Here is a 60,948-nt window from a genome sequence, read left to right as displayed (position 1 = left end):
TGATGAATTTTGATTGGTCAAAACTCTTTCTATATCATATCTTTTCAGTATCATAGATTTTCTCGAAAGAAAAAGAAAAAAAAAAGAGGTATATAATGAAAACCAGAGTTGAAGGAATAAAGGATGATGAATGGATGATGGCAACCCAAACAAAAACCGTTGAATGGTATACAGGAAAGAAAAGAACAAATGCTGAAAGAATCTTATTTTGGTTTCTGTTGCTTCTTTTAAAATCTGTGTACTCCCAATTCCCCCAAGTATTAGAAATGATGATGTCATCATTTGGAGATATTTTTAATATATGGGAAATGTATTATAGAACGTTGTAGGATGGTTTGAATGTTTTGAATGATTCAACCACCTGGGTTAACAGTTTGTTGACCAAATCAATATTTTTTGACAAAAATCCGATTTTAGTGAAAAACAGAACCAATCACTTAACCAATTTCTAATTTTTTTGGTCTAACCATCCGGTCCATTCAGTTTTAAAAACCATAGTGTGTATGCATGTCCAAACTCCAAAGTCCAAAGCAAGAAGAACTCAATTCGCCACACCCATTTGATTGGTTTAGATTTAGACGTCCCTTTCTATCGCATGGTTACCATAACCCTTACTCTTTTGGCCTCATCCGCGATTGTCGACTTGTCGTTATACTTCTACTAGTAGAATTACTTAAAGTAACTTTATTCTTTTCTGGTTCTGAATGGGTGGGCTTGAGGCTGAGGGGCCCGCTACCAACTTTCTTTGTAGTTTCCTCTCGCATGTAGACTTGACATTTACAATTTATTTTCGGTTAATGAGCCAGAGCCCATTGTGATTTTTCTGTAGCCGGTAGCCCATTGTGAATGCCCAATCCCAATGTGAAATTGATATCCACTTCTATCGCAAGAAACTGGATTTGCTCCTGATAGAGCGATCCCCACACCAACCTCACATGGCAGCCATACATCAGAAGTATCTCCTATAAATAAATAAATTAATTAAAAAAGAGAAAGAAAAACGAAGCATGGCACTCTGCTAAACCTATCAATCTATTTTCACTTTTATAATGGTGCTTTTTTTTAAGCAGAATATCTACGTATTATATAAAATAGATATTTGTCTTTATTTTTTATATATAGATCATCAAACTGAAACCTAAATATTATATTTTTTATTGATCAATATTTACAGGTGTGCTCTAATTTGAATTTGCTCCACACAAAGCACACTATACACCAAACCTGACAGTGCATCACAGTCATGCATTGGGAACATCTTTACATAAATGATAACATCAATTATGGCAGATGTTCTCAATGCATGGCTGCAGTACACAATGAGATTGGGGTGTGACATGCTCTATAAGGAGCAAATTTGATCTCATATAAAGTTGCATAAATTAGGGATATACAGAATTTTTACAATCTCTCCCTTGTGAATTGTGATTATAAATTTAAGGCTTCATTCGATTCCAGGAAAGAGAATGAGAATGATCGTGAGTGGCTCGCTTACCTAGTTTTTGGATAGATCATTTACTCATTCATGCCAAAAATTAGTTTTTGGATAAAGCGGTCAATGTACAACTTTATTTATAAATAAAAAAGAAACATTTATATATATATATATATATAGATTATTCGGGTAATTGTGAATACATTTACCCACGGGCAAGGTCATTTTTTATTCAAAGCTAGCTAATAATGCTTTGATTTACCATATAATTAAGTTTGTTGTTTAAAATTTGGATCTAGATTTCTCTTCCGTTTTCACATGCAAATCACTTGCAGTTAGCAGGATTCGAAGTTCCAACCCAATAAAAATGTTTCATATACTGGCGGAGACGTACGGATTTGTCTAATGCAGATTTTTTATTTACGCTTCAGAGCTATAAACATTTAAAAGGGCCACAATCCACACCTTATGCACTAAATTGGTATCAATTCCGAGTTGGCACCTACTCCTCAGTACTTTGAGTCTATAAATTTTGGCCCTAGGTTGATGGTCATTCTCCCCATATACCGGCGTAGAATAAAGTTTGGATAGACAATGATCGCATCATGCATTGGGTTCCAGAGAGCGAAGACCAGCTATGGCTAAATTACGGCAACTGATTAGCATATAAAAAGCATAAATTCCATTTAAAAAAATAAGGGGCCGTTTGGCAAGTCTTTTTGGGAAGATTTCCTGGTAGCTCTGATAGTCAAAAGATGCATTGAGCTTTTGCTTGAAGATTTGAGTAGCTCGAAGCTAGCTTGGCTATCATGCGTCTTTCCGTGCGTCTTCCAATGTCTTTTTGTGCGAGAATAAAATGAAAAATACACAAAAAACTTTATTTGGAACTTCCCAAAATGGGTTTCTTGCATTTTTTTGACGCCCTTGCTTTTGACAGTTAGATCTTCAGCAAACCAAATGAAAATAAACCGAAAAACAGTCTTCCAAACTTCTAAACAAATGGAAAACTACATAGAAAGATTTGCCAAACAGGCCCTAAAAGAACCGTATAATAGGACTAGTGACTAGTGCACAAGAGTAATTACTGCTCATAAAATAATTGCTCTCAAACATCGTGTCAACTAGTTAGTTGGTAAAGGATTGGGGCAACCCCCAGGGGGTTAGGACTTAGGAGCCACCGTACGTTGTGTAATCCCATGAAACCAAATAAATAAATAAGTAAGTAATAATTATTTTTGAAATCGGATTCAGTCCGAATAAGACCTTGTTCATAATGTATTTACAGCTAATTGCAATTTTGTATTGAAAATATCTTTATATTTATATGTTTTTTATTTATAAGGAGATACTCTTAATGTACCGTTGTAAGTGGATGTGAGCATGATATGAATACGGCCTTGTGGGGGTTACATCTGAATTCATTATGATTTTGAAAATCAGATCAAATTAGATGGTCGGACTGGTTGATTTGGGATGAACTTGTCAGACAATCAGTTTCATTTCACCCAAAAACCATTCCTAAGCTAAAAATTATTGATTTGATCAATAACCCGCTGACGCAGGTGATCGAATCATCAACCTGAATAACAACTTTTGGCCATTTTTTAAAAATCAGAACGAACCATCTATTTAGACTGGGTGGTCGGACCATTTTACTCGGAATCCAGTGGCCAAACGGTTCTGTATCCGATCCGGTTTTTAAAGCCTTGGAAATCATTACTTTCAAGATGCAGCAAAAAAATTAAAGGCAAAATCAAGAGCTGAATACAAACCACACAAAACAGAACTTTTACTTACACTCACGAGGGCTGTCTTGACATGCATGAGCAGGAATTATTGTAAATAATCTTACATCATTAACGAGAAGTTGATGTTTTGTTTCAAAAAAAAAAAAATTACACGTTTTGATAGGCTCCACGATAGTTTAAAATCCTTTTGCCGTGTGAGCCCTGAGCCCGGATCTATATCCCCAAACTCTCTCCACAACCCTACCCACATGACACTATAACTGTCCGTTCTGTAATATATTATTTGTCATTCATATGTAGATATTCCCAATAATACACGAGATCTAGAGTTTTGCCAGGCTGCTTTATGTTGGGGGTTCAATGGAATCCAATGCGTTTCAACTTCAGTATAGAGCTGTCAATGGATCGGCATAGTAATTGGTTAGAAACTTAGAACAGTAAAAACTGATTCCGACTCGATTATAATTGACACAAAACTCAATACCAAAATTGATATAATTTGTTCAATTGGTTCCTTTCTATTAGCCAAACCAAATTTGTTGACAAATCTACTGATTGATTTAAGGGTAAATCATTAAAACATCCCCTTGAGTTTGGTAATTGCAATCATCTTCCTTGAACATTCTAACATAGTTGCAAATAGATTCTCTTTGTTAAAATTCTTTAGAACAAAAATCATACAGATTTTATGAACAACAACAAAAAAGAGAATTGCAGTTTTATCTTTGAGCGATTGATATAAAGGGCACATTTAAAAAAAATAAATTAATTAATTTTGGAAAAGAGATTGAAAAGGCTTGTGATAACAATTGATATAAAGAGAAAACTTGAAAAATAAACATGGATATTTTAGACATTTTCGTGCCTCTTGTTAGAGGATTTTAACAGAGGGGTTCCAATAATGGTCCAAAACTTCAAGAAAAATTCCAACAATTTACCATTGATTTAAATCCCTCGTGTCTAAAGAAGAAATTTGAACTAAATTGGCATTTAGGACTAATAAGTTCTAAATGTGATTTGAATAGTATTTCAAGAAGTATTTAATTATAAAAAAAAAAAAAAATCATTACCTACAGACACCAAGTCTTGAGGGGGATGGAGTGGATACAGTTTAAGATTTTACCATTACAACAAGTAATGGCCCCTATTTGATGCAGATATTGAATTTGAATATTTGAGATCAAATATGAGTTTAGTTTCTGAAAAATGGAAACCAAATTAACTTTGATATAATATTTAATAAGTGAATTTGAATTGGATCAACACTCCATCTCCTTCGTTCATCGTACAAGCAATTGTGTTGCAGATCGTATTGTTTCCTTAGCTACATCAACATCATTTACGTGATCTGCTGTCCCTTCTTTTTCTATTACCTGCACTCATACTCATGAAAGACTTGGTGGAATGAATTTGCCTTAAGGCTTAAGAAAATAAAAACAACATACACCCATTATATGAAAAGAAATTTCTCCAAGGCCACAACTTTTTATTTTTTATTTATTTTCCCACCAATCAAACATGGCAGTAACGAGTAAGGTTTAATTGAACACTTTGGCTGTTTAGCTGACTGTGAAACTAATGATAAGGTTACACTATTACGAGACCCACACCCTTCATTCATGAATATATTAATGGAAACTTCATTATTGGTTCCACAGCCCTGAATACCGTTCCACACCCTGTTCAGCGTTCAGTTAATTCAAATTTTGAGTTAATATGTTTATGATTTTTAAAAATGGATCGGATCGGACCAGAAAAATCAGAAACTGGTCAAGTGATCAATTCCATTTTTTCCTAAAATCGGATTTTTGCAAAAAAAAAAAAAAATCATTGATTTAGTCAGTAATTCGCTAACCCAGAAAGTTGAACCGTTTGAACCATTCAACAGTTTTGACCTATTTTTAATTTTTTTTTGTTAGAATGGGCTAACCGTTTGACCTGGGAACCGGACCCCTGACCGGTTCAATTTTAAAAACCTTGAATATGTCAATATCAACATTTGAGCTCCATTTGATTCACGGGAATAGGGGTATGGAATCAAAATCAAAATGGGCTATTCCAATTACAACTATTTGGTTGGGTGGAATCAGAATCCTATTCTCATTCTTGTTGGAACGGCATTCTCCCATTTGAGGGAATAGCCATTCCCCGCCCCTCCCTTGGGAATGAATACCAATTCCTACTTATTTTAATTTCCAATTCCATTCCTGTTTGAACCAAACAGACTATAGGAATATACTATTCCCGATTCTGGAAGATTTTCATTCCATTCCAATTCCGATAACCAAACGGACCTTGGATTTTTCATTTGAAAAGGGTACTTTTATATTTTTCTTTGTCTAACCTAACTGTCACGGTGTCACCTCACCTTACCTCGTTAGAGAGTTACGAGGAGGAAATTGAAACCAAATAAGAATAACCGACTAGAAAAGTTTGAGCATCAACTAGTTACGACTTCTGAGTTGTGTACGGAAACCCCAGATTACGGAATGGTGGTGTGTTAGATATTTTGCGTTGGAATCAAGGGTTTGTTTCGTAAATTCAGGGGCGTATAAATAAGGGAGCTTCATAGCCGGATAGACCTGCGTTCCGGCCGTTCGAGAAGCCATCAGTCGTCCGGACTCCTGAGTCCAGCAAGCCAACCGAGAAATAAGGCTTCCCTTGCGTCTCTCTCTCTCTCTCTAGTCTAGCCTCTATATAATCTCTCTCTCTAGTCTAGCCTCCATATAATCTCTCTCTTCTTTTCTACGGTTTCAGTTCAGACACGTTTGAGCGGGCAACTTCTCGATCAGTCTTGAAGGTAATTACCCGATTTCTCGAACAATTACAATACCAATAACAACAACAAAATAATGGCGATTTGTATTGTAATGACCTTATCGATTAATTTGGTTGATCTCGGTCTGAGGCTTTGTTGTTTGACGTCCATTTTTTTTAAGAGATTTAGATATTCTTGTTTTTTTAAGAAAATTTCGAGATTTCTTTCGTTAGTTTGAATAATTCACTTTTTTGAAGCTATGTTTTTCTGTTTGTTTCTTTGCAAGAATTTTTAGTCATTAATGTGCAATCTCAGCTGGATTGGTTCGTAATCTTCTCTCTCTCTCTCTCTCATCCTGATCATAATGAAATTTGTTTTGCAATTTTGAAGAAAATGTCTCTTTTTTTTTGAATAATTAATTGACACTTTTGTTGTTTGAAGCAGAATCAGCCGAACGAGAGGCGTGAACTAGAGACCGACGAGCAAAACATCACGAAACCGGAATTTGTAAGGAGTCCTTCGAGGAATCTTGAAGCTCTGAATTCCGCCTAGACAGCTTAAATCCGTTTGGAATTCGGATTTCCTCAGGCTTTCGGGGGATCCTGGAAAGAGTGCCGTTCAGTTCTGTGAAAGTCTCAACGACTTCACAGGATTAGTGAATTCTACTTTCAGATAATAAATATTTTAACTTTTACTGGAGAGGTTATAAAAAGGTTGGCGGCTGACCACGGATCGAAGCACCTTTAGTGGATGTGTGCGAGTTTAAGCTCATTTGGAATTGGGGTTTATGGGAAACATGGAGAGGCTTCTGTTGTCTGTGCTGGCGGAGAGCCAGGCCGGAGGAGGGTCGGTGCTTACAACGATGAAGTTTGCGGTCTTACCTATAGCGAAGGTCTTCACAATGTGCTTCTTGGGATTTCTCATGGCATCCAAGTATGTTAATATTCTACCCGCTACAGGACGCAAGCTCTTGAACGGGGTAAGCTAATGAGTTCCCAGAACAAACCCTTTCTCTTCCTGACAATTGAGTTTTCACCCTCTTGCTATTCTGCATTACTTTGCCTAGCTTCTTCTAGATATGGTGCCTTAGATGGATAAATTCTATTGAATCAAGAATAACAAATTTTTTCCCTTTTTTTTTGGAATTATCTATCGAAAATGAACTCAAATAGGAAGTGTTTATTGCTTTGCACTTTTTCTACAGCTTCTGTTGATGAATAAATCAGACAACTCCAAACGAACAGAGGAAACACAACTTATCAGAATAATTCCTGCAGAGTAGCAATACATGTCAATTATCAACAGATTTCCATTTAGGCTATCTTCGGATTTGAAGATGCCCCCCAAGATTGTGCTGAGCCGAAATCCCTAAATCCCATGCTCATTTTAGTCGGTCAAAAGGCAGAGAGCAAACTGCCATATCTCAGCATATACCATTTTCAGACCCAAAAAATGAAATCTGGAAACTTGTTGGGCCGAACATTTGAATATATGGCAGTGAAGGAGCTTGTAGCCTTTATATTGGTTTTTTGTGTATTATTGAATACCTTCTAATTCCGGGAGGGAGGAAAAAATATAGACTTAAAAATGGTCCAAATAGAGTTTGGTAGCAAACGAGACATTCTAAACTACTTAAGCTAATCAAAAAGAGGGGGAAATCTCTAATCACTTTAAATTGTACCAAGTTCTTAGCACAGCAATTACACAGTGAGCTAGTTTAAAGTTCAAACCTTTCATGAATTTTGTTTTATCATATATAGGTTTTTATTTTGATGGATGTGGTATCTGCATCTAGGCAATCTCTAATTATTTTGTTACTTATGATCTGAAAAATTAACTGCTTATTTCTAACATATGATGCAGTTGGTCTTTTCACTTTTGCTTCCATGTTTGATTTTTTCTCAACTTGGACGATCCGTCTCTCTACAGAAAATTATTGAGTGGTAAGATTTCAAATTCACTGCTTCTCTTATGCAGATATTTCTAGAAAACCAGCATCAGTCGTTTCTGTAACAAGTTTATTGTTCAACCTTGGAGTTTTATTGGTGAAACTGATGTAGTTCTCAAAACTTTCAGTCTTGTTGCATGATGTAATAGATATGGATTTCAACATTTTTTTCTTTTTTTTTAACATAACTAATGTGGAGAGATGGTTCCATTGGCCAACTTATATACATAATCAAATATTAGATGATTTACAGATTTAATTTTTTATTACTAATGGTGTGAATGCCGGATAACTATCCATGTTTTTTTATTACTTGATGGAAAATGTCTGCTTATTTTCTTATGAACTTGCATGCATTAACCCTTTGCTGGTAGCTCGTCAAAATAGTATGAACATTTAGTATCTTGCCCGATAGTTAAACTGGACATGCCTTTCCTATATGTATCTAATTTGATTGGAGCAAAATATTATTCAATTCTTCTGATGTAATTACCTTATCAATTCAACAATTTTCTTTATAAAATTTATCTCAGTGAGAGTAGTTATTTCTATCTAAGATCTAAGTACTAATATAATCCTGTAATGGTGGCAATTTAAAATGTAGATAGAGGAAATTATGACCTTTTGGTATCTAAGCTGATTTCCTTGGGCATTTCAAATTTAAAGTGCATGGTAGTTGCATTTGAACCATTCAAAGATCCACTGGTTTGATCATCTATTTTATTTTTAAGCAAGCAAGAAGTCTCCATTTCTTTCACTTTTATTAGCCAAGGAAAAGAAAATGATGCAATCAATTTAATTTGGAATAACATACAGTTAATCATGCTTTTACCTTCTTGTAGCTTTATCGATTTCTGTATAACATGTTAGCAATTGATTTCAAGCCCGAATTTGTGCTACAGGTGGTTTATTCCTTTCAATGTAATTCTGGCTACCATATCAGGCTCACTAATAGGGTTAACTGTTGCATCTGTTGTTCGGCCACCATATCCATTCTTCAAGTTTACCATTGTACAAATTGGAATCGGTAAGTTACACTGTCAGAGTGTAGGACATTTGAGCTGTCTATATGGATATCAGGCCCTGTAGTCTCTAGTAGGTAGAACATTAAGTTCCAAAGAAAATGCATTCTGACTTCTTAGTTATATTTGAATGCAGGGAACATTGGAAATGTGCCCCTTGTCCTGATTGCCGCTTTATGTCGAGACAAATCTAATCCCTTTGGTGACTCAAATAAGTGTAGACAAGATGGAAATGCCTATATCGCATTTGGCCAATGGGTAGGCATCAAGTTATATTTGTGTTCTCAGTAGTTCTTTTTTTTGGTACCTTGTGTACTGCTTTTTTTTTTGATAAGCAAGTAGAATTTCATTAAAGAGTGGATGAGCTCCCCACTAGAGCAAAAGATACATGAAAGAAGAGCTGATTATACATCCAGCTCAAAGATTACAGAGGACCAACTATTGTGTACTGCTTTGCTTATTCTTAGTAGCTCATTCATTCAAAAATACAAATATCTATATCACCTAAAAATTCTGAAATTGGTGTAGGAATTGGAAATTTGATTTATTTCTCCCTGGATTCTTTCCTTGTTCCCGTATTTATATCACCAAATCTCCAATTGACTGATGCTTGGTTAAAACTGCCTCCTCAGGGCATTATTATGTAATTGATACAACACTTGGATGATCTTCAAATAGAAAATTCAGGATGGAGAATTTATTAGTTTGATGATCTTCAAATAGCAAAAACCCTCAGATTCATATCAGGAGTTATATGGGCTGGGCTTAGCACTTGCGTTAAAGGCTCTAGTTTGGGCCTGGGCCTAGGATGGAAATTTTCCCCATTACCCCAATCCCCACAAGGACCTGCCCCTATCAGGGGTGATCATGGCTGGGCTTAGCACCTATGTTAAAGGCTCTAGTTTGGGCCTGGGCCTAGGGATGGCAATTTTCCCCATTTCCCCAATCCCCCTGGGGACCCTCCCCGAATGGGGTGCGGATGGGGATGATTTTTCCCCCGTGGGGATGGGGATGGGGTGGGGACCGGTAGAGCACTCTCCTGCCCTATGGGGCCCCTGATCCCTACCCCGTGGGTATCCTTGCTATATGGTTGAATATATTTGGATCTTTCTTAATAGGATAGTAAATTTTAACTATTTTATTTTTAATTTTTAAATGAAATAAAAAAAAAACAAAACAAAACAAAATGATTGACATCATAAAAAAACCATTGGGAATGGGGATCCCATGGGGACTGGGATGGGGATAACCTTGTCCCTGCTGGTGGGGATGGGAATTGGGATTTTCACAGGGACAGGGATGGCGAGTGGCTCCCCATCCCTGCCCCGCCCTGTTGCCATTCCTGCCCGGGCTTGGCCTAGTCCCAACCCCAAGCCTGGGCCTGGTTAGAAATGATCACCCCTAATTCATATCCTTTCTTCCTTCTATGGGAAACAGATATGTAGGGTTAGAAAAAACATAATGATTCGTATATGTTGATGTCTGACTTATTCACATGGTTTTGGAGTCTACTCTGGTAACTTGTTTAAAGTCTTCAGCAAATGCTAAGTCATGAATTTTCTTAACTCGACCCAAAGCCTGATTGACTTGTATATAAAAAATTGGTGTTTATGTGTCAGGTTGGTGCCATCATTCTATACACATACGTATTTCAGATGCTCGCACCTCCACCAGAAGGTTCCTTTGAGATTGAGGCTGGAAATCTTCCAATCAAGAACCCTCCGAAAAATTGCACACCTGAGCAAGCTCCCTTGCTTACACAGGAGCCTGAGTCAATGGATTCAAATAAGTCAAAGGGTGGAAAGGTAAGAAGAAACTCTTCTTCATTAAGTTTTAGTTTATTTTCTTTCCTTTTTCTCTGTTGGCCTTTCTCATCATCATCATCTCTGGTTTTGTTATTTTTTGGGATCGACAAACTGGGTCTAACATGTTGGCAATTTGGCTGAGAATCTATAGACTGACTTCTTCAGTAAAATTAATTTTCCAAACCAAGTTTTTTTTTTTACAATTTTTGTGTAATTTAACATTTAGTTATGGCCATTCTGTTGTCAATTGCCATGATTTCTAGAGATTCATATGCTAGAGATCTGAATATGTTCTTCCCCCCTACAGAATACCTGAATAATTGATATGCGAAAGGATGGGTTGTACATAATTTTGTCCTATTGTATTAGTTTGCATTAGTAGCACTGTATCATATGTATCTCTCCTACTATAATATCCCTCTTCATCAAATACTGCAATAAAATCCCAAATACATTTCTTGCACTAAGGATATTTTCTCTTACTCCAGTGTCTCTAAAAACTTGATACCAACTGCAATAGCTCAACCCAACAAACTGCCAATCCTAATCGAAACCAAGCTCTGATGCCATATTACCCCCTAGGGTGTTGAAGCTCCTTTTTGGTTCCAACCTTAAAGCTTGAAACCAAGTTGCAAGAAAGGGGAAAAGTAGAAGACAAGACTAAAGGGGCATCTAGAGTAGTTAATTCCCATCTGGGCCAAGGTAGAAATAAGAGAAAGATATATATGATTCAGCAACTACTTTATGCTAATACAATGTGGCAAAACTTTGTCAGCCCTCTTTTCACATGGCAGTCCATGAACCAAGGTAAGACTGATCTCTATTGCAGTATAACTAATGGAAATTGTTCTCCTCTCCTGGATTTGATTACTTAATTTGATCTTCCTCAATTTCCTTTGTTTTCTTTGGAAGGTTGGGTTTTAATTTGTGGTTCATATCTCCTGATCATAAATTCAGTTTAGTTTACTAGCTTAACATGCATTTTTAGGTATATGAGTATATCACAGTCTTGATGTGCAGAGAAGTAAATAAGATTAGTTTTTCTTTTTCAGTAAGCAATTAAAAATCTGATTTTCTTCATTATTTCTTTTTTTTATCAATGATTTTCTTCATTATTTCTAGTTTATGCATTTTAGCTACAACTCCATTATAGAAAAATGACAAAAAAAGTGGTGCCCTCTGAATTTGAATATCCTAACAATCAGCAACTTATTCTACTATCATCAGATAATACATGGAATTTCTAATATAAGTAGACTAAGGCCCTATTGGAGATGCAAAATAGCTGTGATGAAATCATGGAATATATCTGTTGCTTCACAAGCAAAAGGCATTCTATTACTTGCATTTGTTGAAACATTATCCTAAAACTTGTTGGCATTTTCTGAAGGAATCTTGTTTGTCATATTATCATATCTTTGTTCAGTAGGTAAAAGCTTTCCAGAAAGGCTTTGGTTTTACAAGCTCTTTACATTTGTTGATGCAGATTAAAGGTTTCTTGACCTTTTTATATGAGAAGTTGAAGCTCAAGCAAATCCTTCAGCCTCCTATCATTGCTTCTGTGAGTTTAAGCATCTTAAACTTTCAAATTCTTACATCATCTTTCCTGGGAAAATTTCTTTTGTAATTGAATGTGGTAATGAAGATCAGAACTATGTTTTACATAACACCAAAATGGTGACTACCAATTTTTTAAAGGGCAGCCCAGTGCACGAGTCTCCCGCCAATGTGTGGTCTAGGTCTGGGGAGGGACAGATGTACGCAGCCTTACCCCTGCACATACAGGGAAGCTGTTTCCAAGGGTTTAAACATTTTGTTAAGTCTATTAGCATAATTTTAGAGACCATACAGTGTGTGTACCAAGATCCTAGTGCCCATTGTCATGTTTAAGTTCATCTGCTTGTTGATTTTGAATAAGAATAGGACTCATTAGCTACTATTTCTTATTTTAAAAATAACCCAATTCATGGAATTCCATTTTTGAACAATCTTGGTGATTCAGCTTGATTGCTTTGGTTCATTGCAAAGGCATATAAAGCACTAGGCAACTAGGAAGGTTCATTGTTTCCTAAGCCTAGAAATTCACCTGAAACTTCATTTTTGATGTGCCTAGCAGCTAAATGCACCGAAGTCAAGGATCATCTTGCTGATGACATAGTCCCTTCTTCCATTACCCGATGATTTGTTCTTCATCAAGTTCATTCATCCTTAACATTTTGACTTAAAATGTTATTTTATAATTTCCCAAGAAGGCTTGCTTGCTTTGATTATTTATTTTTCAAATTCTCATTGAGTTTTTTATTATTATTTTTATTTTTTGATGTTGTGTGTATATCATTATGTGCTGGCCGCAGATCCTGGCAATAATAATTGGGTGTGTACCGGTTTTGAAGCGCTTCATCCTTACAGATGATGCACCACTCTTCTTCTTTACTGACAGTTGCATAATTCTTGGGTACGTATAGTTGTATCTTTTACAATACAAGTATGTGTGACCATGTGTGTTTGTATGATGGCCTTGTTTTACTGTCATGCATTGAAACAGCAATTCTACTTACCAACAACAGCAACAGTGAAAGCAGTTAAAGAATTCCTTTGAAAATGTGAAATGGAAAAAGAAAAAAGAAAAGAAAAGAAAGTAAAACAATTTTCTTGATGAGAAAGAAAGTAAAATATCATAATTGGGGATTCTGAGGTATTAGTTTGTAGGTCATAAGAACATGCAAAAGCATATTGACACAAATATGTTTGCCGTCCTTGTTTATATGAAACTAATGCATGGAAAATGTAATTTCTAAGTTAAGTTTGTAATTTTTTTATACAAATTAATGGAAACGTTATCCTTGCAGAAGAAATATATTTGCAGAGCTAAAACATGACCAGGAATACATAGGGCCATAGGTGTGGTGTTCCCAGCACCTGTTACTGTCTCCTTTTTATGGATGGGGATCCCATTGTAGCATGTCTTGACCTACATTTGGAGCTTGGAAACAACTATTTTGTGTCTTTTCAATTGGGTAGCAAAATATGTGAAGATAAAAAATTAAAAAAAAAAAAAACAATGTATCTAAATAAATATATGATAAATTGAAGTTTGATTGTAACATCTCTTCACCCTGTACCTTGTAGAACAATAAGTGTTCTTTAATAATGGTAATGTCCAACTTCTGTACACCAACCGACAGGGAAGTGATGGCTCATTTACTTTAACTTCTACACCCTAATTACAAATATATTAGGTACAAGATGAATTTTGCATATTCATTTGTAGCCCACTGATACTCATCTATAGTAGCATTTTTTTTCTTAAGCTTACCTATAGCTGGTTTGTTGATTTCTAATGATATCTACAATGATATTTTTAATAGGGAGGCCATGATACCATGCATTTTGCTGGCGTTGGGTGGTAATCTTGTAGATGGTAAGCTTTTATTCCATGTTATTTTGTTTTGAGAAGAGCCCTGAGGGGCATACAACAGACACTTGAAACCACAGTCAAATTGGCTATTTGTTACCCAATATTATAGTTAGATTTTCCTCAAGGTGTCAACTCAACAAATTATTTGGCCTCTTTGCTTGATGCAGGGCCGGGAAGTTCAAAATTAGGACTACGAACAACTGCTGCTATTATCTTTGGGAGGTTGGTTCTGGTTCCACCTGCCGGACTGGGGATTGTTATGCTAGCTGATAAGCTTGGACTTCTACCAGCTGGAGATAAGATGTTCAGATTTGTCCTTCTTCTCCAGCATACAATGCCTACATCCGTGCTTTCTGGTGAGATTTTGTTCCCTTTTTACTTTGCTTTTTAAAACACTCAAAAACCTGTGATGGATCGATCTATTGAGTACAAGCTATATTCTCTAGTTATATGACATAAATCCATGATGTTTTATTAGTAATATTGCAACTTAAAAAGGTTTGTGTATGGTTGCTTTCTTGCGTACTCTGTTAGTAATATTGCAAGGCAAGGAATTATTACCTTATTTATTTATTTCTTGGGGCTTGTAGGAGCTGTTGCCAATTTAAGAGGTTGCGGAAGGGAGGCAGCTGCTGTTCTTTTCTGGGTGCACGTCTTTGCTGTCTTCTCAATGGCTGGTTGGATTGTTCTCTATCTCCGCATACTATTCTGAGAGGATATATATATATGAATTTACGATTCCCCTGCCCTTGGTCATGGCTTTGCGTTGGCGCGCTATCATTTTCTTACCAAGATAATATGGTTTACAGTTTTTGTTGATGAAAAATATATAATATTATCTTTTCGATATAAATCTTTGCTGTGTAACCATAAATTTGTAGGAGCAGTACTGCACTTTACAAGGAGCGCCTTTGTTTATATAAGCAACTCTTTTTAGGGTGCTCCGTGTTCGAGAGGGGTCTTGCTCTTGCACTTATTTATTGCTCAATTTTAGCCGGAGAACACAAGGCCCTTGGTTTCTATATCTTTTTTCCATTGCTGTAAATGCAAGCAGAGTTTGGTGGGAATTTTGTCTGTGATGATGCAAATATGATCGTCTCATTCTCCTCATGGTCATGGTTGGCAAGGATCCGGTAGGGCATATCGGCCCCTATCAATACTTTTTTTTTTTAAGTTTTATTTATTTTTTTCAAAACCGGTTCAGAGGGGTCGGTTTAAGGCCCGGCTACCCTCTGAACCATGGTCTGACCCGATACAACCTCTAGAGGGGTACCCATATTGGGAAGCCATCGACACGGGCCGATACGTGTCAATACTTTGAACCTTGATGGTCGGTAATCTTAGGCCATGTTTGGTAGTGCTTATTTCAAAAATAAGGGATTATTTTTTACGCTCAAACTTCCAGCTTTTTCAAGTGCTTATTCAAATTTTTACTCCAAAAATTATCCATGGCAAATTTTTAGAATACTAATTATATCCTTTTACAAAAGCATTCTTAAAGTAATTTTACATGAAAGCAGTTTTGTAAAAGTGTTTTTATGAAAATGCTTTTACAAAAGTATTTTTATAAAAGAACTTTCACCAAAGTACTTTTATTCATTCACTTTGAATTGGAGATTTTGAAAATTTAAAAGAAAATAAAGGACAAAAGAGTAGCAAGTGCTCATTTAAGTGGTTGTTGGAGAAAAAGACCAAATATGAAATATATGCTTATTTTTTAAAATAAACATTTGAAAATACTAGATGTCAAATGCAAATAAGTGTTTATTCGAATAAACACTTAGTTTCTAAGCACATATTTTTAACATAAGCACTCCCAAACATGGCCTAAAGTAAAATATTTTAAATCTTTACTTGCTGACCATTTCCATTGCTCGTAGCCAGTAGCCATCTTTTTGTTATTCCCAATTTCCCACCTCAAACTATTTTTTCTAACCTTCTTTTTTGTTTTTGTATTTTACTCAATTTTGAAACTTTATATTTTGTATTATTTTATATATAATTATTACACATTTGTATCTGTACAATTGTACTCTTTAAAACTACATGGTATCGAATAAAAAAAAATGTCAAGACTCGTTCTCTTTCACTACTTTGAAGCCACAAATCGTACTTTCTTTGATTCATTAGGCCTCCTAAACGAATTTTCGATCTGTTTACGAGAGGCCTAGGGTCCAACATAAAAACTTTGGCTGGCTGTTTGAGACCTTTCTGTGCATGGCACGACACGTTATCATGGCCATGTGGGATGAAATAAAAATAATAGCAACCAATACTTTTTTGAGAGAATGAAGGTTCGGCCCAGGATCAGAATTCTTAGGCCCAAAGTACAGTTGGAGTAGGTGTAGCTCGAAATTGATGCCAATTCACAGGCGGGCATTGATGTATAAAATGATGGTATTTGACATTTTGAATGTTTATAGGTCCACAATGTAATTCAGAAATCTGCATTGGGCCTGTCCTCAATTTTTTTAGCCCAAAAGACAAGTAAAGAACTGAGTGGGTGAACACATCATGTGTTGAAGTGCAGTAAGCTGAGAAATAGGAGTTTGGATCTCCTACCAACAAAAAAACCATTCCGACATGTTTCAGTTTCAACATGATCTCTCTCTTCACACATTTCATACATGATGGGTCATAATCATGGTTTTCAAAACTGGATCGGACCGGATGGTCAGACCGGAAAATTGGGAATCGGTCACCTGACCGGTTCTGTTTTTCCCCAAACCCGCTTTTTCTCCCAAAACCGTTGATTTTGGTCAGCAAACTGCTGAATCAGCCGGTTAACCGTTTGAATAGTTTTGACCATTTTTCAAATTTTTTTATTTTTTTTGTCAGAATGAGCTGATCGTTCGGGTTGAACAGTCGGACTGTTCAAACCGGTAACCGGACCCCTGACCAGTCCGGTCACCGGTTCGGTTTTAAAAACCATGGTCCTAATCTTTATGGTGAGATGTATTGAATATGGGGTGCAATTTTTGCAGGTTAGGATTAGGATTTTATCAAAATTTCAATGGGCTCAAAACCCAAGCCCAAAACAGTATAAACTGTTAACTGGAGCCAATCTGACTTGCACCCTTTTAAAACCATGTTGAAATAGTTTTTTTTTTATATCCTAATGCTCAGTTTGGAAGCAATACAAATACAAATATATACAGTACAAATATATACAAAATACAAGGTTTTGTACTTTACAAATTTATATTTGTAGTTCTTCCAAACTGACCCTAACTTGAAAAACAGCCTCCAAATAACCAAAGTTTTTTTGGGGGTCCAAAAACATGTTTACAGTTCGCGTAATTCATACTCCAAATCTCCAATAACGCCTCTAGGTATGAGCATTATTGCTCCATTGTGCGTGTTGGGATCATGAGCTATGAGGACTGTCCACTGCGTTCCTCAGTGTTCGAATATCACTCAAAAGAAAAAAAAGAGAGAGAGAGAGATCCTATTATGTTTAATCATGATTTTGAATTATTTTTGAGCTTTGTTGGAATCTTTTCATCGATCCAAAATTTTGAATTATAGTAGGCTGACATGTTTTTAGAGGATTAATTCCTTTGATTCTAAGAATCACTTTTAAGTTTGAATTAAATTATTGGAACTTTTTCCTATCTTTCAAGTTCAAAATTATTCTAAGAATTGATTCTTTGAGCAGAATTGTGACCTAATAGTAATAGCCCTGGACGGGACACCTAATCATACTGAGTTCTGTAGTCAATCTTTAACGAGGGACCCATACTATGGTGGATCATAATCCTTTGTACATGACTACATGTGCCATGGCATCTCAAGAGGACACTTTTAGACTCTGCTTCTTCTGCCATCTAAGATCCTCCTCTATGATCAGCCATTGAATTGTTTTGTAAATCTGTACTATTGTTTACAAACTTAATTTATATGCCATTCTTGTTTTCGTGTTCATATGCATAATTTGTTTACCTTCAGGCTCCGTTCGCTTTTCGGTAGGTTATTTATTTGGGTAAGTGTTTTCCAATAAAGACTTATTCGGGTAAGTGCATTTATTCATGTTCTTTTATTTTCTATGTGAATAAAGCAATGATTATTTTAATCATAAAAATCCATTAGTATTAAAAGGGGTATTTTTGTCCTATTCAATTATCGGTAGAAAAATTATTTATCCACCTAGGAGATGGGTACCACTTGTGATACCAAGAAAAATAAATTTTCCCTGATTCCCACATAAATCTAAAAAAAGAACATGAGTTTTTTAGTCAATGAGAATTCTCATTAACCAACTTTCCCCTCTTAAAATAAAAAAATAAAAATAAAATAAAAGGAACGCCCCCTTGGATTTAAATTATACAACTTCTAATTTCTTAGTATATTTTTTTTATTAAATTCAACAAACATTAATGGTTTAAATTACCGACACAAAATAAGTTCATGGCAAACTTTTAATACATTAGTGCTAATAGGTCCACCTGAGCCTGGCCCAGGCCAAGCCCAATAATCTGAGGGTGTCAACTGTCAAGTTTGGGCTACGCCTGAGTTGGGCAATTTAAATTTCTTTGAACCCTGTATGCATGATGCATCCTTTTACTTTCCAATTAATGGATTTAGGTATTATCAATCACAACCACTTAATTAGCTGGATCCTCTCTCTCTCTCTCTCTTGCCAAGTATATAATGGCCTTCACATTTTAGTTAGAAATGTCAATATCCCACCACCACGTTTGTCTTCGTTTTCCACGGAAAAAAAGAGTATTTGCAATTAATATTTTCAGTCAAAAAGACAAACAAAAAACTGAATGGGGCAACGTGTCATGGCTGGAAACTGAAAAAGGCTATTTTTCTCAAACAGCCAATGTTTTTCTTTGTTATGCCCATCTCTTCATTAACCATTCCCTTACTCCACCTCAGCCTTGAATCCAATCAGCCATTGAGTAGCAGACCCCATTAAGTATAAAGCCGAACCCCACCCTACAATTAATCGGTCATCTCAACTCTGAACCGATAGACCCAATTATATTTGACAAGCCTTTAGCTTGCTAATTTGACAATAAAACTGTAATTAATCTATGTTCTTAAAAGTTAAAATATCCTATAATATATCCCTAGCTCTGCATGTTTATGTTCATTTCGGGTTTCAATTGAACCAAAACAGCTAAGCCTATTACAATTGGAACTAAGTGTGCGCAGACCCAGATGGGTCATTGGGGTTGAGTCGGTTGACCACAACACCATCGACAGCCCTAGGCACGGTATACAGAAACGAGGATAGTGAGAGACACTGATCAGGCCAGCCTGGAAATTGAATCAGTTACCCAAGATTTCTTAGAATTGTTATTGGTTTCCAGTCTGGGAATTAAATTACTTGTATAGTTACTAATTATGTTCTTACACTTGCTACTAATATACGCAAAGTAATTAAAGCCCAGTGCAAGAAAAATTACGTCCTTGAGGGCTGGAGACTAACTAGACAATTCAGACTGTCTAGAGATTGTTCTGTTACCTGTTAGAAGAAGACTCACCGGAAGCAGATGGAAAAATTGATGGTGGGAAAGTGCCATACAAAACTCTGGTTCGTCATCTTTGCCTCTTTTGCTCTATGGTTCATCTTGTTTTACTTCAATTCTTCTTCTTTACCAAATAGAAAGAACAGATATATACACTCTTTGTTGTCCCCCTATTGGACTCCGCTACTCGTTCCAGAGAATAATACTCAACTCAACAGTGGAAAACCATTAATGGGTAGCGGGTTGGAGCCTGCAGTTAGCCAACTAGATGTCAGTGGAAATGGGTCCGAGTATAATAACCATGTTAACAGTAGATTACCTGATGATAATGCTTCTTCTGCCACCAACACCATTGATAATGGGAGTTTGGCTGATTCTAATTCATGTTCAGGTCGCTATATTCATATGTATGATCTTCCTATTCGATTCAATGATGATGTTATTAAGGACTGTAGGTCCCTCAATGTATGGTATGATATGTGCCGACCATTGACAAACAGGGGACTCGGTCCCCAACTGATCAACTGCAACAAGGTCTTCTCTGATAAGGGCTGGTATGAGACAGACCAATTCATGTTAGAGATCATCTTCCATGAAAGGATGAAGCGATACGAGTGCTTAACAAACGATTCATCCTTGGCATCAGCACACTATGTGCCCTTCTATGCAGGTTTTGACGTAAGCCGTTACCTCTGGGGATTTAACACATCCATTCGAGATGCCACTCCTCTTGCTCTTATTAATTGGCTCAGAGAGAGAAGTGAATGGAAGGTTTTGGGGGGAAGAGACCACTTCCTAGTTGCAGGAAGAACCACATGGGAATTCAGGAGGTTGACAGAAGAGGACTCCGACTGGGGCAACAGGCTTATGGTCTTACCTGAAGGTAAGAACATGACGATGTTAGTGATTGAGTCAAGCCCTTGGCACAGAAATGATTTTGCAATACCATATCCCACCTACTTTCATCCTTCAACAGATGATGAGGTCTTCCAGTGGCAGAATAGGATAAGGAGATTGAGAAGGAGATACTTGTTTTCCTTCGCTGGTGCCCCACGTCCCAATATTTCAGGGTCGGTCAGGGGCCAGATTATCGAGCAGTGCCAAGCTTCTAACAAGTGTAGGTTGTTAGACTGTTCCACAAAAAGCAATTGCCAAAATCCGAGTAACGTGATGAAGTTGTTTCAAACTTCAGCTTTCTGCTTACAGCCTCCTGGGGACTCGTATACTCGGAGATCAGCTTTTGATTCGATGTTGGCTGGGTGTATACCAGTTTTCTTCCATCCAGGTTCTGCGTACGTGCAGTATCTGTGGCACCTACCCAAGAATTACACAAAATATTCTGTGTTTATTTCGGAGGATGATGTCAAGGCAGGGAATGTCAGCATAGAGGAGAAGCTGCGTAGGATTCCTAAAGAGGAGGTGAAAGCTATGAGGGAGCAAGTGATACAGCTAATTCCTGGACTGATATATGCAAATCCAAGTTCCACACTGGAGACTGTCGAAGATGCTTTCGATTTAGCAGTTCGAGGAGTGATTGATAGGGTTAATAGAATCAGGAAGGAGATTAAAGATGGGGTGAATTCTGATTTGAGTTACGACGAGATAGACAGTTGGAAGTATAATTTGTTTGGGACAGTGGAAAAGCATGAATGGGATTCTTTCTTTTATAAATGGAAGTATACAAAATCTTAAGTCAAAAAACAGAAAAATGGAATAAGAGTTGAATCAGTTCAATTGTAAAGCAAAGATAGAACTAGGTAAAGCACCCATTACCCATTTGTGGTCACTACTCAATACTCACTATAGAAAAAAAAAAAAACTGTAGTTTGGTAAACTTGCCTTAGAAGTTGAAGGAAGTTCAGTGATCTTTTTTTTCTCTTCTATAGAATATAAGCCAGGAGAAAACTTCAGTTGTATTAATGCTTTAATTGTTGCAAATCTTCACAACAATAATCTCAACCAGGGAAAGATCTTCCTCAGTTAATCTCAGTTCCACTGTCATTTTTTCTGCTAAATTACTTGAATCATGAAAGGGACTTTCTTGAATTGTCCACTTCAGAGGCAGCGTCGACAGTTGCCTCTGCAACCAAGACGCCACTGAATGTTGAAGCCCCTCCCAACAAGATTGTTGATCTAATAGCCAATGTCTGGATTTTTCAGCCTGAGATTTGTATTACTTCTCAACATGGTTCTTCAGTTCAGGGTGGTTGTATTTAAGAGAGATGAGACATTGAGGGGGGTTTCATTTTCTTCAGCTATAAAGAGGCATTGAGGTGTCGGAATACTTGTTACTTAACTAACTTTTGTAAACCTATAAACCATCGATAAATATTTTCATATTACGAATGCGGGAATGCTAGTATTCTTTCTTTGTTGGATCATGGATGTGATATATCTAGGCAATGTTTTGCATTAATGCTGTTTTACGAGAAAACGGTGCCACCTAGGTACCATATTAAAGAAAATGGTACTTCAAACAAACACCCTTTTGTTTGGTATTTTTTCTTTTTCAGAAAAAAAAACGTTCTTCTATACCACACTTGTCTAGAACATGATTTTTAAAATCGAACCGGTTATAGGTCCGATTACCGGGTTGAATGGTCCGATCGTTCGAACCGAATGATCAATCCGTTCTGACAAAAATTAAAAAATAAGTCTGAACTTACTCTGTTCAGACTTCAGATACCACACCAAAGGCCAGCAAGGATGGCGTCCACTACTGCCATCAACTCCCCATTTTCCACCAACACCGCCAATTGTGTTCGGAAAATCACCCATTTCCAATGCGCTACCGTTAATAGCTTCGTTGGCCTCCAGAAAACCACGAGAATCATCATTTCCTCTCTCGCGCCACTGCGAGTCCTTGGTAAATAGAGGTTGTTGCTGGTTATAAAATGCAAACCGCCATAGGTGAAGTTCACTGCCGTCGCCGATCACTGTGAATCGCCGTCAGTCGTGGTTGCCACAAGTCGTGAGTCAGGGTATGAAGACTGAGAGGAGGGAAGGGTGAGAACAAAAATGAACGACTTTCGTTCTAACCCTAAAGGCCTAATTTGTAAGAGTTTTTTTTTTGTTTTTATTATTTTTTTAAATCAATGAAAATGAATTTTGTAACCCACGACCCACTGCCCGGGTTGAACAGTTTAGCGGTTTGACCACCTGGGTCAGCGGTTTTCTAACTTTTTCAACGGTTTTTTAGGATTTAGCAGTTTATAGTATAATCAGACCCGGAGGGCTAAACAGTTACTGGTTTCCTGGTCCGACCGTTCAATCCAGTCCGGCTTTGAAAACCATGGTCTGGAGCAACACCAAATTCAATGTTTTTTAAGAAAACGGTGTATTGCTGCCAATGATGCAATAACATGGCACCATGTGACATATAACATTCATACCAAACAAAACCAGTGTTGTTTTCTCAAAAAAAGCCTATGTGGCAGCACTGGTTACAAACAAAAATAAGTGCCATTTTCTGAAAAAAAATAATGCTTACAATTTCACATGCCCAACACCATTTTTCTAAAAAAAAATGGTGAGATATTTCCAGCACCGATGCCAAACACCTACCTATTAAGAATGTTACAAGATCGAGTGTATTTCATTTATCATACACACTTCATACTTTAGCAAGATTTGAGAGTAGTATTGCAAATATTACCTCTCTCTCTCTCTCACTATATATATATATATATATATAACTGTTGGTTGTTTCCATCCTAAACTTCCAAGGAAGTGAATTTAGGAAAGAAGCTTAGCGCCTGAGCGAGCTTAACAAAACGTGCACCAGTGAATGACAAATGAAGCCCCGCGAGCCCGCGTCCAATGAACGAAGATAGGACCGGGATGTACTTATAGGGATTTACCTGCCTGTGGGGTGTGGCTGTGGGGTGCGTGAGTGACTAGCATATAGGAAAGCTATTGAGAAAGTCTATCAGAACCCAGTGACAGGCCACAGGATGCTTACAAATCTCAATAACACGTATCAATCCCGTTTCCTTGTTTGTAAATATGTTCATGGTGTTTATTTTTCACTTTTCTTGCTGGCTTACCTGGTTTTTGTAATCTGGGTCTTGACAAATTGTAATCTGGCTCATCTCTTTATCAACACATTCAACAAATTGGATGTGTCCAAACCTTGGGTCTTGACAAATTGTAAATGGTGGAACACGATTCCTGTTGGGCATAAAACTAGTTGATCTGAGTTGTATGTAATCAATTCAATTCACTAGTCACCACCCATAAAATTAGCACTCACTAGTCAATACAGTAAGCCTTCATGTAACAGCAGTACTCCCACCTACCTCCCGGGCCCTCTTCCAACTAAAATTATCAATTTGCAATGCCCAGTTCAGTGTTCGCGTCCAATTGGAATGCATGACTAATTGACCACGTCCTGTAACAAACTGAACTTCTTAGGGTTGGGCTATATGGTGTATATTTGTCCGACCATTTTCTCTAGACAAGGTCGATGCAGATAACTTCTTTGCGCCTTGCGGCCTGTTAATTTTAATAATCACCACCATACCCATCTTCTTCTTCCAAGCCCTGTCCCATAAATTTCCAACTTTACGACCTATTATGCTCTTCTTCTTGTCTGGCTCACAAATTCTGTACACATTAAAGCATTATGTCAAGGCAGAAAACCTCAATCTCAAAAGTTCCAATCCAAAGCCACTTGTTCATGTAAAAAACTATTACAATTACTGATTTAATGTCAAACAAGGTTTTAATCACATAGGACCTTAGAAAAAAGACCACCATCTCCTTTTCCTGTTCTCCCTCTGATCATGTATGAAGGATCTCCCAGAAGATCTATCAACTTGCTGCCCATGCTGCCATTGGAAGCCACAATGGCCTCTTCGCCCACCTTCAACATGAGAGTTCCGGAACCACAAAACAAGAGCAATACCAACAAGGCTGAAAATTGGAGCAGTAGCAAGAAAAAACCACCTTCCTCTTCCACCTCCTCTGGTAGAGCTAACTGTTGCACATTCCAGACCAGCTTCATGAGTTTCATCTTCCTCACAATCAGTGGACACATCAGAGGAACCATCCTCACTTGGGTCCTGCTGCTGAATCTCATTATTTCCTATTGTTCTAGAGGCAGCGTTCCTTTTCTCTTCATAATCCTTGTCATCAGTGGGAAGCTCATAGCGACAAAGGGGACAAGAGTTTCTAGCACTCAACCATGGCAAAATACAGGAAGGGTGATAAAAGTGCAAACAGGGAAGCTGAGTAGATTCAGTACCGATGGGTAGAGAATCTTTACAAATAGCACAAACCAAGCCGCCTCCCTTCTCCTGTTCCTCATTAACGACTATACGAGGCAAACTGTCCACAAAAGAAGCAGCTGCTGGGGGTGCTCCTTGTCTTGAGTTGTCAGACTGTGCAAGTTGGTCAAGAAGTTCTTCAAAGCCTCTTGAATCAAGATAATCACCAAAGCGACCCATATATGTACGCCTACTTTCGTGGATTCTCCAATGAATACCCCCACTTTCAGGAGATGGAATCCCTCTCAGCCAATTCATGGGGCCATCATTTTCCCCAGGACTCCTGGTGACAGCATTTTGGACCCAACCTTCTGCTCCTCTGGTTTCAATTGTATTTTCCTCAAAACCATCTCCTTCCCATCCAACATCTCCTACATCTTCGTCATCCGAGTCCCAGTAATTAGGACCTGCATGCATAGGGTCGATGTCAGTATCACTGTTGATATTGCTTCCATCATCTGGTTGGATGAAGATTTCTCTATCCAGGAAACCATTTCCATCCACGGATATATCAGAGTCCCCACCATAAGCACTGAAAGAAATCGCATCACTCTCACCATGAAAAACCCCATTCCAACTAAAACTGACATTTGATTCACTCTCTCCAAAAACAGAATCATAGTTATCAAAACCCTCACTTTCATTGTCAGACAGCACCCTCCTCCATCTCCTAGACCCACTTGGAGTGGTATGAGAACTCGCATGCCGCAGCCCCGTTGCAGCAGCATCACCTTCTATTAGTTGGGTACCATGCTCAAAGGTAGAAATGGGGACAGTATGCTGGTTATGTCTAACCAGATTAATCAGATGTGAGAACTGTTGTGAAAATAGATCTTCTATTGACTCAGAACTCCTACTATACCTGGCTCTTCTTCCTCTGGGTGGCCTTCTCTGATGAGACTCTCGTATGGTCATCTCTAAATCTTCAAGGAACATAGCTTTGCAATCCCTGCATACATTGATAGTTTCTGGATCTTCACTCACCTCATTATCTGTATAGAAGATCCTCTGGCATAAGCCACAATGTGCCTCCATCTGGTCAGAATGGTTAACCACTGCACTACTATTCATCTGGGAAAGTTCTGCAGTCTCATCCTCCAAGGGAATATTATGAGATTCCGCATCCATATGGAACTGGTTATAAGATAAAAACCAAAGGCCAATAACATGAGGAATTGGTAAGATAAAAACCAAAGGCCAAACATACATGATATCAATAATGAAGAATCATGATACCATTCTAACACAGGAGCTTAAACTGAATACAGGAAATATTAGCCCGTCAACATAGAGAACTACACAAAACTAACAATCAAATATTTTATATTTATTTGTAGTGCTCACCTTACAGGAACTGCACACTGTGACTAATTAGAACATATAAACAAAAGGCATCAACAGGACAAATAAATAGAGATGCCCACAAAAGGAGAAGACCCCTATCCACTGAACTACCAAATAGAAGTTACATTTGGCATCTGCAATAGCAGGCTTTAACAGTTATAACATCAAGATCCAATAGATTCCGTCTACAATGTCATAGTATAGTGTAAAATTCACAATGAGCAATATTACAATCACAAATTGAGAACATTTTAATATGTAAGAAACATTTTATTTTGTACTAATGAATCTTTTTTATCACCCAATACCAGTTAACAATTTCTATATTTCATTGATAACACTGAAATGTTTGCATTAGCATGTAAAAAAATAAACGAAATTTACAATGCTGATTGTGCACAGGCAACCCCACAATCCTTTTAATTTACCCCTCAAGCCCATGATGCCCCCCTTTCTTTTCTTTAATTACATATATGAATCCACTGTCCTGTAGTAGTTACCTAATAAAATTGATCCCTACCGGTACCTTGTTTTGCAAGTGAATCTACCATTCCATTTACTGATCTACGTATTCGAATGAAGATTATCCTCATCTCCCTTGCTATTTGCCTGATCTCTCTCGTGGTGTGCCTATACTGCCATGGTGCTGGAGTATAGTGCTTGAGACATCTAATTATTACTCTCAAGTCCCCTTCCACCATCAAATCCTTATGGTTAAGTGTTTTTTCAAGAAAGAGTATCAAAAGAGTGGTTATTTCCACTCCCAAATAGAAGCATTCTTTGTCAGACATGTGCCTATTCACTCTCAAAAAAAAAGTATGAGCTTCAAATGGTAGTTACCTCTAAACAAATCTATATATCAAAAAAAGTATCAAATAAAAAACTAACATAAATTTACAATATAAATAATGGATGTCAAACAAAATTGATCAGAATATTGGTCATGTACTTGGTATGAGGTGGTCATTCTCTAGTATAATATAAAAGTAGGGCAGGAAATAAAAGGCAAAACAGAGAAGTTTTTTTAGGTGTTCTTTCAATAAAGATGTGCTGGTAAGGAACTACCATGAAGAAGAGGGCCACATCAAATAGTTGAAGTTGCACTCATTCTTTGAAAGGAAAAGACTGTAACTACCTATCTCACCCTATGGAGGCTGTTATACCAAACATAACTCGTGTAACTTGTCTACTATATCTTTTTGTTATCAATAACAAGGTAAAAGTTTTTTTAGGTGTTCATTCAATAAAGATGTGCTGGTATGGAGCTACCGTGAACAAGGGGGCCACATCAAATAGTCAAAGTTGCACTCATTCTTTGAAAGCAAAGACTGTAACTACCTATCTCACCCTATGAAGGCTGTTATACCAAACATAACTCATGCAACTTGTCTACTACCTTGTAACAGAATAACAGATATATTGCTGTATCTTTTTGCTATCAGTAACAAAGTATAAGAAAGGAAAGGCAAGTAATTGTTACTTGTCTGAAAAAAGAAAAGAAAAGAAAAGGCAAGCAGTCTCCCTAAAATATGGGGGAAACAGTACCAAGGCCTACAAAACCTTAGGGATCTTTTCTGATAGTAAAATAAAAATTTTATTAAAAGGAAATAAAAGAAATTAAAAGGAGACCAAAAGTCTACCAAGAGAAGATAAAAGCAACCCTACCCTTAAACTCAATCCAACAACAGCACTGAGAAAAACACCCAAAAACAAGCTCACCAAACTACTAGACAGATTAAAAGCAACCAACCAACTCACACAAATATGAACACCAACTCACCAAAACCAAAAAAAAAGAAAGAAAAAGCAATTACAAACAACAAAACCCAAACAAAAGAAACCAGACTCCAACTTATCACCACTCAAAGACCTTCCTTGATTATTGCACACCACCAGCCAGCATTTTGAAAATGAAAAGGTTTACTTCTCTTACTAACTTTCTAAGATTCCTTCACCTTCTTTTTTCTTTTTTCTTTTTTTTTAGATAGATATAAGCCTCCTTCACCTTCTTGATAGGTATGACCTCAAACGAACCCCTTTTCAACCTGGAAAAAACTTTTGAAATCTGAACGGATCAATTATTTTAACAATTTCTGAAGCATCATGTTGCATTGAGAATCTTCTCAAACACTTTCTGATCCATATAGATGTCATTGATCCTCTCTAATTCCGGCACTGCATTCTTCTTAGAGGTCTGATTTGCAACTGTCCTTCACCCTCTACATCATAATCCCCTGCCATGTTAGATGATTTTCTACCCCATTTAAGATCAATTCTTAAATTAAAACCAGCTGGATCATTATCCAGTTTAACATTATCCCTGTCCTTTGAGGGCATATAAAACTTTTCTTCCAACTTTTTAAACATTTTCCTTACAAACTCCTCCCCCAAGAAAAAATAACCCCAAAGTTTTACTCACCTCCAGGTCCTCCACTTCAGTATTCACCACTGTGTCTACATCAATTGATCTTCCAATTTCATGAGTCTCGTCAATAATAACCTCTTCCTCATTGGAAATATCTACCTCCTCCCTCCACTTCAAGTTCAATCTCAGCATCCTCTTGTAATGGCTTAGTTCTGTATTTACTTCTTCTTCTATAGACTTTTGAGCCTAAATTCTCACCTTCTTGTCCCTCTGCACAACCTTCCCCCTCTTTTTCGCAATCAACTTCGTCAGTCACCAATCCCCCTGTCTATCTAAATGCCTAAGACCATCTACCATTGAGTTTTCTAATCTCAGAATTTGGGCCCACCTCAACAGGATGTTTAACCTAGAAGCTAAAGACTGAGGTTCTGTAATCATGATTTTGAATCTCCATGGTTGTGTTGGAATAATGGTAAGATCTCAGGCTGACAAGTGTGAGAACTGATCAGAGTCTGAGGGTGACCACTTTGTACAATTAGGGGTGTCAATTGGACTGGATTTGGTCCAATCCGATCCAGTCCAATGTGCGTCCATTATAAATGGACCAGGTCCAAACCAATCCAATGAATGTTCTGGACCAATTTGGACCGGTCCAATTCAATGTCTGGACCGTCCAATCTGTTCAAATTCATTTTGATTTAGATTGGTTTCAACCCAAACCCAGTCCATTGACATATATATTCTTATCTTATATAAATGGACCAGATATTGGCTTAATCCAACCCAATCCAATATAAATTTGTTACGGACGGACCAGGTCCAATCCAATTTAATAAATATTTTGGACCGGATTGGTCCAATCCAATATGTCTTGTTGGTGTGTCCAATCCATCCAAATTGATTTTGGACTGAACAGGGTCCAATCCAAAACTGGTCCATTGACACCCTTATACAATCAAAGGCCAATGGTTAGGTCCGTATCCAGTCAACTCCTCCCAAGACCCCAGATAGCTGAGACCAGCATCGGGTAATGACTAATGACCTTATGGCTGTGTTTGAGAGCTCTGCTCCATAGCAAACCACCCAATCTCTGAACCATAAGCATGATAGGAACAATAACAGAAGAAATACCTGGGAGGAAGCCCAGCCAAGGATTCACTCTTTTAATACCTATTCTATTTTTAGTTTTTAGTTTGGCTCTTTTGTTCATACTTACCATGCAACTTATCCATCTAATTATTTATTTCCCCTCGTTGAGTTCAAAAACCAGAATACCTAAAACTTATACTTTCAAAAATATCCAACCACCACTACAGCTAGCCTTAATCTTCAAACCCTAAATCCAGTATTTCCTTATAGTACAAACTCATAATTCCTGTTTACAAACATGCCCAACAAGTTCCCAGAAATTTCTCAAGAAAATTAAAATTGGCAATAAGATGTGTACTATAGTTCTCCTAGAAAACCCTATTTATGTACCTTTTAACAGCCTTTAGGACCCCTTTAACCCCTTCTAACATTGAAAAACATAATCTAATGTGACAGTGGCTGTCATTGGACGGTCCAATTGAAATGGATGGGGCAATGATGTTTAAAATAAATAACCATTTTTTGGTAGACTCTATTCTTTGCTAAGACTGAAACTACTATTGGACCATAACATGTGGATATTACGGTGACCATAAATGCTAGCCAAATCCTTCTAAATTCTAGCATCTATCCCATTGACCCCCCCCCCCCCCTTTCTTTTCAGTGATATAGAACTTCCATTGAAAAACCATTTTCAAAATTGACTATCTGTTTCTTTCCAAATTCCAAACACTAATAAATTGATACCTTTCTTTAACTCTCTCCCCCCCCCCCCCCCTTCCCCCGACGGTTTAAAATTCTAGATAGCCCTTTCAATGCCCCTTGTACCTTCCTTCTTCAACTCTGACCTATATTTCAATCAAATCTGATAATGAGAGGGCAAAAATGCCACTCACTCTGGAATCGATTTCCAAGTATTTTTCCCCTGGAATCATACATTGTAACTGCAACTTGAGAAGCAGCAGGCATATCGATCTAGTGATGCGCACCAAAAGAAGCATCTATGCAGAACTATAATGCCTATAGTTCCCCAAATGCGACTTTTGATGCAAAAACTCATTTTCGTTCATTTTTTTCGTCTCTTCCAACAAAGCTATATGTCTTTGAGTAAATAAAAAAAACTATATAGCTTAATTGTATAGTAGATAATGAAGTCTGTCCGTGTATCTAGTGTCGTGTAAACTGAATATCAATGAAAAGGAGCCAACCCATTTTCCGAATTATCCATTAACAGACGTAATTTGAAGATAAAATAAAATAAAGAAAGGGAGAGAAATTGAAAGGAGAAGAAAGCAGATAATCCTAATAAACCATATCCAATAAGTCTTAAAAGAAACATTTTATGAGATAAAGCTTTAAGAGGGCGAAATCTTACCAAAAGTAATAAAAATGGGACTCCTTTTACAGTCTTCTGAATTCGAGATCTCACCAAGACAACATGTGAAAGCTCGGATTTAAGGTCCAAACTAAGAAATTCGAATCCAAAGGGAATCCAAAATCAGGGTTTATGAAGTTCGAGAATTTCGTGGCAGATGGAATTAGAACTGGGATTCAGCGATGGAAGGACCATGATCGGATGAAATGGGTGGGAGGAATCGGAAATCAGTGGGGTGATTGAGGATAGGGGAGGAGAGAGAACAAGAGATGAAGAAAATTGTGGCCTTTTGTGGAACTTTGTTTCAGGGTTGGTGCAAGAGTGCGCCACCAAGGACGACTTATGATTGCATCGCTGCAGCCTGCAGGAAGTGTGAATTGGGTCGTGGAGGGAGGGAGTAGGGAGCACTGGAGCAGGGACCACCCCAACCCTTTACCCTCTTTGTTTCATGACTAAAAAAAGGTAAAAAAAATCAGGAGATGTCAAAGGGCTCCTTTGGCTTCAATTTCGCTTTAATGAGATTCACTGTTTAGAAAATCAGGCCGGACCAATCGGTGAGAATCATGACTAATCCCTGCCCAGTTCGAATTGAGATCTGGGCGCCTCACAACGACCTCGCAGCACATCCCACCGTGCATAGGAAACATTTCCTGTAAATAATAACACACAAGTACTGAAGATATTCTGGAGTACATGGAGAGATGTATCTATGAACCGCTATGTGTGAGGAGTAGATCCGGTCTCGCTCAATTCCGTCATCCCTTACAAATCATAAGTCAAAAAAAAAACTGCCTAAAACAGTTGACTCAGTCCAATCAGAAAATTGGTGAATCGGTCCTAATTTTAGAAAATCAGTCATTTTTTATTTTTTAAATATAAATGCAAACTTTTAGATACTATATATTTGTGCTTATATGTTTGATTAGGGTGGTTTTTTATTTTGAAAAACTTTTTTAAATTAATGTTATTTTTCCCAAAAAAAAACACCTTTTTAACCTCAAATCTTAATTTTAATATACAAAATTGAAACTAAAATAAAAAGATACATGTTAATTATACATTTTGAATATATGCATATAAGCAATATTATATAATTATTATATATACCATGTTATATACTTATATTATATTATATTACTACACACATATACATCATCATGATTCGATCTCTAGTTGAACCTCTGGCCCATGAATTTCTCCCTTTTCCAAGCCATATCAAAATCCAAATCTATAAACATTTTCTGAAACCCATAGATGGTGGGGTTGTTCATAACAAGACACAAACCGACCAACCCGTTCCAGTCCAACCTGAGTTGGCCGCTTTTTCTTTAGTACTGATCAGTTTCGGATTACAAAAAAAACATAAACTGATGGTTCGGTTCAGTTTCGGTTTTAAACCGACTTATATATACATGTTATATATATAATATATTTCAGATATTATATATATATATATTAGCTTTATTTCGGAAATATACATATTATATATAAAATTTCAGCTTTAATCCATCAAATCATTTTTAATTTTCAGGCATCTGGCCTTCACTTCTTAGACTTGAATCCTTTACCATTCACACCGAGAGAATCATTCATAAAACCGACCTAAACTGATCCAAACTAACCCAAACCGACTCAAACTGACCAGGTCGGTTTTACTTAGTACAGGGGCGGTTTTGGTTTCATTTCTAGGTAAACCGACCAGGTCAGGTCGGTTAGAAAAATGTCAATAAACCGACCCAATCCAACCCGTGAACAGCCCTAATAGATGGATCCCCACTAATAGTTTGTAAGAAAAAACATTGGGCATGGGGCTAATTACACTTTGTTTATTCCATTATTGATGGTTACTTAATAAAAATATCAATGAAAACATTTTTTCTCCTATTTGAATATACTTCAAAAGGTTATTAATCTTTTATAATTGAATGCCCACCAAGCCAGGTTTCCTGTTGTTAGGACCTCTAGACCCATCAGGGTCATGTGTCCCCATGACCCCCCAAGTATTTGACTTTGGCCTAGAGTTGTTCGTGGACTAGGCTCGAGCATAGCTTTTTCCAAATTTTGAATGAGTCCAACCCAAAGCCCAAGGGCCTATTCGTTTGCTTCGAAGTCTGACATCTGAAAGTGCAATAATTACATTAAGAGGTATATTTGTATTGGTGAACTTTTCTTTCCTTTGAACTCTAAATGCAAAAAATATTGTTCTAAATTATGAATTCTGAAAATTATCAAATATCTATTTTGACCCCATATATGAGAGTTTTTGTTTGTGTTTTTTGGAGTATCATTGAAAAACAAAAAGTTGTATGATTGCACTTTAAGAGATAAGAGATAAGAGGAAACGAGCAACCATTTTTCTCTTAAAATTAAAAGATTCCTCTTAAGAGATAAGAATTAAGAGGAAACGAACATGCCCCAAGTCTGAAACAAAGCATGTTCATGAACAGGTCTACTTAGGACCTAAGTCCTCTTTTAGATACCCTTGGTTAAGTAAGCTTATTTTATGGCCAATTTGATCAAGTTGGATCTACCCATTAAGACATTGAATTGGACCAATCCAATCCAAAATATTTATTGGATTAGATTGAACCTGATCTATTTATAATGAACTCATATTGGAGTAATATCTGATCCATTGACAATCCTAATTTGGGACAATAAGGTTAATAAGACCATTCTAACTCCAATATCAATACGGGTTTTGGCAAAGTGAAAGAAACATGCATCACTTCAATATATATATATTCATTTTCAACATGAATTATGAAGATGGTGCCCTTTGCTTTGGAGTTGGCAAGAATCTCTATTTATCTATCTATCTATCTATTTATCTATCTATCTATCTATCTATATATATATAAGTGTGAATGAGGAGGTATTGGCTTCTGAAAATTTTCTTAACTAAAATACCCCTCTTGAATTTATTTCATCACTATTGAAATGACAGAAAATGTAATTAAAAGAATACCATAGAGTATATTCAATTACCTCCCATTAAGTCTAACATTTAAGTCATTAAATTAATCACATTATCTCTTATTGAATCCAACATTTATACTTTTGTTTATCATCATTAAATTCCACTAATAAATCCAGACACAATAAGTATTAATAGAATGAAATTTTATATTTTTAAAATAAACATAGAAATGAAATCATATTTTTTCATCTAGGTGGTGGGCAAGTAGTTAAACCCATGGTTTTCGAACTGCCATTGACCCGAGCGGTCGAACTATTCCGCCCGGGAACTGTCTAGGCAACCGGTTCCGTTTTACCCCAAACCCAATCCTTGGCCAAAAATAATTGAAAAGTCAACAATCCATTGGCTCGAGCAATCGAACTGTCGACCCGTTTCAACGATTTTTGGTCATCTTTTATTTTTGATTTTTTTTGTCAAAATGGACCATCTATTCGAACCAGACGGTCGGACCGTCGACCTGGAAGTTGGGGGCCAGAACGGTTCCATTTTCGAGTCATTTTTTAAAACCATGGTTCAACCATTTGGGTCAAATGGATAATTTCATAATGTCATAAATAAATAATATAAATTTATAAATTTATAAATATAAAAATACAAAAAATATAGAAAAAAAATTTGAAAAAAAAAATAGACATGTTTCTATTATTATATATTTGTCATATTAAAAATAAGTATGATAAAATATAAATAATTTTATTAATGGTAGACATCAAATATACAACTTAAAACCGATGAGAAATTAAACCATCTTCTTATCTAGGGGGTGGGTTAGTGGTTCAACCTTTTTCAGGTCAAAAAGGTTAATCCATGATGTATAATTAAAAATATTTTTTAAATAGAATAATACAAAAAAATATGAAACAATTTTGGGCACATCTATAATATTATATACTAATAATATAAACAAAAATAAGTATGATAAACAATAATTATTTTATCAATGGTATAAATGAAATGCAAAATTTAAAACCAATTTGAAAATGAAACCATTTCGATATCTAGATGCTAGCTATATAGGCCAATGATCTAGCATTCCAGGTCAAATAGGTTAATCTATGATGTCATAAGTAACGGATATTATATATATATATATATTGATGGAGGGTGATTTAGCCCAACCTCGTAGCACGGGGACACGTGTGCGTGACCTGGCTCAGTGAACAACTCAGCCTGACAGCACAACCGTGACTCGACGGGAGAGACACGCCGAGTCCAACGCTAGCCACTCGGCGGGTTAAGCAACTCGCCGAGGACTAACACCCAGCTAACCTTGACTCTCACCAAGTGTGGGAGGTCCCGACCTCCCAGGGCCCGAGCTCTTCCTAAGGGGCTCTGAGCTCTCCCTTCCTAAGAAGGGAGCACCCCGATTTTTAGCTAAGTATCCCGAGGGAGAAGCACCTCGGGGCAGCACCGCCTCCAACGCAGGCACCTCGGTACCGAGACAAACCTGCCCCAGGTTTGTCCGGTGTATAGAAGCTCGGCAGGCTGTGGAGAGGCCTGCCTGACATCCGTACCTACCGGACCCGGTGGCAGGGCTCTAATCCCTTGCCAGGCGGCGTTCTGTTTGTCGTCTCTGAAAAGCATGGCACGCCAGTCAAGTTCGTACCTGGCAATAGTAGTCTGTAGCAGAAACCTGCGCCTGCCACACCTGCCCTGGCAGTAACGGCTAGGGCAACGGCAGTTATGCCAGGTATGACCGAGCTCCGACATAAAAGAACTCCAACTCTCACGAAGCAAAGGTATTGAAGCTTATGCACTTTCAGCACTCTTACTCTCTGTTCTTTCTTTGAGATTTCTCCAATTCTAACTTATCCATCGGAGTGTTCCCATCGGGAAGACCCCCCGGGAACCCTTCACCTTCTCCTTCCTTTCAGGTGTCGTCCGTTCCATTCAAAAGCCAAGTCACAACCAGCTAGGAGTGCCCAGATTGTGCAGCATCATTTGGCGCTGTCTGTGGGAAACGCTTCCAAAAGCCTCCCTCTGATCTCTACGAAACTTCTCTCTCTTTTACTCACCAGCACCACTGACATCCATGGCTTCTTCTAGCAACTCCGAACGCCAGAACACCCTAGAGGATCAACTCCAACTGCCCACCGTTTGCATCGGGCAGTTCACCGTCCCCCTCTCTGCGAGCGGGATTCCTAGCTTGAACGCGCCTACAACGATGGAACCCGTATCTATTCCGCCGCCCCCTGCGGTCGGGACAACCTTCGCCGAACCCACCACTCTCCCTCTGGTGGCCGCCCAAGGCCAACTTGAAGACTTGATGCAGTGCATGCGGGCCATGCAGGCCCAGATGCAGCAGTTTCAACAACTCCAGTTTCACCAGCAGCAAGTGCTGCACCAAGTATCCCAGTACCAGTACCAGCAGCAATTCCCTTCACTCCCTCCCTGGCATTCGGCTGCATAGCCAACTAAGCCTCAGCGCCGCAATGAAATCCCTTCCAGCCGGGGAGAGACTTCGGCATCATCTCACGGAAGGAAGGGAAGACTCCCTACCCCCACCACACGGCCCGTGGTCAGGTCGGGGGCTTCCCAGCCGGTTAGGCCGGCATCACCCCAACACTCGCAGTTCGAGCCTTTGCTTGCGGAGAATAGGTTTGAGGTGCTAGCCGACGACCTGGAGCAGGGTCCCTCTGTCAGCAGCACCAACGCTAAGCCGACCAAGAAGTAGCGGAGATGCCGCCGGGCTCATCGAACTGCCACCGTCCACAATCTGCCCGAGCTCAAGGGAAAAATAGAAATAAGCTCGAGAGAGGTAAGAGTTGCACCACTTCTCTCAGTCCCCTCTCCTCTGTCTCTGGAGCTCCTCGCAGTCCCCATGCCCAAGGACTTCAAGCTCCCACCGTTGGACAAGTACGATGGGTCCTTCGACCCAAACGACCATGTCGATGCCTTCTAGTCCCAGATGCATCTAGCCAGGGTGAGTGAATCTTGCATGTGTGTGGCCTTCTCCACTACATTCAAAGGAGTGGCCCGCACCTGGTACCGAAACCTCTCGTTGGGCTCAATAAGGAGCTGGGCGCAATTCATGAAGGTCTTCACCTCCCACTTCGTCACTAGTAAGAGATGTCTGAGGACTCAAGAAAGCCTCATCAGCACAGTCCAGAGGGACGGGGAGTCCATCCGGAACTACATCAAGCGGTTTAATGACGCTTGCCTGCAAATACCTGACCTGGACCCTGCAGTTCGGCTCACTGCGGCCAAACAGGGCATCACCCACAAAGAGTTTAAATGGCACGTGGTCGTCAACCAACCTAAGATCGTGACTGAGTTTCTCGAGCTCGCAGATCGGTTCATAGAGACATAGGAGGAGATCAACCAGAAGGGCAAGCACGCCCTCGAGAAAAGAAAAAGGGAGTTGGAACCCCCGACTCCAAGTGACTACAAGAAGAAGAAGAACCAAGCTCGGGGGGCAAAGCTAGTCCAGCCTTTCCGAGCTCCAGCAGCAGAAAGGGCGTTTACGCCCCTCCACACAAAACGGGCCGAGATCCTCATAGCGATCAAGAACGCCCCGTATGTAAAATGGCCACCTCGGCTCAAGGTCGATCCTAATGTTAAGAACAAAAACTTGTATTGTAGTTTCCATAGGGATCACGGTCATAGTACCGAAAGTTGTAAAAATCTCTGCGATGAGATAGAAGAACTCATTCGTCGCGGATATTTGAGGAATTTTGTACAACATAGCAGTAATAATAATAAGGCAGGTCGGTATGGGAAGCAGAACAAAGAAACCCCCGAGTCCAGCAGACAAGCAGAGCAGCCGCAGAGGCAGCCTCCAAACGAAAGGCCAGCCCGGGGAACCATCCACGTAATCGTGGGAGGATCGATTATCGCAGGCTGTACTTCGGCTGTAGCTCGGTCATCAGCCCGCGAAGCTGCCAAAGAAGAACTAAACCCCCCAAAGCGGCCAAGGGTGGAGGAACCGATCTTCTTCACTGAAGACGATGCGCGAGGAGTCCACTACCCCCACAACGACGCGCTCGTCATCAAGATGAGGATCAACAACTTCGAAGTCAAGTGCGTCCTAGTAGACTCGGGCAGTTCGGTGGATATCCTCTTCAAGGCGGCCTTCGATCAGCTTCAGCTCCCAGAAAGCGACCTGAAGCCCGCAAACACTCCACTGGTGGGGTTCAGTGGTGAAGAGGTCAGGCCTTTGGGGAAAATCATTGTGCCGGTGGAGGTCAGTACCTGGCCCAGTGTGGTAAGGCTCAATCACAAGTTCCCAGTGCTCGCAACCCCCTCTCCATACAATGCGATAGTAGGTCGGCCCATCACCCACGTTCTGCGAGCGGTAGTCTCCACCTACCACCTGGCAATGAAGTTCCCTACAAACTTTGGAGTCGGAGTGGCACGAAGCGATCAGCTCGAGTCCCGCAAGTGTTACGTAGCCGCCCTCAAGGAAAAGGCCAAGGTATCTGACGACGTCGAGCTGGGACGACCTATAGAGCAGTTCGCAGAGCGAGCTACACCCACTGAGGAGACCATCCCCATCCCGACTTCGACAGACGATCCAGCTCGAGTACTTCAGATTGGCGCTTCTATTGAGGAACCCCTGCGGTCTCAACTGGTAAACTTCTTACTCGAGAATTTAGACATTTTTGCATGGTCAGCGGCGGAAATGCCTGGCATAGACCCCAACATTATCACTCATAGACTTAATACTAATCCTGTAGTTAGGCCCGTTAGACAGAAGAAACGCAACCTAGCCCCGGAGCGATGGAGGGCAGTCGACGAGGAGGTCAGGAAACTCCTTGCAATCAATTTCATCAGGGAAGTCCATTACCCGAGCTGGGTGGCCAACCCCGTTCTGGTGAAAAAGGCTAACGATAAGTGGTGCATGTGCATCGACTACACCGACCTGAACCGAGTTTGCCCAGAGGATTGCTTCCCACTTCCTAGGATTGACCGTCTAGTTGACGGGACCTCGGGGCACGAGTTGCTGAGCTTCTTGGATGCCTATTCGGGCTATAACCAAATCAAAATGGACCCAGCTGATGAGGAGAAAACCGCCTTCATAACCAAGTTCGGCCTGTACTGCTACAAGGTCATGCCCTTCGGGCTGAAGAACATTGGGGCTACTTTTCAAAGACTTTGTAAATAAATTGTTCGAGCCACTTGTTGGCACAAAAGTAGAGTGTTATGTAGACGACATGGTCGTCAAAACCCAATTTTCACATGAACTAATACAAGATTTACACTCAGTCTTTGAAATCTTGCGTAGATTTAATATGAAGTTAAATTTGAATAAGTGCGTCTTTGGCATCACCTCGGGTAAATTCCTAGGGTTCATCGTTAACCGACAAGGCATTGAGGCCAACCCGGACAAAATCAATGCCATCCTAGAAATGAGACCACCCTGAAAGTTAAAGGAGGTTCAGAAGCTGAATGGCCAGTTGGCCACCTTAAGTCGCTTTTTGTCCAAGTCAGCAGACCGTTGTCTGCCTTTCTTTAAGGCCATAAAAAGCAAAGGCTTTGAATGGACCAAAGAGTGTCAGCTCGCGTTTGGCGAGCTCAAAAGGCACCTCGCCAGCACCCCAGTCTTAACCCGACCCGAAGTGGATGATGTTTTAGAGTTATACCTCTCGGCAAGTGACGAGGTGGTCAACTCGGTACTAATAAGAGAAGTAGGTCGGGTCCAACGACCCGTCTATTATGTTAGTAAAGTGTTGCAGGGAGGAGAGACGAGGTACTGGAGATAGAAAAGTTAGTCTATGCACTAGTTATAGTACCCCAAAAGCTCCGCCCATACTTCCAAGCTCACACCATCGCTGTCCTTACCAATAAACCTCTGAGGCAAGTTTTGCTCAAGCCCGAGGTCTCGAGAAGGTTGACAAAATGGGCCATCGAGCTCAGCGAGTACGAACTCCAGTATAAACCGCGAACTGCTATCAAGGCCCAAGCCTTGGCAGATTTCGTCGCAAAATGTACCTTTAGCTCCGAAGTCCCCAGGCCGGTAGAACACGAGGCCCCTAGTACGGGAGAGCACGGAGTTCCCGGGCTGGTTGAACTCGAGCGCCGTGAAGTAGCAACCAGCGCGGCATCTCTCCTAGTTAGGCCAAGCCCGAATTGGGATGAACCCTAGATCCTTCACATTGATGGCTTGTCAAATCGGCAGGGCAGCGGAGCTGGGATCATTCTGAATGGACCAAGCAGTGTGAAACTGGAGTACGCGCTACGCTTTGAGTTCACGGCATTCAACAACGAAGCAGAATATGAGGCGCTGCTAGCCGGGCTGGACGTCGCAAGGGAAGTGAAAACCAAGCACATCATCGTTTGCAGTGACTTCCAGCTCATGGTAAATCAAATTATGGGTGAGTACGAAGCTCGCAAACCAACTATGGTAGCATACTTAGCCAAAGTAAGAGAGACTCTACTCAACTTCCGGTCACACTTCATCCAGCAAATCCTGAGATCAGAGAACGAGAGATAACACCACGAGGACTGTGTATATAGAAAACTTACCTCGACCTAGCATTCTCAGGGGGCAAAGGAGATCGCTCCCATCGTTCAAGTAGAGCCGAGCTGGATTGATCCACTCATGAGCTTTCTGCTACACGGTGCCCTCCTCGCAAATCGTATACCGCCAGGAGGGTAGAGCGCCATGCAGCCAAATACGTCATAATAGACGGACGGCTGTACCGAAGATCCTACATGCTCTCCTACCTGCGCTGCCTGCGACCCTCGGAAGCTGAGCTCGTCCTCCGCGACACTCATGAAGGCCTGTGCGGTGGACACTTGGGGGGCAGGGCCCTCGCTCAGAAAGCATTACGACAGGGGTATTACTGGCCAACCATGAAAGCAGATGCGACCGAGCTTGTCAAAAAATGCGACAAGTGCCAAAAGCACGCTAACATCCACCACCGGCCTACCGCTGACCTAAAATACCTCACTAGCCCATGGCCATTTGCACAATGGGGGATTGACCTACTCGGGCCATTCCCGCCAACAATAGGACAAAGTAGGTTCCTAGTGGTGGCAGTGGACTATTTCACAAAGTGGGTTGAAGTTGACCCTCTCACAATAATCACGGCTCAGAACGTGCAGAACTTCTTTTGGAAGAACATAGTGTGTCGTTTCGAATTACCTCGAATACTGATCTCCGACAATGGTAAGTAGTTCGAAGACATCAAGTTCCAAAGCTGGTGCCAAGACATGGGAATTCAATAGAACTTCACCTCGGTGGCGCACCCTCAAGCAAATGGCCAAACGGAAGTTACGAACAGGGCTATCCTTCGAGGACTAAAAGCGCACCTGGACCGAGCTAAGGGACTGTGGACGGACGAGCTGCCCAGTGTACTATGGGTCTACCGTACCACGAAAAAGATTATCATAGGAGAAACCCTCTTTAACCTTACATACGACACAGAAGCAGTCATCTCAGCCGAGATTGAAGTCCCCTCGCTGAGATTAGAAGCATATGAAGACAGAGCAAATGAAGACGAGCTACGTACCAACCTCGACCTGCTAGGCGAAGTACGGGACCTCGCATACATCAGGACCGCAGCCTACTAGCAAAGGATAGCTCGGTATTATAACGCCAAGGTCAAAAGCGGACTCTCTACGTCGGCGACCTGGTTCTCCGCAAGATTATGGTGCCTGAGCCCAGCGTTGGCAAGCTCAGTCCGAACTGGGAAGGACCCTACCAAGTAAAGCGAGTACTCGAGGAAGGAACTTATGAACTCGAAACCCTAGAAGGGAAACAAGTACCTCGGGCGTGAAATATTGTCAACCTAAGACAATATTACCCATAAACCACCGAACTGGGTAGACTGCGAGTCGCTCTTAGAGCCTAAGGGTCAATTCGCCGAGCTAGCGACGACCTCGACAGCACGAGCCCCAGTCACCCCCTCAGTAGAGGCAGACTTTAGGAAAATGGACTACAAGTCACTCTCAGAGCTAAAGGGCAAAAATGCCGAGTTAACAAAGACCTCGGCGCAGTAAAACTCCGAGAGCGGACCACTTCTATGACGCGGATTTGCACTAGCTCAGCTCGGCATGCAACCAGAAGACGGTTCGGGCATATGCACTACTATGCCTTACTGTGTCTTACTACGACAACATTACCCATAAAATACCGAATTGAGTAGACCACGGGTTGCTCCTAGAGCCAAAGGACCAAGTCGTCGAGCTAACTGAAGACCTCGGCGTTGTGCATAACTTTATTGCCTCGCCAGCATAGGCTTAGCATACCGAGGACTAAAGGCATCTAGAGTACGAACTCTCTGACTCTTTGCCTACCTCGGTATACATTGCTAGGGGTAAACACCAACCTAAATGGCCAAGTAGGCAGGTCGGGCACGCGCCTTACTATGCCTATCTCGGCGTACGTTGCTAAAAACTTATGATCACCCCTATTAAGTACGAGAAAATAGTTCGGGGTGACAGCGGTAAAGGGTCACCCACCTCAAGAGCTAAACTCACTAACTCAACAGCTCGGATAAGACAAGCACTTCGGTAGAAGAGAACTACACAGACACTTAACAAAACATGTACTCTCATTACATAAGTGTGCTTTCATTACAGAAACCCCAGCATAAAGAATCAAGAAAAAGAGAAAGTAAAACTAAGCCCATAGGCCCGGAATACAAGGAGCACGCAACTACCCTGAAGGCTTGTCAACATTACTCGGAGCCTCTTCAGAGGCCTCCTCAGAGGTGTCAGCTAGGTCAGTAGCACCAGCCTCCTCATTACCGCCCTCATCTTCGAAGTCTGGGTTATCCGCGGCCTGGGGGGGCATGTCATCTGTGATTTTCCATGTGGTGAAGGCACTTATGTCGAGGTTAGGGTATGGGCGCCTTATCCACCACCTGGCGAGCTTAAACCCCCTACAGTAGGCCTGCGACATTACGTCGTCAAACCTAGACAATTTGACGTAGTCAACGATGGCCTAGGCCTTCGCCTCTCTGAGAGCTTCGTCGAAGATCTCGGTCTTCTCCTTGATGTCGGCTTTGAGGTACTCCACCTCGTGCTCCAAGGCCCCCTTGACCTCCTTAAGTCCCTGCACCTCGAGCTGCGAAGCCTTCTGACCCGCCTTGAGGCTCTCCACCTCGAGCTTCAGGGCTTCTTGGCTTGCTTTAAGCCCGTTCACCTCGGCCTTCAACCTATCCCTCTCGCGAGCTAGCTCCTCCTTCTCTGACAACAGAGCCTCAATGAAGCTCTTCTGAGCTGCAACATCACTCTCCAGCTGATGAATCTTGCACCGAGCTGCCCTCAGGTCAGTATGAGCTGTGCGAGATGACTCCTCTGCAGCCAAAGCGCGCCTCAGGAATTTGTCAGACTGGAAGGTCAACGCATGTACAGCAATATTCACCTGGCAAAAAGAGGTCGGTCAGTAAAAAAAAAAATGAAGAAGGGGAAAGTGGTGACTCTAGAGTGGGAACTCACCACCATAGCATGGGTTGCAGCGCGTGCCCCGAGCTGACCAGGGGTGAGTTCAGCCCAGTCTATAATCTTTGCGAAGACAACAACCCCCTTACTTCTTTCAAGGCTGATATTGGGATTCAGGATGCTCTCTTCCTCCTCCTGAGTCCTCAAGCTGGATGTCGCCGTATTTGCGGCACGATGAGTCGATCCTTCGGAAGCCTCGGTAGCAACCCCAGTAGGATTAGGGACTTCGGCGGCAGCCCCGGCTGGCTTAGCGATCGACTCTGCTGCCGTTTCAGGCTCCTGAAAATGGTAAGTCCCCCTCCAAGTCTATCACTGGAGGAGCATTAAGGAGCTCGGCCTCCGAAACGGGAGCCTGTGGGAGCTCGGGCCCCGAAGAGGGGACGTGCGGAAGGTCTGGTTCTAGGGTGGGGTTCCTTGGGGATTCCACGCGCGCCTTCTTGGCAGCTCGCTTCTTCCTCTTCATCTGGTGAAGGAGCCTCGGACCAGTAATCCTCTCTTCCTCCATGGGACCTGCAATAGAGCTCGGCGTCAGTAAGCTCGAAAACACTTGGCTGATTAAGCAAAGTACTAAAATAGAAATAGACCTACCCGAGCTCAAACCGGCCTGAATGAACTTCCCTTCGGCAATGTAGTCCCTGTGATCGAACCCGGCCTGAGCCCATGAGTGAAAGGTTTCCCACGTCTTCCGGTTAAGAGCAATGTTGGGAGCTTGGGTGGCCACCCTCCAGTTGGTAAGGAAGGGCCACCCCGTGCTACTCCGGACTACAAAGTAGTCCCGCTTCCAGGTCGGGACCTTGCTTGGGAATTTATGTAGCATTTTGAAGCCCGTGCGAGGGGACAGATAGTAGGTCCTCCCGTGCTCGGGGGGAACGCCCGTGCTCGGGGGGAACGCCCGTGCTCGGGGGGAACGCCCGAGGCACTCTTTTTTATTAACAGAATAGAACAAAGGATATCTGCATCTAAGGGAAAGTTGTGTTCGAAACAAAGGGAGATGGTCCCGACCACGTTCCAAATAGAATTGGGATGGAGTTGGTCAAGCATGATGCTGAAGCGTCTCAACACCTCGGGAATAAGGTGGTGAAGAGGGAGACGAAGCCCGCCAACAAGTTGCTCCCTAAAGATCACGATCTCATCTGGACCGTGCTCCCAAGGGAAGCTGCCGGTGGGAAGACTATACGAATACTCCTGAGGTTGGTTGAATTGCTGGATGAGGTGTTGGAGCTTCTCCAGCGTCATAATAGAAGGACCGAACTGATTCGGTGCCCGACCTCGACGGGAGGTGGACGCTAGCTTACTCGAGGTCACTCATGCCTCGTGAGAAGGCCGAGCGACGGTAAGGTCACCCTGACTCGAGGTACCCACCTCGGGTTCGTCTAAGAGACTGTCCCCGCTAGACATGGAACGAAATGAACTGAAAAAAAGGAAAGAGGGAAGCTCGGGGACTCACCGGGAAAAAGACGCAACCAAACTAGAAGACCCGAGCTGGAGACTCCAAACGCAAGCTCAAGGCAAACGAAAGATACTTAGTGACAAAAGAAAATGACCAGGGTCCCCCGTTGTTTATAGCCGCTGGGCCCGGGCGCCAACGGCCATGATCGAAGCGATCTAACGGTCCTCAAGAAAATCGGCTACAAGACTCTCAAGGCGAAATTAGTTTAGCGCGTTTTTTGGCGTCCGCGAAGTCCAGATCGCGTGACATCCGCGCGTATGTTGTACGCAACCCAGGTTTTTCCTTCTGAATGAATCGAATGCCAGACTAGTCTGGCCAAACGAGTTGCTCGACAGGGTGGCATGAGTACCGAGCCAAATCCACCCGGCGCACCGTGAACTCCCCGCGCTAGGTCACCACCCCCAGCACGGGGAGTGAGGGGCAATTGATGGAGGGTGATTTGGCCCGACCTCGTAGCACGGGGACACGTGTGTGTGACCTGACTCAGTGAACAGCTCAGCCTGACAACACAACCGTAACTCGACGGGAGAGACACGCCGAGTCCAACGCTAGCCACTCGGCAGGTTAAGCGACTCACCGAGGACTAACACTCGGCTAACCTTGACTCTCACCAAGTGTGGGAAGTCCCGAGCTCCTCCCAGGGCCCGAGCTCCCCTTGAGGCTCGAGCTCTTCCTAAGGGGCTCTGAGCTCTCCCTTCCTAAGAAGGGAGCACCCCGGTTTTTGGCTAAGTATCCCGAGGGAGAAGCACCTTGGGGCAGCACCGCCTCCAACGCAGGCACCTCGGTACCGAGACAAACCTGCCTCAGGTTTGTCCGGCATACAGTAGCTCGGCAGGCTGTGGGGAGGCCTGCTTGACATCCGTACCTGCCAGACCCGGTGGCAGGGCTCTGATCCCTTGCCATGTGGCGTTCCGCCTGCCAGGCGGCGTTCTGTTTGTCGTCTCTGAAAAGCATGGCACGTCAATCAAGTCCGTACCTGGCGATAGTAGTATGTAGTGGAAACCTACACCTGCCACACCTGCCCTAGCAGTAACGGCTAGGGCAGCGGCGGTTATGCCAGGTATGACCAAGCTCCGACATAAAAGAACTCCAACTCTCACGAAGCAAAGGTATTGAAGCTTACGCACTTTCAACACTCTTACTCTTTGTTCTTTCTTTGAGATTTCTCCAGTTCTAACTTAGCCATCGGAGTGTTCCCACCGGGAAGACCCCCCGGGAACCCTTCATCTTCTCCTTCCTCTCAGGTGCCGTCCATTCCAGTCAGAAGCCAAGTCACAGCCAACTAGGAGTGCCCAGATATATATATATAAGCTTTGTACAAAGCATTTTGATACAATACTATTGTTATATACCATAATAAACAACAATAAATGTGAAAATAAGAGATAATGTGATTAAACCATCCATGTCTTTTGGATCAACACATGATGTTATTATTAAATAATAAAATACATAAAATTCTTGAAAATGTAGAAATTTGTCGATAACTTTGGATACATTCTATAATATTATATATTCATCATATAAAAAAGTATGATTAATGAGAATTATTTTCATTAACGATAAAAATGGGATAAAAATTATGATAAAAAATAAAGAGCATTAATGTCTAACACATGACTTGACTAACCATGTCAAATGGTTCAATAATTTAATTAGATAGGCCATCATAGGCAATTGGTTTGGTAGGGATGCAATTACAGATCATATCATATTTGAATCAGGGTATATTCAAATCTGATATGATCCAAAGATTTTATCAGATCTCATAAATATTGATTCAAATCTGAATCCGATCAAGATGTCAGATATTCGAATATGATTTGTTTTTGAAAAAAACAATAAATTATTAGAAGAAAAAGAAAATATAACAGTTGAAATAAACAAACAAAAAATATAAGTATTTTTTCAACTATTTCCATCATATGAAAAGTTTACAAAAATGCAATATAAATAATATATTTATAAATAAATAATAAATAACACATATTATATATAAAAATACTATATAAATAATTGATTTGACCATAATATTAAAAACCAGTGCTCAAACAATATATTGGAATTGCATTTCCTCTTGGTAAAAAAGTAACTTTTTATTATCTCATAAATTAAATAATAAAAAATAAAAATATAGAATTTTTATAAATATTATAAAAAATTAAACATACATTAATATTATATATTCTTCATATTAAACAAAAATATGCTTGAACAAATAAGAATTATTATTAGTACATTTATAAATGGCTAAAATGCAACAAACATACATTAATATCATAGTCCATTTTCTTGGCTAAATAGGTTAATACACTAGAAGAAAAACGGTTTAGGCTGGCGGTTTTCTTCCAGCGGCCTTATCTAATGCCGGAAAAGATCGGCAAATTCGAACAAAAAATGGCCCGTTTAGGAGTCGGCGGTCAAGCTTTAATTAAAACAAGGGGGTCCCGCCAAAACGATTAAGTTGCGCCAAGAGAGGGTGTCGTTAATGCCAAACGACGAATCCCTCGCTAAAAAAATATTGGGTCCCATGAATCTCGATGCCATTACCTTCTTGGTTTCTTTGAGAATATACATCTTTCTTCCTCTACCGATCTACCGATTCAGAGAACTAAATCCCTAATCTCATGCCATTATCTTCTTGCTTCTTCGAGCCTATATATCCTTTTCTTTTGACCGATTCAGAGAACTACTTCGTGTCCTTCATTCTCAATGCAAGAACTGTGAAGCGACGAATACCCACCATTTTGAAGTGTACACAGAGAGTTCAATCGAATACCCATCGTTTTGAAGATTTGAAGCCAGAGAGTTTGCAGTGAAGACAGAGAGTTCAATCGAAGCTTGATTCCTAGTACTCCTTTTCCGCTATTCAATGCTTGTGTGAATTGAATACATGTGCTTATTTATTTGGTTAATTAAGTTTGTTTAACCCATAATAGTAAATGTGGATTCTAGAACCCCTGTATATATTAGTATCTTGCTTTCATGAAGTCGTGTTTTAGATATGCTTGCCTTTAATATGTTTTTGAAATTTATCTTGACTTTAAGAATATATGTTTAGAAATGCATTGCAAAATATTTATTATTGAATAAAGATAGAGCTTAAGAGTTGCACTTTCACCTTTCATTTAATTAAAATAGGGATTGATGGCAAAAAACTACTAAGCCCGGGGATTAAACTTAACTATTGTATAACATGTCGGATAGTTTTCTTTTGGTGGGCTTTATCTCATGTAGAATGCAGTGATAGTTTTCTTTTGAATTTCTTCTAATAGCAATCTTTAGGTTTTCAGCTGAGTTATCATAAATTCAATGAATTCAACGAGAAAAAACAATATTGAGGAGGTTGCAACAGGGTGATGTCGTGGCACTGATTAGTGATGCCGGGTCACCAAGTATCAGTGACCCTGGTACAGAACTGGTGAGTATCTGTTAGGTTCTAAATTTCCTCAAGGTAATATTGTAGTACAAACTTGAAATTTCTTGCACTGCACTCTTCTATTTTTTGTTGGATCTCACAATGCTTTACATGTTAGTTAATGAGTGAAATTGGAACTTGGAAAGTTCATTTATTGTGAATAATTTTCTGAAAATAAATTATTCTACTTGGTGCAGGTAAAGCTATGTATAAATGAGAAAATTCCTGTTATTCCTATCCCTGGGCCTTATGCTTGTATAGCAGCTCTGTCTGCCTCGGGTTTGGACACTGATGGATTTAAATTTGGTGATATGTTCAAGAACTTGACTCTTATATTGAGCACTGTCAAATTTCCCAGAGTCACTATTAATAAAACTCTTTTTGATGACCTTTTTCACATTTACTGTTGCAGTTGGATCTGGGGAGCATCCCAATGCACCAGGTGTCAAATTTCCCAGCCCAGTACCCAAAGATGCCTGCATAGGTGTCTCACCAGGTGTCAATTGGATAACTTGCCATTAATCCTGATCGGAGTTGCAAGTAGCATGTTTACTAGGTTCTTACATCTAACTTGAGGCATATAACAAGTTTATTTCACATGCTTCATTGAGCATTAAAAACTTCATATTTTCTTCTCCACTGCATGTTGCATCAAGAAACTGGATATGTTCTATGTAAACTGAGTTCAATATGATATTTGGAAAAGTATAAATGTACAGGTGTCAAATCTTGGGAGCAGCCAGAATACAGTTTAATGACATTCTTTTGGGGGTGCAGAATGATCCCAAGTTGTCATGATTACCACACTCTGAACTTTTATTTTCTTTAGGAGACTGAAGGAGAAAACAATGTTTTTGGTTCAAATACCATTTAAAGTAATGCCAACATCGAGATAGGTTAATCTGATTTCTCTTTCCTTACCTTGAGTTGCCTTCTTATTATGCTAAGAAGGAAACCACTAGAGTGTGTCTCGGGGGGCTGCTAGTTAGAGAAAGGGTTGAATATAGCCTAATGGTCTCTCTCTTTTTTTTTTGGGGGGGGGGGAAGGAGGCTGGTTAAATTATATACCCTGAAAAATCTGACAAAATTAGAGATTAATCCAAGCTAGTAACTAGGAATTGGGCCAATTTGGTTGATCTAGGAAGCATCAAAAGATTGGTTAGGGAAAAAGTTGAGTGCTACTTCAAAACTCTAACTGGCTAGGTTTTCTATCAAGATGATACACTAAAAATGCTGATCGAAAAGATCTTCAATTGTGGTGTATTAGGAACTGCTATAGGGATTTGTTATTAATCTACTTGCCTGCTATATTTGCCTACTAGATTTGTTGTATACGTTTCATTCTTTTTCATACTTCCTGCCCTGTTTCTGTCCAAACCCTACTTTCTATACTTCTTATTTCATTTTCTTATTTAACTTGGTTCCCTCAAAAGAAAAATCCCTGCCTCATTTTCTTATTTAACTTGATATTGGTATGCCGGCAATTTGGAGAGTTGGGGTTCTTCTCTTTAGAATGAGTTTGATCAAATTATCCAAATAATTCAAAAAAAAAGGAAAATAATTGATAAAGAAAATGGAGAAAGTATGATTACAAAACACATGCTGAAAGTAATCTAACAATTGAAGATGGCTTCATGACAGAGCTTACAAAGATACTTAATTCCTCCCTAGAACACTCAGATTTAGCTTAAACTGAAAGTAGAATATGGGCGGAGCTAATGTGTGCCAAAACTTTGACATAAAGGAGGCATTTAATGATGACATAGGGGAGAGCGGTGTTAGTTGGTCTCTTATGTCTGCATGCTTCCTCTATAATCTCTTTTAGAAAATCCTTGAGAAAGTATATCTCAACAGTCCAGGTTTAATTTAGGTATTGACATCGTTTTGAAAATTTGTTTTGTAATAAGATTCTTCAACATGAGTTGAGTTATTCCCCCTTTGTTGTTTATTCTTTCACCTTTTGGTCAGACTTGAAAAGGTAAGGACATGCTCAGTTATTCCCCCCTGTAACTGTCTTTTTTTAGCCATCCCACTGTTACTTTAACCCCCTTTCCCCACTAAATTCTTATAACTTGGGGGTTTAGCTCATATCCCTGGTAGGAATGTAATCAGTTCTTCCATTGTTGAAATGGGTCCAAACAACAATGCTAGTATGATGCTTCTATCACAATCTTTGAACGCTTATATTCCCAAATTTTCTGGTTTATTGCAAACTGCAGCCATTTAATGGCACTAGAGACAGGATTAGACCATGATGAAATTTCTTACCAAGGGGGAGCTCAACACAATATGTTAGTTTCTAATGGTATCGTTGGAAGTGAATTTGCATTTAGAATCTTTTTGTTTCTAGCAGGTCTAAGACAAAAAGTCTATGATACTTTCTTAGCAGAGTTCCCTTTGTGTTATGTTTACTAGAAGAAATATGCTGATCATGAGGGGCGTCTGAGTTCTATTGAGAAAGTTGTGGAGGTATATGAGCGAGCAGTTGAGGCTGTCACATATTCCGTGGACATTTGGTTGCATTATTGTATTTTTGCTATATCAACATATGGAGATCCAGATGCCATTCGAAGGCAATTCCTAGGCACTTGTTTGTGGTCTTTATAGTGTTGCAGGATGAGGTCATGTTCACTTGGCTTTCTCATTGTAGTGAGAATCTGGTGATTTGTTACATTTTCTAACCTTATTTCAGTATGCCTACAACAGTGGTGCCTCATGTACGGTGGAAAGGTTTGCTGGGAATGCACTTAGGAAATGCAATTTTCTGATGTGCAAGCTCTCTATTCTGAAGCTACTGTGTTTATAGCCATTTCAAATTTCGTTTATAATTCAATTAATCCAAATTTTATGCCCTCATTCTCTCCATTCCCCTTTCGCTTTTCTCCAAGGCCTGTGTAGTAGTCATGTAGTTAGTCATGAATGTTTTTTGTCTTTAACTTTGACACTTTGAGGCTATGGGTGCATCAATATACAAAATGCTGCTGGGAAGATGGCGTTTAGTAAGGCATAGTGATTCTGTTTGTCAAGTCCTAGTGCTAGTGAAACTTACAATGTTATTGTGGATAGGTCATGGTTGGGAACTCAGATTCAGGTAAAGATGCTGGCCGCTTTACTGCTGCTTGGGAACTGTGCACAGATATTGTGCTTTACACAGGAGGCTTACAGCTTCCAATTGTAGTCACACTTATTGCCTCATTTTTCTGATCTAAGGTGGCATTTCTTGATTTTGGTCATGCAGGTTAAGACCTTATTTCTCCCTACAGAGAAGCATATGACATCAGAGGCATGTGCTCCATTGATTGCACTCTCATCAAACTCAACCCAGATCAGATGATTGCCCTGAAACATTCTAATTATTCTAGCAAGATGAACAATACGAGGAAGAAGGTTGTAGAAGCCAAAGATCAGGGGAAGAAGACAGTAACACTCAGAGATCAAATGAACAATAAATTGTCATAGATCAATAAATTGTATTTTGATATTATAATGATCATTCTTTATATTAATAGATTGAGTTTTACATTTAAACTTTGTGTATTAAGTATGTATTATAGTGGTGAATCAATAAAGTGTAGATATACAAAACTATTGAAAATAATGTAGTATAAAAAAATATTGATCAAAGCCGGCGGTCATCTAATCACCGGCGTAGCTATACATAAGTCTTAAAATGGCGACTTAGATATGGTCTAAGCTGGGGTGGTTCAGGCAACCACTAAAAGGAGCAGGACAATTTTTTGCAAAATTTAGGCTGGCGGTCCATGCCAATTTTTGACAAAACTAAAGCTGGCGGTTCTGACCGCCGCCTAAAATAGTATGGCTTTTTTTACCAAAACCTACACCAGCGGTCCTTGTGTCTATGCCAGTGCTTTACACACTGCTGGCACATATGCAAATTGAAAATCATGCTGGCGTTCTGCCTTTACTTGTACCGCCGGTTTGTAATGTTGGTATTTATAATATATTTAAAAATTATTTATTTATTTATTTTTACTTTATCGACGGTTTATGATTGTCGGCATAATAAAGGATAAGCCGGCAATTCTGACAATCTGTTGGCAATACTTAATTTAAGAGCCCAAATTGATGCCACCTAGGCCAACGGTTTTGTACAGATTTGTCGGCGGTCATGTGGTTTATGTCGGCGGTTTGGGACCGTCGGCATAACTTGTTTTTTTGTAGTGATGGTTCAACCAGTAAGGTCATTTGGTTGTTAATTATTATCATCATCATCATTTGATACTACCACGTGCAAAAATAAATGTGAAAATAAGAATTAGTTTTATTGATGATGAAAATGGAATACATGATTTAAAATCAACTGAAAAAGAAAAAATGGTTTTTCCATCCAAGTGGTGGTTTAATGGTTCAACTATCCATGCCAAATGGATTAACACATGGTGTTATTGTTAAATAATAAAATACATAAAATTCTAGAAAATGTAGAAATTTGTAGATAATTTTGGATACATTCTATAATATTATATATTTATCATATATATAAAAAAATTGAGATTAATGAGAATTATTTTCATTAATGATATAAATGGGATAAAAATTAGGATAAAAAGTAAAGAGAATTAATGTATAACACATGACCCTACTAACCATGTCAAATGGTTTAATGATTTAATTAGCTAGGTCATTTTAGGCAAGTGGTTTGGTAGGGATTCAAATAAATTGGATTGGATTTGAATCAAATTATATTCGAATTCGATTCGACCTGAAGATTTGATCGGATCTCATAAATATTGCTTCAAATCTGAGTCTGATTAAGATGTTGGATATTTGAATTTGATACAATTCAATTTAATTTAAAAATAATAATAAATTATTAAAAGAAAAAGAAAAATGTAATAGTTGAAATAAAGAAAAGCAAAAATTATAAGTATTTTTCAACTATTTTCATCATATAAGAAGTTTACAAAAATGCAATATAAGGAAAATATATATTATATATATAATTGATTTGACTACAATATTAAAAACCAATATTCAAACAATATATTGGAATTGCACTTCCTCTTGGTAAATAAGTATTTTTTATTATTTCATAAATTAAATAATAAAAAATATAGATTTTTTTATAAATTTTATAGAAAATTTTGAACATGCATTAATATTATATATTCTTCATATTAAACAAATATATGTTTTAAAAATAAGAATTATTGTTAGTAAAGATACAAATGGCTAAAATACAAAGAAAAAGATGAGTTAATGTCCTAATCATAGTCCATTTTCATGGTTAAATAAGTTAATGGTTCAATCACTAAGGTCATTTGGTTGCTGATTATTATAAGCATCATCATTTGATATTGCCATGTGCAACGCACGTGAACTTTTACTAGTCTATCTATCTTTCTATTTATTTATCTATCTATACAAAGTCATGCCTCTCCTTGCTCCATTACCCTCACCCTGCATTCTCCTTGACTCTCTCTCTCTTCTCTCATTCCCACCACTCACATTCTCCCATTAAGCCATGTCACCATTCCCAACCCAATTACCTAAAAATATTCCTAGAATATCTCTCTTAAGGTATCTCCTCTAAGCCATTAGGAACGTATTATGTTACCCTACTCCCCAATCAATTCCTAAAATCTCTCCTCCTAATCTATATCTACTCTCCTTCATTTAAAATATTCATATTAATTAATAAATAGTCAAATACAATTAATATTTAACCCAACTCATATTCAATGAATATTAAATAGTGTTATTACCAAAAGTTAATAAATATGGTTAGTAAATTACCAAAAATTAAATATTCTTATTAGTACGGTTCGTAAATTATCAAAAAATAATAAATATTGTTGTTAATTAACTCATCATGACTTTTTAAAGTATTTTAGGTAAATACTCTTATATTAACAACTTTTTATAGAAATTAAAAACTCTTTAATTAATTTCTATAAAATTGAGAATAATATTTAAAAATTATTAAAAAGTACAAAAATTTAGTTATTGCTATTATTATAGTCAGGGGCAAAGCCAAGTATATTGGTGGGGGGTCCTTGGACCCCAAACTTTTTGTTAAAACCATATGTATATGGTTACTTAGTGGAGGTTGGGTTAAAAACATAATAAATTGGGTCATTGCCCAACCCCCACCCCCCCCCCCCCAAAAAAAAAAAAAAAAAAAAGAATTAAACCTTTTCATGCTATTTTCCCCAAACCTAACTCTTTCACCTCCCTATCTCATTTTCTTAAATAAGCCCCTCGAAGAGAAAATTCCTAGCTCTGCCATTAATTATAGTTAATAAAATATTATAATGTTGGAAAATAAAATTATTAATTAATTTATATTGGAAAATAAAAGATAAATTAGTGTAATTTTGTTAGTAAACTACCTAATAAAAAATAAATATTTAATGACAATTTTAAATAATTTTCAATAAATATCCATAATTACACAAATGTAATAAACTTTTCAAAAAATTTCATAAAACTACATTTTCGTAAAATAACGTTTTGGAAATTAAAAGATATAAAATTTTTGAAAGTTTATTTAAAATGTATTAAATAATTATTGGAATATTTTGGAAATATTAGGAAAATTTATTACATTTGATAGATTTTGGAAAACTATTGAAAAATTATGTAATTTTCATTGTAAATTATTAAAGATAAATGAGTATGGGAAAAGGAAAATTATAATTTGAACCAATAATTACACAAATTATTAAGATAAATTAGTATAATATCAGAAAATGAAATTATTGATTAGTTTATATTAGAAAATATAAGATAAATTAGTGTAATTCTGTAAGTAAACCATTTAAAAAGAAAATAAATTATTTAATAATAGTTTAAAAATAAATTTTCAAAATTACTCAAATGTAATAAATTTTCCAAAATTTTCATAAAATTATATATTTGAAAATTAAAAACAATTTAGTGTACTTTTAGAAATTTACCATGTGGCTGATACTCAGTATATCCTTTTGATCATTTTTGTCATCAATTTGAATATTGGTTGACGGGGAGTGGGTTCCTTGCCTTAAACCTGCCTGACATTAGAGACGGAGCGGGAAAAATTCGAGGATTTCCCATCTTTGATGAAGAGTGGATTCCTTGCCTTGAACTCACCCAACATTGAGGACGAGGTGGGAAAATTTGAGGATTATCTATCCCTAACGGGGAGTGGGTGCCTTGGCTTGAACTCGCTTGACACTAGGATGGGGCAGAGATGGGATAGAGTGTCTTGACTATAGAGCGGGGACAAGGATGGGGTGTCTCACCCCGTTTCCATTCCTATATAATTGTTAATTATTAGTGAAATTAATAAGGATGTTAGCTTTGTAAATATTTTTATTTATTTAAAGTCAATCAAATTTTCATTTAAAAATAATGAAAATAATAATAGTTATTAAAATTACTACAAATGATTAATAAAATTAAATTTATTAAAAAATATCTGTTCATATTAAATTAACAATAATTATTTTTTATAAATCAACATTAAATGAAAAATACAATTATTAAATTGTTAAATATTAACAATAGTAATTGTAATAGATTTTAATTATTTTAGTTAATTAATAAAAGATTTTAATTATTAATTAATTAATAGTAAATAAAATTATTCAGTCCCTGCTAGTATTGAATATACCAACTGCAACACATAATTGTAATAGATAGAAGTCAAGTTCGTTTGTTCCAAACTTATTAGGAATTTAAAATGCTTTACTTTTTATTATTAAACATTTTTTATTTTTTGTTATTGGGTAAGGATGTATATAAGGTAAGTGTTCATTTTCGCTATATAAAAAGTGTTCCACATCAAGTCATCAAGTAGGGCGTCACAACTCACAACAATGAATGCTCCCTCTATTCGGCCTAAACTTTTTGGCTCATATTGGAAAGAATACAAATACAGGGTTTATGTAGAGAGTACTCTGCATATTTGTATTTGTATTTGTACTCCTTTCAAACTGAGCCAATCACCATTAGCATTAGGTTACAATTAATTTAAAGTGTAATGAATTATTAAACATATAAAAGGCATACTTACCAAATAAGTTCCAAGTGTTTGAGGGAAAAAAAAAGCATCATTAGACCAAATTGACCCTGCATCAATAATTTTTATCCTCTTCTTCTCACCAAGAATCTAGATATACCCAAATTGGAAATTATGGTGATGAGGTACTTACCCTTCAAAGGAAAAGCCCTACTGTATTTGACCTGGCAATTTAAATCAATGAACTGCTTATGAAATATATGTTAATTGGACCTTATCTTTTCATTTATTCAGCCCAACCCAACTCTCCTGTTTTGTCATATTGCTATGTATAAAAAATAAAATTAGTGGATATAAATGAGGTCGCTTACCTTGGAAGAAGGGAGGTTGTCAAATTCTAACCAGAAAGAAGGTAGGGACTAGGGATGGATTTCTTGCCGTATGAAACTTAACATGACAGACAAGTTGAAGATAACAAATGGTAATCTATTATTTCTCCTCCATCACTTCTCTCTCTATTACCATATTAAATGCCTTGCCCATTGTGTCACCTCATCTTCAAGCCTAAAGCTCTCACTTTTCATTCACTTTAGGCTGGAGAAAGGAACCATGGTACCAACCGATTGTGCTGGTAATGTCTTGGGATGCATCACCATTTTCAACCATGGTTTTAAAAAACGATATGGAAATGTAACCGTTCTGGCCACTGTCACCGGTTTTTAGGTCAAGTCCGAATGTCCAACATTCTAATTTGAATGGATTGTTCATTTTGATTAAAATAAAAAAATAAAAAATAAAAAATAAAAATGGCAAAAAACCATTGAATAGATTGGCAGTTCAATTATCCGGGTCAATAAATTATTGATTGATTCAACGATTTTTTGTCAGGGATCGGGTTTAAGGTAAAATAGAACCAGTTGTTTGGACGGTTCCTATGCCGAACGGTCCGACCATCCAAATCAATGACGATTCGAAAACTATGTTTTCAACGATTCGAAAGAAATCCCATCTTTACTTGAAGGTGTTGAGTTTAGATCTACACAACTGCACCCACCGATGATAATACCAGAAATAATGATGTCATCATCGAGAAATATTCCCGGTACAGATGAACTCGACGGTATTATCATCGATAATTTTTGAAATTCTCAATTCCTATGACGATTGTTATCATGAGAGAGAAAGAGAGGGACCTCATTGAATTAAATTGGCCGAAAAGAAAAGGGAAATAGTGGTAATTAGAGCACTTTTCATTCTTCGATAATCTTTTTTGATAGGAAATAAAATCTTTTTTTTTGATAAATTGGACAGAACTGTAAATAGGGCAAAGAAAAAGTGTTGTTTCTAAAAGACAAACGCTGATACCGCCTTTATTAAGGAAAAAGGACGCCTCTTTGTCTTTTTTTCATGGGTAAACAGCTTGGCATGTGAAAATTAGGATGTGCCATGGTCAGTCCTCTCATCCCATAACAGATTTCTGAAAGGGCTGAATTGGATGATTTATTGATTTTGTTCTTTAGTGAATAAATTATTAAGGAGGTTTGTGAACTTCATTTATGAGGTGCTGGATAATATGATCTCTCTCTGTCTCTCTGTATTCCACTCTAGTCCAGTGTTCTAGTGTGGTTGAGGCCATGTGGTTTGGGTGATACCCCACCCCATGAAGCGTTCTGTTGTATCTTTTATGTATGTGGACCATTTTGAAATAAACAACAACAACAACACAAACCTCATAAATGCATTGTGTAACTGATGCCATTAATTTTGCAATGCATTGTGTAAGTGTGACCAATTAATCCATGGGAATTCCACACCACAGAGAACACCAACTTAATGACCCAAACTGAAATTGGGTTGATTCATTGATTGCTATAAAGCTAAGTTTGGTTTAGTAGGAATTAAGACAGAAACGAAACAGAAACAGAAGAGTTATAGATGGCTAAGTAGCCACTGTTGTAAGAGTTTGAATTCCCAAGTATGACACAGGAGACCGACCAGTGATGAATAGCGATGATCGTCCTTTTTAATACCGAACCGGATACTGGACCTGATTTGTGGAAATCACATGTACGGAGCTGGCATAGTGTATTGTGATTGGCCCATGCTTGAGAATTTAGCATATTAAGCAGAATTCCATTTTTATTTATTTTTTGTTATTTTTAAGGAATTCCGTACCAAATGTCAAATGGGTCCGTGGTCACCCCTAAAAGCTGTATTTTGGTAATCGATACATGTAAAGTTTTTGGAAATGGAAACTGGGATTTTGTATTAAAACATTCAAGTTGAAATCGAAAATTGATATTTGTTATCCGACTTTATCAATAAACAAAAATTCGAAAAAAAATGGGTTTAATTTGTTACGCACTTTCGAGGTGGGTTGTTGGGTTTTCTTGTTTCTTGTTTGTAAAAAAAAAAAAAAAATCAGCTGGTTAATGGGTTCTTAATATAGTTATCAAGGTGGGTTTTGTTTTTTAAGTTGGAAAAAGAAAAACAGGACGACAATGGCGGAGACAGGACGTAGGAGGAGTGCGAGACTGTCTGCACTAGAAGCGTGTAAAGTCCAGCAAGCGACTTCTGTGGGGGACCCGCCAGATGCCCCACAACATACTAACAATGGAAAACGACCCTTAGCCTTGGTCGAGCAGGATACGCCAAGGAAGAGAGGTAGGAAGAAGAGGAGGCTTAGAACCGTAGAAGAAGTGGTAGTTAATTCTGTTTCAAGAGAAGCTGAGCAGGTTAATCCCAATTTCTTTATCTTCATTTTTTTTTTCATTTTATATTTATCCATTTCTTTACGCCATTTCTGTTTTTCTTTTTCTTTTTCCCCCAAGGGAGACCTTTTGATTTTATCCTTTTCCTAGATATTCAACTAAATGTTAACAACTTTAATTTTTAAACTGATGGGCCTTTTCATTTTTTTTTTATTAATATACTGTTAGGACTGATATATACCTGACGGCTCGAGATGAGGAACTGGACTAAGAAACTGAGTTAGAACTTAGAACCAATAGATTAATATGGGTTTCAGAGGGTTTCAGTAAATTAAGCAATATTAACTGCACAAATTAGTTATCTATCTGCATTGCTTTCTTGGTCTTAGTATGCTTATCTCTTTCAAGTTTCAATTCGTGAAGTAAACATTTCTATTAATTCAATCTGTATCTTTACCCTGATTTTATATCGACTTTTTTGATAACAGAACCGGAGCTCTTACAGGCTAGTGGTTATCTATAAGCTCAGTTAGGAGGCGATTCATTTCATTCATTCTCATGTTTTCTGTTACTAAAAGAACAATACCAAGAATTCTAATATTTTAGTGGTCTTTTTAATCGATTTCCTGTTTGAATGGTCTTGTGATTTGATGCTTTTCAAGTTATATGGTGTAGATTGGTAAAATCAGATCACCTAGGAAATTGAATCCAATTGACCTTTTCCTTTACTTTCTGAACTTTATTTGTTAACCATTTGCTTTCTCCAACAATGGGGAGTATGTATCCAATTAATTTTGGGGGCTATAAAAAGAGTGACCCTCATGCTGGTTTGGAGAATTCCAAATTCCACCCACACCGGCAGTTACAAGCATTTGAGAGATTATTCTTTATTCAGTGATCATTACAAGTACTTTGACATGTTTTGCCCTTTTTTTTTCTGACAAGTTGGTTTAATCTTACCATTACTTCTTCAATCTAGTTTATGCCATCAACTTGTTCATGCATGACTCAGAGATAACACCTTGACGTCATTCATCACATCTTAATTTTCTTTAAGATTTAAAATGAGAAAGAATATCTTCTTCACTTCCGAGCTGTTGCTCCACTACAAACTAATGGAAATGGTCCTTGAACACTTCAACCTGATCTTTTATGGAGATATATACCTGCATGGTATTAAATAGAATGTAATGGCTAATCGTGGTTCTTGTAGCCAACCCCATATAGTTAGGGAAAGGCTTCGATGATGATTATACCTGCATGATGAGTATAAAATTTATAAAAGTTCCTTTCCATCTATGCTTTCCAAGTATGGGTTGAACAATGTCTATGAAAGATGTAGATTGTTAAATGAAATCAAATATGGGCAGTTGCTTGGAGAGATGGTTTCTAGGATCGAAGAGGAAATAGGGATAGTGAACACACAAGTACAGCAAGCTTTATACAAATTGCAATTCTAAGTTTAGGATTAGTTTTTAGTACTACTCAATTTTTATATTAGAATATTATTATTCTGGCTACATGGCAGAGGTCAACATATATATTCTAGATTTCCTGTGTCTTCTGAGTTCTGATTTTGGTTTCTCATTCCAAATTATTTGCAGGAAAGAGAGAACCTAAAAGATGAAGGTCATACAACCAATATTGGTATATCTATTTTCCTCATCAAATATGCCATCCTAAAGTGGCATTTTAGGATTTCATACATAATCATGACATGTGAGTTAATAACCTTTCTATCTCTTTTGTCAGACCAATCATCAAAAGTGGCTTCTTCATCTTGGATGATAGAAAAACAAAAATTGGAGCTTATCCTTGATATACTACAAATGTAAGTACTCTTTTAAGATATTTGTCTTGGTTATATTTAGGATAAGTAAAAGCAATCTTATGAATAGAAACTCTGGAGGACAACTAAATGATTTAGAAAGGAAAAGTACAACTAAGTAACATTCTCATTGGAGTGTCTTTTCTTTCATACT

The 60,948-nt window shown here is 38.6% G+C and overlaps 4 protein-coding genes and 1 long non-coding RNA gene across 9 annotated transcripts in view; 4 read left to right on the top strand and 1 right to left on the bottom strand.

Moving 5' to 3' along the window:
• The first annotated feature begins 5,538 nt into the window (after positions 1-5,538).
• LOC104612960 (Auxin efflux carrier family protein) lies at positions 5,539-15,201 on the top strand. Of its 3 annotated transcripts, none has more exons than XM_010280628.3 (11): positions 5,539-5,983; positions 6,386-6,920; positions 7,805-7,884; positions 8,792-8,916; positions 9,048-9,169; positions 10,531-10,716; positions 12,203-12,277; positions 13,071-13,171; positions 14,085-14,137; positions 14,302-14,490; positions 14,725-15,201. In XM_010280628.3, exons 2-11 carry the CDS (start codon positions 6,729-6,731, stop codon positions 14,844-14,846), a joined length of 1,245 nt encoding a protein of 414 aa, XP_010278930.1. In that variant the 5' UTR covers positions 5,539-5,983; positions 6,386-6,728; the 3' UTR covers positions 14,847-15,201. The 3 variants fall into 3 exon arrangements, with proteins under 3 accessions (XP_010278930.1, XP_010278932.1, XP_088743859.1); XM_010280630.3 differs by having other exon boundaries at positions 5,763-5,983; positions 6,383-6,920; XM_088887733.1 differs by lacking the exon at positions 5,539-5,983 and adding an exon at positions 6,134-6,264.
• A 4,305-nt stretch (positions 15,202-19,506) lies between these two features.
• On the top strand, positions 19,507-21,439 carry LOC104612982 (xyloglucan galactosyltransferase MUR3-like). The gene has a single exon (XM_010280655.3). The coding sequence runs from the start codon at positions 19,639-19,641 to the stop codon at positions 21,304-21,306; it is 1,668 nt and encodes a 555-aa protein (XP_010278957.2). The 5' UTR covers positions 19,507-19,638; the 3' UTR covers positions 21,307-21,439.
• Positions 21,440-23,708: 2,269 nt separating this feature from the next.
• LOC104612961 (RING/U-box superfamily protein) lies at positions 23,709-31,617 on the bottom strand. Its single transcript, XM_010280632.3, has 3 exons — positions 31,055-31,617; positions 24,353-26,015; positions 23,709-24,219 (listed from the first exon to the last, which is right to left on the bottom strand). Exon 2 carries the CDS (start codon positions 26,007-26,009, stop codon positions 24,354-24,356), a length of 1,656 nt encoding a protein of 551 aa, XP_010278934.1. The 5' UTR covers positions 26,010-26,015; positions 31,055-31,617; the 3' UTR covers positions 23,709-24,219; position 24,353.
• Positions 31,618-47,321: 15,704 nt separating this feature from the next.
• LOC148791950 (uncharacterized) lies at positions 47,322-51,887 on the top strand. 3 transcript variants are annotated; one of them, XR_016076016.1, is made up of 4 exons: positions 47,322-48,295; positions 48,490-48,598; positions 48,705-48,848; positions 51,531-51,887. It is a non-coding gene; the product is annotated as an uncharacterized LOC148791950 (long non-coding RNA). The 3 variants fall into 3 exon arrangements; XR_016076015.1 differs by having other exon boundaries at positions 47,324-47,725; positions 48,160-48,295; positions 48,705-51,887; XR_016076014.1 differs by having other exon boundaries at positions 47,325-48,295; positions 48,705-51,887.
• A 6,599-nt stretch (positions 51,888-58,486) lies between these two features.
• LOC104612962 (uncharacterized) overlaps positions 58,487-60,948 on the top strand; it is a 20,158-nt gene continuing 17,696 nt past the window's right edge. The window contains exons 1-3 of the mRNA XM_010280633.3: positions 58,487-58,990; positions 60,571-60,613; positions 60,719-60,797. Of these exons, the coding sequence (XP_010278935.1) occupies positions 58,757-58,990; positions 60,571-60,613; positions 60,719-60,797 (356 nt within the window). The 5' untranslated portion in view covers positions 58,487-58,756. The remainder of the gene's footprint in view (positions 58,991-60,570; positions 60,614-60,718; positions 60,798-60,948) is intronic.

The sequence above is a fragment of the Nelumbo nucifera genome, chromosome 5, assembly GCF_055504915.1.
Source record: "Nelumbo nucifera cultivar China Antique chromosome 5, China Antique-T2T, whole genome shotgun sequence".
NCBI classification, from domain to species: domain Eukaryota; kingdom Viridiplantae; phylum Streptophyta; class Magnoliopsida; order Proteales; family Nelumbonaceae; genus Nelumbo; species Nelumbo nucifera.
This window is presented reverse-complemented; position numbering and strand designations above follow the sequence as displayed.

Bases quoted from the DNA above. Each gene is read 5' to 3' on its own strand.
- LOC104612982 (XM_010280655.3), top strand. From the start codon at position 19,639: ATGGAAAAATTGATGGTGGGAAAGTGCCATACAAAACTCTGGTTCGTC.
- LOC104612961 (XM_010280632.3), bottom strand. From the start codon at position 26,009: ATGGATGCGGAATCTCATAATATTCCCTTGGAGGATGAGACTGCAGAA.
- LOC104612960 (XM_010280628.3), top strand. From the start codon at position 6,729: ATGGGAAACATGGAGAGGCTTCTGTTGTCTGTGCTGGCGGAGAGCCAG. The intron at 8,917-9,047 runs GTAAGTTACACT...ATTTGAATGCAG, and splicing joins CATTGTACAAATTGGAATCG to GGAACATTGGAAATGTGCCC. The intron at 9,170-10,530 runs GTAGGCATCAAG...TTTATGTGTCAG, and splicing joins ATATCGCATTTGGCCAATGG to GTTGGTGCCATCATTCTATA.